General features: G+C 37.6%; 1 protein-coding gene, 1 long non-coding RNA gene and 1 pseudogene across 2 annotated transcripts; 1 reads left to right on the top strand and 2 right to left on the bottom strand.

Annotated features, from left to right (window-relative positions):
- Positions 1 to 3518: 3518 nt before the first annotated feature.
- On the bottom strand, positions 3519 to 8303 carry LOC100855899 (annotated as a pseudogene).
- Positions 8304 to 21664: 13361 nt separating this feature from the next.
- LOC111096659 lies at positions 21665 to 28151 on the top strand. Its single transcript, XR_005361643.1, has 3 exons — positions 21665 to 21813; positions 22096 to 22198; positions 27699 to 28151. It is a non-coding gene; the product is annotated as an uncharacterized LOC111096659 (long non-coding RNA).
- A 7903-nt stretch (positions 28152 to 36054) lies between these two features.
- Positions 36055 to 62373, bottom strand: TNFSF4 (TNF superfamily member 4). The gene is made up of 3 exons (XM_038541770.1): positions 62052 to 62373; positions 40638 to 40686; positions 36055 to 39102 (listed from the first exon to the last, which is right to left on the bottom strand). Exons 1-3 carry the CDS (start codon positions 62202 to 62204, stop codon positions 38753 to 38755), a joined length of 552 nt encoding a protein of 183 aa, XP_038397698.1. The 5' UTR covers positions 62205 to 62373; the 3' UTR covers positions 36055 to 38752.
- Between the last annotated feature and the right edge of the window lie 9716 nt (positions 62374 to 72089).

Below are 72089 nucleotides of genomic sequence, written 5' to 3'. Positions count from 1 at the left end.
AGGAAATAGTAAGAGAAATTAAGAAAAAGAAGCAGTTCAGCCCTACAGATGCATAGTTGACCAAATATACTGACCAGAGGTTTTTTTTGTTTTATTTATTTATTTTTTTCAAGGAGAATCTCATAAGGATCAGCTTTAAGAGAAAACACTTTACTATTTTATGGATAGTAAAGCCATTGCCTAGAATGAGTAGTTTAAGTTAGTAAAATACACAAAAAGTTGCCCTCCTTTCTTTTAGTAGTATAACAATAACACATTTCAACTAACTATGGGAATTTGAGACTTGAAATTTGAAATGTTTTAGATCAGGAAAAGTCCCTATCCTTCTCAGAAAGGGTAGTGGTAGAACCTTTCCTAAATCAGTTACTCTAATGCTGGACAGATGGACGAATGCTTACATCCTCTGAAGTGTCTACCACTTCTTCTACCACAAAATCTATTAAACTTAACTTGAATAAGAGAGGATGCATAGGCTGCATGGTTTAGGCCAGATGATTTTGTACATTACTTTCAGTCTAGGAGTCTGTTTTATCAAAGGACAGTTGCTTATGATATTTACAGCCTGCAATAGCTTTCATGATTGATTTAGGATTTTTTTAAAAGGGCAATGAGACAATTCGGCAAGGAAAAGGAAATAAAAGGCATCCTTGCTGGAAAGAAAAAGTAAAGTGCTCTCTGTTGACAGATGACATGATCTTCTATGTAGAAAATTCTAAAGATAGCACACACATGCACACACACACACACACACACCTGTTAATGCTAACAAAGGAATTAAGGAAATTTCCAGGTTATAAAACCAACACACAAAAATCAATTGTATTTCTATGCACTAACAATGACTAATCCAAAAAGGAGGTAAACAGTTCCATTTAAGATAGTATCAAAATGAATAAAATAGTTACAGATGAATTTAAACAAGGAAGCAAAAGATTTGTGCATGAAAAGTTATAAAACTTACTGAAAGAATTTAAAGAATACATAAATAAATGGAAAAACATCCCACGTTTATGGATTGGAGGATTTAATTCTGCTAAGATGACAATACTACTTAAAGTGACCTATAGATTTAATCCAATCCCTATCAAAATCCCAATGTTTTTTTTTTTTTTTTTTTTTTTTTGCAGAAATAGAAAAAACAATCTTAAAATGTATATGAAATCTCAAGGGACTCAGAATAGCTAAAACAATCTTGAAAATAAAGAGCAAAAGTGGAAGAACTCCCTTCTTGATCTCAAAACTTACTACAAAACATAGTCCTCAAAATTGTATGGTACTGGCATAAGGACAGAAATATAGACAAATGGAACAGAATAGAGAATCCAAAATAAGCTTGAATATATAGTCTTGATTTTTAACAAGGATGCCAAAATCATTCAATGGGGAAAGGACAGTCTTTTTAATGACTGGTGCTGGGAAAACTGGATATCCATGTGTAAAACAGTGAAATTGTATGCTTCCTTATACCATATACAAAAATTACCACAATTGGATCAAACACTTAAACCTAAGAAATAAGACTCTTAGAAGAAAACACAGGAAAAAATCTCATAACACTGCATTTGGCAATGATTTCTTGTATATGACACCAAAGGCCTAGACAAGAAAAGAGTAGATAAGTCAGACTTCATCAAAATTATAAACTGTTGTATATCAAAGGTTGCTGTCAACAGAATGAAGAGGTAACCCATGGAATAGGAGAAAATATTTGCAAAGCACATATCTAATAAGGGACTAATATCCAGAATATTTAAAGAGCTCCTACTACCTAACAACAAAAAACAAAGAATTGAAACATGAGCAAAAGACTTGAACAGACATTTCTCTAAAGAAGATATACAAATGGCCAATAAAACACACGAAAACATGTTCAACATCACTAGCCATAGGGAAACGAAAATCAAAACAACAATGAAATACCACTTGACACCTATTAAAATAACTATTATCCTAAAAAAAAAAGGAAAAAATAAAAAGTATTGGTAAAGATGTGGAGATATTGAAACATTTGTGCATTGCTGGTGGGGATATAAAATGATATAGCTACCATGGGAAACACGGTGGCATTTTTCTCAAAAAGCTAAACAGAATTACCGTATGTTTCAGCAATTTCACTCTTTGATATATGCTCAAAAGAGTTGAAAGCAGGTAGTCAAACAGGTACTTGTGTACCAGTTTTCATGGCAGCAGTATTCACATAAAACCAGAAAGTAGAAACCACCCAAGTGTTCATCAACAGATGAATGCATAAACAAAATGTGGTATATACATGCAATGGAATATTATCCAGCCTTAAAAAGGAATGAAAATCTAATATATGCTAAATATAATATATTGAAGATGATTTGTTTCTTTTAAAATTTGCTCTGACCTTAGTTCTATCCAGACATACTGGTGTGCCAAAATTCCTAGTAGTTTACTGTCACTTGAAATAAATTTTTTAAAGAGAGGATTTATAATTCCTTTATAATCTTCTAGTAGTTAAAAGAGGGAATTTACAATCCCTTATACTCAAATATCTCAGATGGTATCTTAATTTAGTATATATATCCCATATATTACCCTAGTTAATTGCATTGGACTTTTGTCAACTTGTACATAACTGCAAAGATTTGGAAAATTGAATCATCTAAAATATGTTCACAAATATTTTGCTGGTCACAACTTAATGTTTTCTTTCTAATCCTCACTTTTAATAAAACCATCACATCCTGTTTCTTAAAGATTCAATTCCAAAGTGGCTTTTGATTACACCAAAGACTAAAAATAGTTTGGTATGATTCACGATGTGTTTTTTTGTTGTTGTTGAGATTTTTCATTCATGTATTTATTCCACAATCAAAAAAATCATAATTTAAAGCCATAACATTTTGAAAAGATAAAGGAGACTTTGTGTCACAGTTGCATTAATAAAACACACTGGTCTAATGTGCAACACTAAACAGGTGTTGTCTGTTCCCGAGGTGGAATAAATACATAACAATTACACATAAAATTTCACTAAAGATCTGAGATGATCTTGAAACCTTGAAACTCTCCAACGAACAGAGGCAGACTGCACGTAATTTTTCTTAACATTTTACCACAAGAAGGAAAAATTCTCACCGTGTCGACTAGCGCAAACCCCTCTTTCATGCTCCTGGCCTTGGCTTCTCTCTTCCTCGGGAGCATCCAAATCCAGGAAAGCCTCTGTCCACCCTTCCCCCCCATATTCAAAAACACAACTGTGGGTTCCTAAGGACTTCAGCATAGACTGCTGCCAATAAGCCTAAATGTGCAACCTTCCTCTAGAACCTCCAGGGAAGTCAGGAGCCCAAGGAGCAGCAGCATTGCTTTACACAATAGTTTTAACTGTCCAATGAGCTCTGATGGACCATGTGTATTTCATAAACAAACCAAAATATTGCCTTAATATCTTTCTACTTTTCTAGAAAAATATTAAGTAAACCATTCAAGTAAAAAAGAAAAATATTTACAGAACAGTGAAAAATGAAAATTCAAAGGGTTTATGCCAGAAAGCAAATCAGTCCTCTGCAGCCTAAGTCATTTGTTTCTGCGCTGCAAAGCCAGGTAGAGAGCGATCAGACAGCAGATGGTCCCCCCACAATGTCAGTGCCATGGTGGTCCGGTAAAGCATTTGGTCAGGTAGGCCTCGTTTCAGGTGGATGGGCACACCATCAGACTTCTGGAAAAACTTCTGCAAAGTTCCAGAGGGAACTTTGTTTTTCCCAGCATAATCATATACAGTAAAATCAGAACTCCAGTTTGGTTGGTGTGGCAAATGTGGTAGGTGGTGCTTCTGGGGAAACCACAGGCCTTAATCCCTGCGGGCTATTATAGGCTTCGAAGCCCACGTTCCAATCAACTTCTGCGTGAAGCCGCTAAACCGGTGATACAGGAGGCGGGTGCCCGGGAACCCCGCAGCCGGGCCTGCACGACTGCCTCAGAGAAGGCGATTCACGAGGTTTGTCTATATATGCTGCTTCCCCTCCCTAACCCTGACTGCTGACCATCTTTTAGCATTTCTATGAGAATGTCGACACATAGAAAGATAGATCCCTATTTGACAAAATATTCTCATAATCTTAATGGAAAAAAGTTACTCTGTGATCAAATAAGTTGAGAAATAATTAATAGAATAGAGTTGGTATAAGAGTCTTTTTCTGATTTAGAGAGACAAATTCAGTTTTTTACCCTAAAATTTGAAATTAGAAATGGAATTTTTGTAGCTTCTCTACAAGGAAGCTTCCTTGTTTCTACTGTGTCAATTTTTTTAAAGATTTATTTATTTATTTATTTATTTATTTATTTATTTATTTATTCATGAGAGACAGAGAGAGAGAGAGAGAGAGAGAGGCAGAGACACAGGCAGAGGGAGAAGCAGGCTCCATGCCCGGACCCCGACTCAATCCCGGGACTTCAGGATCACGCCCTGGGCCAAAGGCAGGTGCTAAACCGCTGAGCCACCCAGGGATCCCCAAGTTTTTTTTTTTTTAATCGTGAAAGAGTATTGGAGTTTGTCCAGTGCTTTTTTGTATTAATTGATCATATGCTTTGTTTTATTAATAGTATAATACTTTTAGTATATATACTTTATATATAATATATATATATTATATATATTATAATATATATATTATATATATATTTATATATATATATATATATATATAATAGTATATATACTTTTATCGATTTTCACATGTTAATGTAACATTGCATTCCTGGGATAAATTTCTCTTGGTCACGGTGTATAATCCTTCTTATGTGTTGTTAGATTCATTTTGCTAGTATTTTTTTTTTTTCAGGATTTTATTTATTTATCCATGAGAGATTCAGAGAGAGAGAGAGAGAGAGAGAGAGAGGCAGAGAAGCAGGCTCCACACAGGGAGCCCGATATGGGACTCGATGCCAGGTCTCCAGGATCATGCCCTGGGCTGAAGGTGGTGCTAAACCGATGAGCCACCGGGGCTGCCCCGCATTTTGCTAGTATTTTTTGAAGATTTTTAGATTTACATCCATCAGAGATATTGGTCTGTCATTTTCTTTGTGATATCCTTGTCTGATTTTCAAAACAGGAAAATGCTGGCCTCATAGAATGATTGTAAAGTGTTTCTTTCTCTCTTCCCTCCCCTGCAGCCACTTCAAATAGTCTAGTCAGTATTAATTCTTTTTTAAATGTTTGGTGGAATTCACCAATGGAATCATCTGAACTTGGATTTTTATTTATGAAGTTTTTAAATTACTAATTCAGTCTCTTAATATGTATGGGTCTATTCAGATTTCTTATTTCTGCTTGAGGCTATTTTGATAGTTTGTGTCCTAGGAATTTGTCCATTTCACCTAAAGTTTTAAGACTTGTCATACAGTTTTTCATATTCCCTTATAATCGTCTCTAATATGCTAGTAAAGTCCCTCTTATATCCTTGTTAGTCTAGCAAATTGAGTATTCTCTCTTTTTATCTTGCTAGCATGGCTAAAGACTTCTCAATTTTGTTGTATTTTTCAAAAAACTAACTTTTAGATTTTTTTTCTATTATTTTTCTATTCTCTATTTCAGTTATTTCTACTCTAATCTTTGTTATTTTCTTCATTCTGTTTGCTTTCAGTTTGGTTTTTGCTTTTTTCTGAATTTATTAAGGTAAAAGTTTATCAATTTGAGATCTTTCTCTTTTTTAAATATAGGCACTTATTTGCACCTATAAATTTCTTTTTAGGAACTACTTTAGCTGCATTCCATAATTTAGTATACTTTCTTTTTTTATTTGAATACTTGTCATTGTATTTTCTAATTTCCCTCATGATTTCTTCTTTGATCCATTAGTTATAAATTTCTACATATTTGTGAATTTCCCAAATTTCCTTCTCATTCTTGATACCTAATATAATTCCAGTGGTGTCAAAGAAAATAACTGGTATAGGTGTGAGTCAATGAAATTTACTGATGCCTGTTTTACAGTTTAGCATATAATTTATCCTGACAAATTTTTATATGCACTGAAGAAAAATGTATATTCTGCTATTGTTGAGTGGAACATTTTGTAGATGTTAGATTTAGTTGATTAGTTTTGTTCTTCTAATTCTTTGTTGAATTTTTGGGATTGAACTCTTTTACTTTTTTTCTTTTTTTTTTTACTTTTTTGGGGGATTGAACTCTTACTTTCAACCTATTTGTGTCTTTGAATTTAAAGCATGTTTCTTGTACACAAAATATAAATGGATTGTATTATGTTTTCATATATTCTGCAAACCTATACCTTTTGATAGGAGTGTTTAATTCACTTATCTTTATTATAATTGCTGATAGATATGATTTATATATGGCATTTTGCTCTTGTTTTTAATATATGGCTTATGTCTTTTCGCTCCTTTGTTTTTCTGTTACTTTATTTTTTTGTGTTAAATACATATTTTCTACTGTACCCATTTGATTTCCTTGTTGTTTCTCTTATTATATTTTTTATTTTAATAGTTGTTGCCTTAGAGATTCAATTAGCATTTTAACTTAAAACAGTCTAGTTCGGGTTAATATTAACTTTATTCAATAGTATATAAAACCTTTGCTTTGATATACCTCTGCTCTCTCTCCCTTTTTAGTATTATTATTTTCATACAGATTATATATTTATACATTCCAAGTACAACAGTTTTATAGTTATTGCTTTATGCAGTTATCTTTTAAATCAGATAAAAGAATAAAAGAGAAACAAAAATATGTTTATACTGTCTTATATTTATCTACCTACTTACCTTTTCTAGTGCTCTTTATTTATTCATGTGGATTTGAGTTACCATCTGGTGTCTTTTCTTTTTAGCCTGACGGGCTTCTTTTAGTATTTCTTATTGGATAACTACGCTAATAACAAAGTGTCTCAGAATTTGTTTATCTGGGAATATCTTAATTTCCCCTTCATTTGTGAAGGATAGTTTTACTGGATATATCATTCTTGGCTGACAGTCTCTTTCTTTAGTATTTTGAATATGTCATCCCACTTCCTTCTGGCTTCTATGGTTTCTGATGAGTATCCTTTATATGTGATTAGTCACTTTTCTTCTTGCTTTCAAGATTCTATCTTTGTCTTTCAAATGTTTGTTTATGAAGTATCTTTGTGTAGATCTCTCTGAGTTTATCTTATAGTTTATGGAGGTTTTGGGATATGTTGATTTATTAATGCTTTTCATCAAATTTTGGAAGTTTGTGGTTATTATTTCTTCAAGTATTCTTTCTGCCCCATTCTCTTTTCTTTCCTTCTTAGACACTAATTTTTCATATGTTTATATGCTTGAGTGTGTTTGCAGGTCTCTGAGGTACCACTCTTTTTTTTTTTGTTCATTCTTTTTCTTTCTGTTTCTAAGGACTGGACAATCTTAATTGGCCTATCTTCAAACTCATTGATTCTTTCTTCTGCAAGCTCAATTATTTTAGCACCTCTAGTGAACTTTTTAATTTCAATTTTGTACTTTTCAACTCTAGAATGTCTGAGTTATTTTTTAAATTCCTTTTTATTGCTATTCTCCAATTGATAAGATATTATTGTCATACTTTCTTTTAATTATATTATTATCTTAATATTTTATAATAACTGATTTAAAGCCTTGTCTACTAAGTCCATGATTGGTTTTCCTTCAGGGGCATTTTCCCTTAGCTCTCCTTTATTCCTGTGTATGTGTCATATTTTCATTTTTTTGCATGTCTCATAATTTTTGTTGAAAGTGGATACTTTAGATACTATATTTTATATTATAATAACTACGGTATCAGATCCTCATCCCCTCCAAAGTTTGTTATTGTTGCTGATATTCTGTAATATGTGGCCACTGAGTTCTCTGATAGGTTTCTTTTTTTTAAGTTCTCATTTTTAATCTGGACTTCTAAGGGTCATCCTTGAACCAGTATTGTTTAGTGACAGCCAACAATCTTGCATAAGATTTTCCTAAAAGCTTTACTTGTATGTCACCTTTCGCCAATGGGATCTGTGTGTGAAGACATGTCTTCAAACCTCGAGCAATTTATTAAACAGTCTTAGCTTTCATTTCCTGCCTATGCAGGAACTCAATGTCAGCCAAACATGGACTGGAATGACTAGAGCCTTCTTTTTTTCCCAGGTCAAGTCTTGCATACACGCTGTCTTCTAGATCTCTAGCAATATATCAGGGCTTTTTAAAGTTCCCCAGTTCTAGTTGTGGAAGGGTCTCAGTGGAAACATCCAGATGCACATACCTGGGGATCCTGAAGGATGGTACTCAGGTGATTCTGAAGTTCTTTCCTTATTTCCCAAGGCCTGTCCTTGGTACTCAAACATGTGGCCAAATGTTTAGGTGTTGTTAGGAACAGTAGACTGGTTAAGACCCAGTATCTGGATGAAGTAGTTGCCACATTTAAAATATCATATAAATGCCATATACTGTGGATTCTAGCCACAGATGCTTACATGTCCTCCAAAAGGTTAAGTGAAGCCAGTTGTACCTGACAGGTCACCAATGCAAGAAATATATCTGAGTGGCTTTCCACTGAGAATGAGAATAAGGTTTTAGAGAATGCCGCATGCATTCCAATCACTTGTCTTAACTGTTGCCATGAGGTTACACTTGGCAAAGAGAGGGGGGCAGGAGTAGAGATGGGGAGATGAAATCTGAGAAGCATTTACCCAAAAGAGACTAAATCATTCAAAATACATTATTCAAACTGGAAGAGCCTGTGTTGCAAGAAATAGGGAATCTTTGTATAAGAAGAAACATGACTATGCTTTCATTGAGATAGAAGACTCCACTGCTTCTGTTTCCTGAGTCTTGAATGCCCTCCATCTCTACCCCTTTTCCACCTGACTGGCTACCTGTCCCTAATGAATTAACTTGAACATCTGTTTCTTATTCCCCAGTCTGAGTTGAAGACTGGTTCTCTGGCTCCCGCAGTACCTTACCCATCTCTATCTTCCTCCCACCAATACTGCATGTATTCACTTTTCTGTTTCTCCCACTGAACTGTGAGCTCCTGGATGCCTTTTGTCAGTGTTTAATCTAGTACCTGGGAAAAAGAAGTTATTCATTTCAGTATGTATGACTGAAGTATGTAGTACTGACTGTTAATTACTTTTTATTCTGTTTCTTAAATTTTACCACTTTGTACTTTTTATTCACTCGAATTATTGAGCACCTACCATAGATTTAGTACTAAATAAAATTCAGTCCTTAAAGCTGAAGAGCTTATAATTCTTTGGGGCAGATAAATGCAACTTCAAAATCCAATGTATTAAATACTTTAAGAAAAAAAGTTGTGGGATCAGAATAGACAAAACTCTAACTTTCATGTGGTATCAAGATAGATTTAATATAGAAGGATATGTTTTATTTGAACCTCAAAGAATAAGTTAAATTTCACAAAAAAATATGGATGTGGTGGAGAGAATCACTGAACAGTATGTGAATAGCAAGACAAGATTATTCAAGTTTACATGTTTATTTTTTTTTCAAGTTTACGTGTTTAACATTTATTATTCCATCCAAGACTTGAAAAGATGGAGATAGATTGACTAAAAGCCTCAACTATATTTACTAGGTGGAGTCTAGAAGATACTTGAATTATAACTTTATGTCATAATAACTATGGTATCAGATCCCCATCCCCTCCAAAGTCTGTTATTGTTACATATTCTGTAATATGTGGCCACTGAGTTTTCTGAGAGGTTTCTTTTTTGTTTTTTTAGTTCTCATTTTTATTTTTAATCTGGGTTTCTAAGGGTCATCCTTGAACTACTGAGTTTCAATGTCAAGGTAATTTCTAAATAAAAATGCAGACTTAATCATCGTATCATTCCATCATTAAGTGGGAAAGGATTTTCAGTGTAACCTCTTCCAATTACATTGGAATGAAATGTAACTTCATTTCATTTCATTTCATCCATTTCAGGGATGAAAATGTAAAATTCTTCCTGAAGTATCCATGTCAGGAGTTCATCCGGTAGTCTGGCCCATATTCTGGCCATGCTTTCTCTAGAGTGAAATGCTGAAGAGAGACATGTACTACTTGGGCCTAAATGCCATCTTTATCCAAAACCAGAGACATTAAAGTGCATGAAGATTAAATCAGATGCATATCTGGAATTCCTAACATTTATTATGGTGTGAAGAAGTGAATAATAAAGAAGGACATTGAGATTTTCAGTGTGTGAAACTCTTGAATATTCATGTACACTACCTCGAACAATATCTTGCTTCTCTCTCTCTCTCTCTCTCTCTCTCTTTGTGTAGATTATATTCTATTTCCCTTTCTCTGGCTGAGTAAATTTCTGCCTACTACTTGCTCTATTATGTTTGCCTTTCACTCAGTCACTAGTTACCCAAAAATAAACATTGAGTATCTATAATGAGATTTTAACTATAAAGGTAAAACATACACAATAATATAGAGAATACATAGCATACTACAGCATACATACAGAATCACAATGTCACACAGCTGAAACTAACATAACACTGTGTGTCAACTATACTCAAATAAAAAATTTTTAAAATAAAATAAGAAGAATAAGCATCAAAAAATTTTAAAGATCAGAGCGGGCACTTGATGGGATAAGCACTAGGTGTTATGCTATATGTTGGCAAATTGAATTTAAATTTAAAAATCTAAAAAATAAATAAAGATCAGAGAGAGAAAGAGGGGTATATGAGGTCAGAAGAAAGATAATCGGAAAGGACAAACATTATATGGCCTCATTCATCTGGGGAATACAAAAATTAATAAAAGGGAATAAAGGGAAAAGAGAGAAAATGAGTGAAAATATCAGTGAGGGTGACAAAATATGAGAGACACCTAACTCTGGGAAATGAACAAAGGGTAGTAGAAGGGGAAGTGAGCAGGGGGTTGGGGTGACTGGGTGATGGGCACTGAAGGGGGAGCACTGGGTGTTATGCTATATGTTGGCAAATTGAACTCCAATAAAATAAAAAAGTAAAAAAATAAAAAGAAGAAAGATAACAGAGATGAGGTGGAATGTGGGGATGGTGGCTTGAGCTAAGAATAGATGAAAAGATGGGGGGTGAGTGTTTACCTTTGAAGAGGAGACAAGAGGATGCAATTAAGGGAATGCAGAGGGCTTCTGATGAGCCAGCAAATTCTAGTTTTTTAATTTGATAATAAATATATGAATGTTCTTTTCACAATATCTTATTAAGCCATTCATTTGTTTTATGAAATTTTCTGTATGTGCTAAATTTTATAATAAAATAGTTTAGAAAAGAGATTGATGGGTGGGAAAAGGCTGAGTTAATTCAAAATAAGGTGTCCTTAAATCCTCTAACACTGGGAAGTCAAAGCTAAGTAAGACAAAATTGAGTTTCATGGCTATCCAGAGGCTCCCATTGTATACACCGGAAGGAGAGATGGTAACTGGAGATAAGTCTGGAAAGGTGAACCTAGACAAGATCACAAACACTGTACACATGTTGCTAAAGCACTTCACTTTCTTCCAATAAGTAATACAGAACCATAAAGGGCTTTAAGCATATTTATGTGATGAGATTTTCATTATAGAGAGATAACTCTGGTCATAATATAGAATATGGATTGGGGAAATGAGGTAAAACTGAGGGTACAATATCTGATAAAGACTTATATTGTTCTAACTGCTCAGTTACATGTTTTCCTTCCCTAGTAGTTTTGTGACCTGTTGTATCACAATCTTATATTGTCCAGAATAGTGTACACAATCCTTGTGAGTGAACACCAGCTGCTTTAATCCTTTTTGTTAGTGTAGAAAAAAAGAAACAGAAATATTAGTTGAATGAATGAATGGACTGCTGAATTATCTTAATGTCTTGATACTTTTAAAACCTGTTGAGAAAAAGAAAAAAAAATAAAAATAAAACCTGTTGAGTTATGCCCAAATTTATCAACATTATTTGGTTAGCTTCTAAATTTTGATATACTCTTAATTGCATTTATCCCATCTCTATCTCCTTCAATCCCTTTCACCATACCAGGAAAATTTAAAAAGCAATTTATAGAACATAAGACCCTATGAGTATATATGTATATAAAAATATAAGTGCAATATAAATAAAGGAGGACATCGCGCTAAGCTTTTCTTGTAGGCATCGTAGGGTTTTTGTTTACAAGGTCACAGAGTCACTGACCAGAACCTAGGCTTGAGAAAACATTGATAGGAAAGAAGAAGAGCAAAGAACCAGAAATCATGTTATTAGTGTCAGCAGTTCCTTAACTGTATAATGCTTGCATCATGTCTGTAGGGAAATATGAGAATATGAGTTATTTTTGAATTTTCTTTTCCATGTTCTGACAATAACCCTTCCCTTTTTTTTGTCTTAATGGTGTTTTTTTGTTTCTTTGTTTTCTTTTAAGTAAAATGCCCTAGCATTAATAGGAGGAAAGAAGTTCCAGAAAACATCAGTGATATTTTTTCTAGTTTTTTTTTCCAGTTTTTATAGGAATCTTGTGTGGCTCTGTACATATGTGTATAGGTGTTTTTGAGGTTGGAGTGAAAAAAAATGAGTGGAGTGCAGAGGACTTTATTCTTTTCTGCTAATTCTCAACATACCCGGATACAGGAAAACTTCAGGAAGGACCTAAGATAATACAGAATCAATACAAACTAAGGCCCATTTTGAAAAGCTATATAAGACCTCTTACCTTAAACCAGCAAGATAGTAAAGATCAGCCAGTGGTCTATTTGGAAATCTCTAACTACCTCAGACAGTAGACTTTAGGATGGAAACTTCACCAGGTATTACCCAGAAAGAAAAGAAGCCTATCTTATGGGGGAAACATCCTTCTAAGCAGATCTACTTCTAATATTCTCAGGTCTGGGTGTGGAAAAATAAATGAAGAGCCATGTACTATATTCTAAATATTGGAAAGTTCTAAGTCAAACTAAGAGGCTGTTAAATTAAATATGTTTTATCATCTTACATAGATTGTAATAGTTTGGAAGACCAAGTTCAAGTTCAGAATTTGTAGACTCTTCTCAGAGTTCTGTACTTGAATATGGTAGGATGAGAGAGCTAGTCCTCACACCCTCAGCCCAAAGCTTCCTCCCTATTTCCACCTCTGGCTGTGTTCCATAATACAATGAGCTATGAAGACATGCTTAGGCAATCCAGCCTACCCATCCAAGCTCTGTCAGTATCCCCTGGGCCTACCCTTGGGTCATCTTTTGGATGAGTTTTAGAAAAAGTGTGAGTTCATGGACCACAGCATAAGTTACTGGTGTCTGAGAAGAGAAGAGCCAGGGGAGACTGAAGGCCCAAAACAAACTGTACTTTAACTTAATTGAGAATAAGAATTCTTTCTCTGATTCAACCTTAGATTTCACACTTGACCAGCAGGGGAAAACAGGAAGAAATCTAGTAGAAGTGGTTGTTTTTAGTAAGGGTTTGCTGAGCTCATTAAAAGAGTTGAAAGAAATGGCACCTGGGTGGCTCAGTCAGTTCAACATCCATCTCTTGATTTTGGTGCAGGTCATGATTTCAAGGCTGTGATATTGGGCCCCGTGTTGGGCTCTGTGCTGAGTGTGGAACATGGTTAAGACATTCTCTCACTCTCTCCCTTTCCCTCTGCAGCTACCCCAAAGGGGGCGGGGGAGAATTGAGAGAACTTTGACAAAGAAGCAAAGAATATTGAATTTTGGTCCCAGATCTATCACTCACCAACAGGTCTACCCCCAAAATTTGTGGATCCATAGGTAGAGGACAAAGGGAGGTCCTACACTGTATACCTAGCTGTGTAAAAGTTAAAATCAAGTATCAAGCTGTTAAATAAAATATGTTCTGCCCTCTTACTTTGACAAATATGCCCTCATAATGATTTGAAAGGCTGTTACAAATTTGAAATTCTTGGCCTTTTCAAAGTTAGTATGGAAAATGATGGTGCCAAAAGTCTGCTCCTGACCTGACCCTCAACCCTACCCTTGGTTCCTCCTACATATTGAAGGATCTCACCTGAATGTGTGTCAACACCTTAACTTACACATCCAAACAATATTCAGAGCCATCCCCTCTCCCAACCTTTCCTATCCTTGAGGCAAACTGCTGCTCTGACCACTCTGAGGCCTAAGGATGTGCACACCACAAGCATGGTTCACTCTCTTGTGGATGGACATAGGGAAAAAACCCAAATAGGTAAGCCTAGAAGCAGGTAAATGAAGTAGTCCTCATACTCCAGGTAGGCATAACCACTTGGCTGTATAAATCCTCACCAATGAAGAGCACAGCCAAGGAAAGGCTAGCATGTGGTTCATGTGCTACAAGTACTACCTACACATGTACCTGGCTCCTGGGGACAAACTGCCCCTGGAGGCCATCATCAAGCATCTTTGAAAGCCACTGGGATTCAGGCTTCATGGCCTCCTCACCCTGAAGACTAGTCCAATGGGGGCAAGAAACTGGGAGCTAAAAAGCCTGACCAGTTCAGACTACCTGCTGAGGTCATAGCTGCCAGACACTGGGGAAATAGTTCTTCTAGGTCTCAGGGCCGGAGGTGTCTGAGGTTGATCCTGGACAAGAAGTTGTAGCTGTGGCATTTAATAACAAATAGTGAAGTTCTTTTTTTAAAAATTTCCCAGCTATGGTTAATAAAAAGCAAATTTTATGTTGGTGAAAGACTAGACAAATAGGTCAGTGGGGGGATCCCTGGGTGGCTCAGCAGTTTAGCCCCTGCCTTCGGCCCAGGTTGTGATCCTGGACTCCCGGGATCGAGTCCCGCATCAGTCTCTCTGCATGGAGCCTGCTTCTCTCTCTGTCTGTGTCTCTGCCTCTCTCTCTCTCTCTATGTCTCTCATGAATAACTAAATAAAAATATTTAAACAACAACAACAACAACAAACCAAATAGGCCAATGGAACAAAATAGAGAACTCAGGGATAGACCCACATGTCGACCAATCTTTGACAAAGGGACAAAGGCAATACAATGGAACAAAAATGGTCTTTTCAAAAAATGGTGCTGGAACAACTTGATACCTACATGTAAAAAAACAAAATTTAAACATAAACATTATATGTTTTACAAAAATTAACTCCAAATGTAAAAGACAAAAGTATAAACTTCCTAGAAGATAATATAGGAGAAAATCTGGATGACCTTGGGTTCAGTGATGACTTTTTATTTAAAAAAATTTTTTTAGATTTATTTATTATTTGAGAGGGAGAGAGACAGACTGTGTGGGTGGGGAGGAGCAGAGGGAGAGGGAGAAAAGAATCTCAAGTGGACTCACTGCTGAGCGAGGAGCCTGACACAGGGCTCAATCTCCCAGTCCTGATATCATGATCTGAGTTGAAACCAAGTTGGACACTTAAATGACTGAGCCACTACGATGCCCCATCATGATGATTTTTTAGATACCACAACAAAAGCATGATCCATGAAAGAATTGATAAACTGGATTTCATTCAAATTAAAATTTTCTGCTCTGCAAAAGACACTGTCAAGAGAATGAAAACACAAGTCACAGATTAGTAGAAAATAATTTGCAAAACGTATGTCCGATGAAGAACTGTGACCCAAAATATACAAAGAACTCTTAAAACTTAATGATAAGAAAACAAACAATCCAATTAAAAAATAGACCAAACAGCTTATCAAATAACTCACCAAAAAAGACATACAAATGACAAATAAGCATATGAAAAGATGTTCCACGTCATATGTCATCAGGGAAATACATATTAAAACATAATGACTTACCACTACACACCTACTAGAATGGCCAAAATCCAGAACACCAACATCAAATGCTGGTGAGAATGTGAAGTAAGGGGAACTCTCATTCATTGCTGGTGTTACGGCCACTTTGGAAAACAGTTTGATAGTTTCTTACAGAACTAAACATATTCTTACCATATAATCCAAAATTGTACTCTTTAGCATTTACTCACTGAAGCTTAAAACTTATATCCACACAAAAACCTACACATATAAGTTCATATCAGCTGTATTCATAATTTCCCAAACCACGAAGCAACTAAGATGTTCTTCAGTAGGGGAGTGGATAAACTGAGGGATATATCCAGACAATGGAATGTCATCCAGCACTAAAGAGATGAATGGGAGGAAGTGGGGCAGAAGGAGAGGGAGAGGGAGAATTCCAAGAAGGATCCATGCCCAGTGCAGAGCCCAACACAGGGCACAATCCCACGATCCTGACTTCATGATGACCCAAGCTGCAATCAAGAGTCGGACACTTAACCAACTAAGCCAGCCAGGTGCCCTTGAATTTTATTTTTAAAAAGATATTGCTGTAGTCTGATTTGTGCCCCCTCAAAATTCATATATTGAAATTTTCATCACTAATGTCATTGGTATTAGGAGGTGGGGTTTGGGGGAGATTATTAGGCCATGAGAGGAGAGCCCTCCTGAATGGAATTAATGCCCTTATAAACACATACACACACACAAAACAGAGAGCTCCCTCACCCCTTCCACCATGTGAAGACACAGTTAGAAGATGGCTATCTATGCTTCAGGAAGTCCTCACCAGACACCAAATCTGCCAGAACCTTGATTTTGAACTTCCCAGACTCCAGAACTCTGAGAAATTAATCTCTGTTGTTACAAACCAGCCTGTCTATGGTTTTCTGTTACAGCAGGCTGAACAGACTAAGACAGAAATCTAGGAAGAAAAAAACAAAAACCACAACACAGTTGGTGGTCAACCTACTCCCACCAGTTTCTGTAAAATACTTGTTAATCGTTTTTTATTTTATATAGCTTATCTCATGTAATTTACTTTATCCTCATTTCAGTGATGGGGCATGAAGAGGTTAAAGAATGTGGCAGAAAGCACACAGATAGATAGTACTTGGTGGGACCAGGACTGAACCCTTGTCTGATTTTCTAGAACACACTCTTTAAGCCCTGGGCCTCGCTATCTTCTGGACTTGAAAAACCTGCATCCTACCTAACCCAACAACTAGCCTTGCCATCTTGGGCTGATGTATTTAATCTTTCTGTATTCTTTTGTAAAATAGAGAAAATTATGTCACTTTCCTAGGACTGTTCTAGGGCTGGAGGATTCAAGCTATGAAAAGCACCTATGAAAACAGAATGCTAGGTATGCTGTAAGTGTTGCTTCCTCCTTTCCCTCTTTCCTTCCTTCCTTCTTTCTTTGGCTTGTTGGCTATTTTCTCTGACTACTTTCTTTTGACTCTGAATGTGCAATTCACAGTAATGATACTGATTTTCCTTTTGGCATACTTATTAGCCAAACACTTCCCTCTACCTGTCTTAAGTCTTCATTTCGACTGTGATCACTTTGTTGCTCATTTTGTTTTTGTAATAGGCCACCACAAGTCTTTTGTTCTATGGGGAAGAGAAGAAGACAGGGTGTAATTTACAAATTATGAGAGTAGGAGGCTCTCATAACCCTGTCATCACTCCTGGAAATGATCTTGTAAGGCACATACCCTTTCACTGAAGTCAGCAGTTCTGTTTTGACGCAGAGGGACAGAAAAGCCTCCTGAGGACGTCTGTTCTTCAGTTCCTGCACATACAAGTTAGGGGCTGGCACTTACTTGGTTTGGGCTGTCTTCTACTTTCTACAATTATGAGCCCCTTGAGAACTGCATCCTCTTGACTTTACGGGTGAATCACAAATACCGTATGTGAAATTAAGTTGCTGGCACAGATCTGGAGGATCAATCTCCTTTCCTGAGGAGAACAAGCTATTTTATTCTCTGCTTAATGTGGTCTAAAGCAAGACCGGTCTATAGAAGGAGAGAAAAAAAAAATCAACTTAAAATCAGAGGAGCTGAGTGATTGGGAACAGACTTCATCCCCAAAGCGGTGTCTCCATTCATTGGGTGGATTGGAGAAAGCAAAAGTCTGAGTTGCTTGCTCCTCCCACTGGACAGGGATGCCAATTTTTATCCTAACTGAAAGAAAATCCCCTCTGACTGTTCCGCCCACCAGAGATTCCTCCTGGGCGGGCCCAGGCTGTTTGCATCACTCCTGCTTGCACAGGACCGGTTGCATCACTGAGAAGCGGAAGCCCTGGAGGGATCTGTCTCTGCCAGTTTCTCTAAGTTGTTATTACTTTTAAAAGTGAAACCAAATATCTGCTTCCTCCATTTAGCACATTCCTGAGGAGCTGCAGCCACATGCTAGATTCGCCAGGCAAGGGAGGGAGCCCTGGGCTCAGAAGTAAAGGCCAGCTTCCTTCTTTTGTGATTCAGAGCCTAGTTACAGCTCAAACCTCTGCCAACTTGCCTTTAATTCCCCCCAACTGCCAGGTTTTTTAAGTCATCGAAGAGGTCCTGCCTTCCTAATACCCAAATAAGGAGATTCAGGTGGGGTCCTGCTCTCAGAGAGACTGAAGGGCTTGGAGTAGACTGGGCCTGGGGTTCAGTGCCAAGATGACCCTGGGACCCAAGGATTTGGAATAATGATTCTTTTTGAAATCATGCAAAATAGGCCCATGAGACACTGGCTGGTACCTAATTAAGGCAGCTTTGCAAGTACCAAGTTTATTCCCTTCCTTGTTTTTGAGCTCCTTGTTATGTAAAGCCTAAGAAGGTTTTTTTGAATAAAGAAAGGCTAGAGAGGAAAACCCAACATGTTCTCCTTTGTCTTTGGTGTACCTATAGGTTGAGGGGGATTCCAGTTTGAAGACCTGGCTATAAACATCCCATGGTATTCATCTTGTGCCCCAGCTCCTCGCCTCTACCTTTACCTACTTCTCTGACTTTGAATTTGCTGAACCAGGGGCACCCTTTTCAGCTGCTGTGTGGTGCTACGTCATGGGCTTCCTCTGTTCGCTGGCATCGTGCAGACTGCTCAGTCACTGCCTGCCCAGAAGTGGAAAGAGCTGAGCCAGCTTCTTATGAATGAAAAGGAAGGAATCATCATAGTCACACCCCACTGCTTTTCCCAAGCAGCTTCCCGGGTATTAACTTGTGCTAACAAATGAAGGGGAAATTTCTTAGGTATAAATTTCCACACCTCAACTCCAAACAGCACAAACTTGCTCCATCCTGAAGCCTAAAAGGAATGTTTTGCAGATAATCAGTGTGTTCTAACTTAATTCTTTAGATTCTTTCTTGCATTCCATTGCTGGCCTGGATTTGTACCCAAGAGGCAGTTTGCAGAAGGATAAATACTGAACAAGGCATATGTTTTTCCACTGAATCTTCCAAACATATTACCATTATAAAATTCAGACTATCAGATGTTTTCTAAAGCTCAGGACTCCATCTTAATTGCTGAGACTTAGCCTGGAAAAATGTTTTATAAATAAAAGCCTCAAAAAAAAAAAAAAAAAAAAAGAAAGAAAGAAAGAAAGAAAGAAAGAAAGAAAGAAAGAAAGAAAGAAAAGACTTTCTTTAGGCACTTTTTTAAAGGACAAAGCTAGAAATAACTGGATGCCACCTGTCCTTCACAGTCACATGCTATTCCAAGCAGGCAAACTGAAGGGAGTGCTCTGGGTGGCATGCTCTAAATGGCACTTTCACTGGAGACCAGAAAGTCATTGCCTTATTTTTGTGTAATGTCTCACACACAACTCTTAAGGATAAGGAGGAGTTAGCCAGGTTAGCAATGTAACAAACCCTGGCTGGAACTGGAAATTCAATGGTGCCAAGACTCTCTTTCAGTCTTTTTCTGATTTATCTGCATGTGGACCTCATCCTCTCTCACTGCTGAGTAGTTTTCTACACATTTGGGTAAAACATGCTCACCAACTCTTGAGTTTGACCTCTTGCAACTTCTACCAGCTGAGATGGTATCCCTTCCTCCACCTTCAATTTTTTTCTCTCTCTTCTCAAGCCCAAAAGTCCTTTGGCAGATAGTTCATTGACTCAGTTTGGAAGACCCAGAGAATGGTTGAATCTGACCAGAGATTTGAAACAATGAGATATGTTCATGGAAAACCAAAATGTTTTGAATGGCTCAAGTGAGTAAGTCGCTAGTGGCCAAGATCATGAATGGTCTTCTAGAACGTATTTGAGTTTTACTTTGAAGATAATGAAGGAGTCATCGGCAGATTTTAAACAGAGTAGCAGCAGGATAAGAGTATATTTTAGTAAGCACACATTCACGTGGAAGACAAGACTTGCAAGGTATTGAGTCGGTGCAGCCATGCATCAACACCTGCGAACTACCGTGTCGTCTCCTTTCTGCACATCTGTGCCTCAGGTGAGATGCAGTGCCAGAGTGGCAATGACCTGGGCTCCACCTTTAGCCTTTAGCTAGACCAAGAGCCACAAGGCCTTGCCCCCTTTAATTGGATCAGCAGAATCTAGTGGAATACACTTAGTCCTGACCCAGGGTAAAGAGAGAATATTTGTGGGTCCTGATTCCAAAGAAGCTTTTTCACCACACTCTCTCTGCCCTGCTTGCCATAAGAGAATGCATCTGAGGGATTATGTTAATAGAAACAGCTTTCATTACTTTCTAGAGTCATTATGGCCCTCAAGAAAGAGGGGGGAAAGTTCATTTTAATTGCATGTTTGGGAACTACATTAGAAGTGTCTCTACTTAAGTGTAGGAGAGCAAAAAAATTTTCTTAAATCTCTTAGAGTTCCTAGCTGGGCCTGAAAATTAAACTGACAAAGACAGCACAAAAACAGATACATAAATAAACGGAACAGAAAAAAAAAAAGCCCAGAAATAAATTCTAATTATATGGTCAATTAATCTATGACAAAAGAGGCAAAATATGCAATTGGAAAAAGTTTCTCCAGCAAATGGTACTGAAAAAAACTGGACGAATACAAGCAAAAGAATGAAACTGGATGACTTTTTACACTATACACAAAAATACACTCAAAATGGATGAAAGATCTGCATGTGGGACTTGCAACCATAAAAATCCCAGAAAAGAGCACAGGCAGAAATCAATGGAAAGAAAGAAAGCAATGATGAATCTTCAGAGGTCAAAAACCAAGAGAAAGTAGGCACCCAAAGAAGACAGGCAACATTTGGGTGCATAATGGCTGAAAAATTTCCAGAATTGCTAAAATTTTACTATCAGGTTCAGGACATCTCAAACAAGGTAAATGAAAGGAGACTTACACTCATTGTACTAAATATACTCATCTGCACTTGACATCAATTTCCACCCCCCTTCTATGGGTTTGGTTTGATTTGGATCCATTCAGTTCTGTTGTTCATTGGGAACGCTACAGACTACATTTCCTAGATTCCACAGCTGAGGTTCTGGATGTGATTTAGCTTCTGCTTGTACTCTCCTGTGCAACTTGGAAGACAAAAGGGAAGCAAGGCTGTCTCCCTGCTACAGCTCTGTCTGATATGAGTACAGTCCTAAGATATGAATGCTTCAAGATAACGGTGACAACTGCACTCAATGATGCAGAACCTGACAGGCACAAGCATGAGAATTCCACAGGTATTTGAGGCATTTAGGCTGCTGGACACAGCATTTCTCCATTGGGTCACCCACTCATAGAGCTTCCTGATTTCTAAACTGCAGCTGCATCGGTAAGTTCTGCACCCAGGAGTGAGGACAGACCCCGCCTACCTTCCCCCATGTTAAATGTCACTTGTTCCCTGTATTAAGTCTCAATCTCCTTCCTCCTAACCCTGAGGAAGCTAGCAGAGAAGAAATGAAAAATATATAGAAAATCATCACTCCCAAATGCTCTGTGTTCACTCTGAGGAGCAGCTGCCACTCCTCTGCCTCTGTCTCTGTCTCAGTATTAGATGGAACTCCTTATTCCAGGTGCCTGCCTGGAAGGGGAGGGTCCCTGAATGGCTGGAGGGAAGAAGCTTTGCTTCAGCCGCTGCCACCTCTGATTGCCTGGATCATCTGCTGCAATGCTGCACCTCTGACATCTGGCCCTCTGACAGGTTTCTGCTCTCTTTTTTCATAGAACTCTTGCAACAGTCCCTTCTATAGTGATTTTTCCTCCTTTTCATTTCCATTTGTTTTTTCCTTGATAAGTTGCAGCCTTATAAGAATAATGATAGCTCTTGGGATGTGTTAGTTCTGCTGTAACATTTTTTGCTTACCAATTTATTTTTTTCAGATTTTGTTTTTTTCATTTCCACCAATTTCCTTAGGACTTAGGCCTTTTCCTCCTACATAATCAAATTAAGTATTTTATTTGTTTATTGTCTCATTATTTTTAGCAGATAAAGCATTGAAGATAAGAATTGACCTCTGAGTATTTCTGTGACTTCATCCCAAAGGTTTTCTGTATTCTGAGGAGCTCTAATTTTGAATTTATCCAAGGTCTGTTATTAAGTCATTGGCTTATGTATTTTTTAGTGGTTATACTGGGGAGTTTTAAAACTTTTTTCATATGAATTTTGTCATTATTTATTTGAATTCTTGCAATAATAATAGTAATAACAATGAAGTATTACCGATAACTATTTCTTGTTGTATTGCAATGTGACCAGAGAACACAACCTGGAGAATTTCTTCTGTTGTTCATTTATTTGGATCCAAGAAAAGTGATTTTATTATTAGAAATTCCTGAACTTGTCTTACTGATATTCACTGATGTTCTCAAACAATGTGTGTAGGCACTAAAGCCAAACAAAGTGTGCAGATGTCTGAAGCCATGAGCCTCCCAGATGTCACTTGAGGTGTATTCACAGGATAAGATATCACAATCTAAAACTGCTTTGTAACAAATTGAAAGGAAACTCCCCCCTCAATAAGCCAAATTCCTAGCCTAATCTGCTCTCTTAATTTGAAAATTTCCCACATTTTCTTGTCAATCTGGTACATGCAGACATTTTTCCATTGAGTTAATGTAGTTTAGTTCCTCTTAAAAATATCATTACTCATTCTACTCCTGTGGCCACATCACTTTAGCAGACTGGTTGACACCATCATTTCTCTCTGACACATGCCATTCTGCAATTATTGGTTTGCAATGATAAATCTGCCACACAGGGAGCAAGTACCATTTTTGGTTTATTTTTGCATCTCTAGAGCCTAACTCACTATGTACTACATACATGCTTGCTGAGTTCAGTTAATCAAATTTTGAAAGCATTTTGTTTTTTAAAAAAACATGTACCTGTCCTTTATTTCTATAATAAGATGTTAGGAAGAGATGCTTGCCCCTTCATCTCACTCGTAGGAGTATGGCTTTCCATTAGGCTACTGAAAAAAAGCTTAATTTGTGATCACTGTGTGTTATAAAGGTTTGAGGTTTAATGTTCACCCAAAGATGGTTTCTGGGTGGTGCTGGATGGTGCTGAGTGGCTCAGTCAGTTAAAGCATCCAACTCTTAGCATCTGCGCTCAGTGTGGAGTCTCCTTCAGATTCTCTCTCCCTTTCCCTCTGTCCCCCAATCATGCTCTCACTCTCTCATGCATGTTCTCTCTCTCCCTCAAAAAGAAAATAATTACAATAAAATAAAATATTCATCCAAAGAACCTCAACTTGAATATGAGCTAACTGCTCTGGTGGTAAGGAAACAGAACATACTATTATATTGAGATTGGCCAACACTACTAGAGTTCGTCAAGGCAAAGATGTTGATGGGAACCAGGTGTGAGAGCTCACCTTGGGTGTTTGTCCTATACAGTCACCTAAAGAGGCAGTGGAACCCCAGCAGCAAAAACCTGGAAATGAATGCCTACAGAAAGCACAGAAACTACAGAAAGCTCAAGTGACCATCTAGATTAGAGAAGTACCTGCTCAGGATAAGGGAACTGAACTCTGAGAGATTTGAACCAACTTTCAAAGAGCCACAAAAGTGCTTCATGAAAGACTCTGCTTTAAACACTTGCCATATTTAAACTGACTTTATTCGGTTAGTTCAATTGATGCTTTTTCTATTCTTTTACATTCCCACACCAGCAAGGAAAGAAAGGATGAAAAGAGAGTTAGGAAAGAAGTTAACCATGCCCTTCTTTCCTACTAGAAGCTTCCAGGCTGAAAGAGGCTGATCCATAGGTAGGAGGAAATGAGCCATTGGATCACATTGGATCACATTTTGAGAGCTCCTAGATACTGTAATTACTGAACATATTACTGTGTTCCTTACTTAAAATGACCATATGTTCTGAATAGAAAAGTCCTGGGTCTACCAGAATCTTCAGAATAGGGAAAGCTTGCTTCTGAATAAACATTAAAGGGATGAAGGGAGACAATGGACCTGCACTCTGCTTATATCATGAGTTATATAAGGTCACTCTACTGCTTAGACTTCATGTGGTCCATCCCCAGTGACAGATACAGGGCAGTTCTAAAGCCAAGAGTTACAAAAGCTATAAAGAGCCAATATAATGTCAGCAGGTCTCCTAGTTCCAAAAAGAGAATTTACTCTGGCAACTTTAAGCAGAAAAGGAATTTGTTACAGGATATTAAATAGCCCAAGGGGATGGAGAAATAAACTTATGGTTGGGTTTCCAGAAACTCCTCTCAGAACCTCACTACAGAATGGTGCTTCTACATTGACTCTGACCTCAGAACCAAGCCACAGCCGTCTACGCATAGCATTTTTCCTCACATAGCTCACTCTGAAGTTGCATGTCTACTTGATAGAATCTAGATGACCTGCCAGCATCATTCTACTCAATAAAGGTGGAAATCATAATAGAACAATCAAAGTATAGACTCTGTTCAAAAGACATTGGAGGGACACCTGGGTTACTCATCAGTTAAGCATCTGACTCTTGGTTTCAGCTCAGGTCATGATCTCAGGTTCCTGAGATTGAGCCCCACATTGGGCTCCATGCTCAGCGTAGAGTCTGCTTATTCCTCTCCCTCTGCTCCTCCCCTTCCACTCTCTCTCTCATAAATAAAGTTTTTTTTTAAAAAAGACCTTGGACAGCCATACATGACAACGTCTTTAACTCACAGCAAAAATACTTAGTATGCCCTTTATTCTGATTTCCCATCCTGTTCATTGCACCGTAGAGCTTTTTTCTTGGCTTTTTTCCAAAGCCTGGAGGAATGTCTAGGTTTCATAGCTCTTTTTGATTATAGGAGGCTTGTGCCTGTTTAGGATCCACAAAGTTGGATCCTAGTTGCTGCGCTAACTGCCTTAACAGTTTTATTTTTTCTGCTATTCAGTCTTAACACTCAGCTATGGACCATCGTGTCCATGCAAACTTCTCAGGGAACTACAACTCACGAGGACTTCTTTTTCGGACAATAGCAGTCCGTATCTGTCTCATTCATCTGCACTTGTAACATCTTTCACTGTGTTGTTATTTAACTATTATCTTGTTTGTAAAGGCGGCTAGAATGGAGTGAAGAGAACTCTCTCAAAAGTTACTTCTCTTAGACATTCATACATGAACATGACAAGCATTCAGAAACTATTTGTATAATTGTCACATTTAGAAGGCAGGACACCACTGGATAGTAAGCTTCTGAAAAACAATCCAAAGTCACGTGATCAAAGTTTTGCTACTTTTTCAGTGTGTACCCACCTTTCCCATGGCTTATAGGGAGCCTGCCCACACAAAGTATCTAACTCAGTGCTTATTTGCCACTCCCACGTTTCAGTGTCTCTGTCCACTTCAGTATCAATCCCAAAAGCATGGCTAGCTTCCAAATTATTTTTCACAATTCTCTAAAGAAAGCTTCTGTAATACCAGTGTGAGCTGTGAGGACATGTCATAAGCAAGCTATGTGACTTGTGACATATGCTGTAGGTCAGTGGCTCCTGAAGAGCTTCTGGGGCATAAGTGAACCTTCACAAACAACTTGGTCTGGACTAGCATCAAATGACTCCCTCCTATGAAAACCAATCTCTTCTTCCTCATAAGAATTTCTTTTTACACTGTTTTCTAAGAGGGAATAGTTCGGTTTGTTACCTTTGGTGCCTCTTTTTCATGGTATAGGCTTTCTTTAATGGTTTGGGCATTTTTGTACTGAGGATCCTGGTTTTAGGTCTGCCTATTCTGGTTACCTGCCTCTGGTCATTGTGAGAGGGGACAAGGGCATGAAGCTGGACCTTAGTCTTACTCTCTGCTTTCAGAACGTACATATACCACTGCCCACTGCATCACACAACAGCCAAATTACTTCAGATATACTGACTCAATTCATCACCATGATGAAGGCTCCAAGGTTCCTCCCACTTCTTGTATCTGTGGACTCTAGGCTTGGGAGCCACTCAATCACTTCTACCTCCACCATTATTTTTTCCTGCTTGTGATTTGGTTTATAATTTTGGAGGATTTATTTCCTTGTAGATTAGCTCTAGTGTGATTTTTATCCATTTGGTATCCTCAAAATCTCTCATTCACTGACATAGTAACTATCTAGGGTCTATCTGGCTAGTGTTTATTACAACTGATATCCCCTTAATAGTAGATTGTCATAACAGTTTATAATTTACAAAACTCTTATGATTATCTCATTTAACTCTCTATTAGTTTTAAAACTAATAGTCCCTTAATAGTATGTTGTCATAACAGTTTATAATTTACAAAACTCTTATGATTATCTCACAAAATTCTCACAATTTTGTCATGAAATATTACAAATAAAGAGAGAGCAATTTGAGAGTTTGGTGACTTGTGCAAAGTCACACAATCATAAATGAAGGAAATGAGATCCATGTACTCTATGCAATATAAGTAGGTCACAGGAAGCCCAGTTTTCCTGCAAAGTGTCAAAAGTTCCATTCACATCTTCTTCCCCCATTGGAACAACTGTCTTACCTGTAGGACTCACATTCCAACTCAATCCCTTTATTATGTTGACTAGAACTTTTGATAACGTTCATCTCCATGGTTAGTCATGGTCAATTTTTCACCAAGTTTTAAGCATTTTCAGTACTTACATTTTTAATACTTTAGTTACAAAGAACCCTTCTTTATCTTACTAATGTCAATCAATTTTAGCATCTACCTGGAACACTTAGCTTAACAAAAACAATGAAGTTAGCTCAGGCATGACAGAAGAGAATGTCCAGATCAATAAGCAATGTCTGCCATGAGGTGGAGGGGATGGTGACAGCTTTGAGACACTTAAACCTACAGTTCTCCACTTATTCTGCCTGCATTTCTCTTCACAATGACCTGTCTTTCCTGCTGGCTAAGTTTCCTTTAGTGGGTATGAGACTCAAGTATATTATTATATACTTACATCAAAATATTTCTAGTTTGTCAAGACTATCTATCTGTTCCACAGTGACTTTTAAAGGATTTGGCTGACTTTGACCGAATTTGCTACAGTTACAAAAAGAATCCAGATATGCAGCGAGTTTTATTTATATTTCAATCTATTTTGACATTGACCAGGAAGGTAGGAGTAGGTGACTATTGATAAAATTTTTCAATATGTGAGTAATTTCATTAGGTAATTTTTAAACAAACACAAACAAAAGTTGATATATAAGTCTCAGAATGCAGCGTCTCTGGTCCTTGGTCCCAAATCTTTAGAATTCCAGAACTCCATTTGAATACCTTAAAAGGAGAAAGTTCAGAAAGTACTCCTTTATTCGGTGATAGAACCTAAAGCCAAGGGAAACAAAGAACTGATTTTTTAAACTCTTGAAACTCAGCTACTTTCTTTGGTCAGTCTTTGAGGGTGGATGTTTTATTACTTGCCCAAATCATTGGAATTTTTGGAAATCCCAGGTAAGTCCTCTATTTTAAGTAACAATTTTATGTTATCTTACACTCACAGACTCATCCACGTAAATCACAAGCAGTATAATTCACTCCACCAATAAGTATCTCCAACCAGTTTTCAATCTCTCCCTAGACACAGACCCCAAGATAAACTAACTTCTGACAATTTATTTTTTCAGAAAGAGAACAAAGAACAAGAAAGTGTGAGTAATAATAAAAACTGGAAAATAAATTCAAACTTACGCAAAGAGTTGATGGTATCAGTACTGCATCTGGCACAAGGAGACATATTCCTCCAAACTCATTACTTAACCTCAAAAGAGCCAAACTGACTTCTTGGATTTTGTTTGGTTTAAATTACAGATGATGTTTTCTTTGAAAAAATATTCATTCTTGAATGAATTTTCCTCTAAACCATGGAGTGTGGAAAGGGAGGAGAACAAGGAAGAGGAAGAGTGAAGAGTACCTATTGATAATGGCAGATCATAGACAAAAGTGGAAATCTGCCATCTCTTCTTCCTCCTGTGGAACAGGAGTCTATGTCATGTAATATCAGAAAAACAAAAAGGACCACCCATCTCTTTCAGAGAAGCTACATTCAGAACTCCTTTTATAAGACAAAATAGCCTAGTTAGTAGCTCATTTGAATAAATTCATAATTTTTACTTTGGTGTGAATTTGTCCACTAATTTATTCATTTTCATTCACTTGTCACCGTACATTTATTAACTGGCTCTGAAATGCCTGAATTGCTGCTAGATGTTAGAGATAAAACTGTAGACATGACATAGCTATTGCTTTCACTGAACCTAAGTTCCAGTAAAAAGAGCATAGAAGCAATTTATCAATTACGGTGGATAAGAGTCAAGATAGAAAGTATAGGATTGAATGAATGAAAAGGAAGTCTTCCTGGAATAAATAATAATTAAGACTAGAGAGAAAACAAACATTAAACTAATTATAGAGAAGGGAAGGGAAGGGAAAGGAAGACAATATTTTATGTAGAATATAGCAACCAGTTTAAGGGATCAAAAGGAATTTATGTTTGAGATGTAGGTCTTTGAGGGTTGATGGCAAAAGTAGGTAGGCAAACTATATAGGGCTGAAGAGATAGGTAGACATCAGACCTTAAATTCACATATGTCATTTAGAAATTGTGTAAGGATGTAAGAGAAGTCACCAAACAGTGGTTTAAATACGACACAGGGTTATTTTTCTCTCATGTACAACAAATCCAGGAATAGGCAGTCCAAATTATCTCCATCATGGAGGAACCATCAAAGATCTCAGCTCATTCTTGCTTTCAGTTCTTCCATCTTTAGTGTGGGACTTCTCTCCTTCAGACCATTTTAAGGTCCCAAGATGGCCACTTCAGCTTCAGCCACTATTTCCTCCAGTCAAGGAGATGGAAGAAGATAAAAAGAACAACAGATTACATTCCTCCCTAGTCAGTTCCTTTTTGATGAAACTTTTCTAGATGCTACACTTGAAATTTTGGCTTCTATTCCATTGACTAGAACTTAGTCATACAACCGTTCCTATCTATATGCATGGAGTACTAGAACATATGGTTTCTTAGCTAAGCACAATTGCTCTCTTTAACAAAAGTAGGCTCTGTTAGTAAGGAAGAAAGAAAAAAAATATATTAAAGGCAAGTCATAATCTTTGCTTTACCACACCATTTTAACTCTACCCTAAAGACTATGAAGTCTTCCAAGAATCTCAAGTTAAGAAATGACATGGTCAAATTTGTATTTTCAAATGGATCACTTTAAAAAATATGTTTATTTATTTAAGAGAAGGAGAGAAAGAACATAAACGGGGAGCAGCAGAGGCAAGGGAGAAGTAAGCTCCCCACTGAGCTAGGAGCTCAATGTGGGGCTCTATCCCAGAACCCTGGGATTATGACCCAAGCCAAAGGCAGACTTTTAGCCAATGGAACCACCCAGGTACCCCTCAAAAGGACCTCTGAATGCAGGGTAGAGACATGATTGGAGGGGACATGATTATTGGCCAAGGAAACCTGTTAGGAAGATGCTAAATAAAACCAGGCAATAGGTGATGGTGGCCAAAAAGTGTGATTTGGTAAGGACAGAAGGTGAGACCAGAAGGAAACCTAGAGGATGAAGGAGTAAAGACAAGAATCTTGTTGGCATCAAAGACAAATCTCGTCCACTTACCATTGTATCTAATATGACTTATCTCCACGTAGCCTCATTCTTCTTGGCAAAGCAAGCCAACATTGCATTTAACTCAGCTCTTTGAGTTGTTACGCTACAACTGGGATAATCAGAGTGCTTATACCATGATTTTTAAAATATTACAAATTCATTCCTTTTTTCTATTTGAAATAGTTTTATGAATTTTAATCATAACAAATGTGTTTTAATAGTAGTCATAAAATCAATATTGCCTGTGGAATCATGACAATGGTGATGATCGTGGTGTTGGTGGCAGTGCTGATGATATCTTTTCCCTTAAATATGGCTGCTTCTCTACTAGAATGTTAGTGTAGTCTCTAAAATTTTACCTGTCTCTAGCATTCTCAACTGATTCCTTGATGCTCTGAGGTTCTAAACTTGGCTTTGTGAGTGGTTCTATATATAATTAATTTCTTATTTTCTCCAATTATTTTAGTTAAGCAATCCTACTTACTGTAAAAGAAAAATCCCCAAACCTCAATGACATAAAATACAGGAAATTTCTTGCCTTGTAGATGAAATAGGTGTTTTCTGATTAAGACAAAAGAGGGAAAACTGGCTTTATTCCATGCAGTTGGTTGCAGATGCAGACTGCAGAAGGCTTCACAGTTTCCCTGCAGGAATTTTCTTGAAGGTGAGCCTTGATGATTATCAGACACTTAGTTCATTCCACACCATACACAACAGTTTTAGAATAGCAATTCTAATATATAACTAACATCAATACAATTAGTAAGAACAGCTTAAACATATTTTAATATATCTTCCTCATTCTCCCCTACCCATTTTAAAGTTATAATATACCTACATTGTCAGAGGATATAGTCATTATATACTATAATTTCTTCCTTTAAAGCCTTATTTTTATAAAAATCAGATGTTTTGTGATCACCACAAGTCCTTAGATCAATGTCTGTGTAGTTATTGTAGTTGTCTGGAGATCATTTTCTAATAAAATTTTTATGAAGGGCTCATGGAAACAATATTTTCTGAGTTCTTAAAAGTTGAAAATAATTTATCTGTGCCCACTATACTTGAATGTCAGTTTTGCTGGATATAAAATCCTTAGCTCATATTATTTTTTCTTTTGGATATTTTAAATGTTTTCTGTTTTCTTCTGGTTTAAAGTGTTTGTGGTAGGCTGCATAATGCTCCCTTCCCCAAAGATATTCATATCCTAATACCTGGAACCTGTGAATGTTACCTTATATGGCAAAAGGGATGGTGCAGATGTGATTAAGTTACAGATCCTCAGATAGGGACATTATCCTGGATTATCCAAATAAATCCTAAATGTAATCACAAGTATCCTTATGAGAGGAAGGCAGAGGAAGACTATAGAAAAGAAAGAAAACAATGTGAGTGTTGAAGCAAGGGGAGAAAAGGTGAGGTGATATGGGGCTATTAACCAAGGAATGAGAATAGCCTCTAGTAGCTGGCAAATAAATCGATTCTCCCTGAGAGCTTCCAGAAGGATCTAGCCCTTTTTATATTTTTATTTTAGCTCTGTAAGACTTTTTACAGACTTCTGGTCTCTCAAACTATAAGAATGAATTTCTGTTGTTTTAAGCCAATTAGTTTGTGGCAATTTGTTATAGCAGACAAAATAATAGTGTTAATAAGTCCGCTGATATTTTTGCCAAGACATTTATTGAATTCTTTACCATTTTTAAGTTCAGTAATTTTTTAAATTCAGTCATTCAGTGTCAATATTCCCAAGGTTAGGCATTATGCATTTTAATATGCGGTTTCAAATACTTTTTTTATTTCAGAAAGGTTCTTTTAATTATATTTTTGGCATTTCTTCTGTTTTCTGTATTAGCTTTCTTCTTCAAGAACTACTGTTATTTTACATGTTGGATCTTCTTTGCCTAGTCTCATTACTGTCACTTTCTCTTGAACACTGAACCCATTAAAACAAGCTGGAACACACATCTGTCTCTAGGCACCATTGAATTTGAGGACACTGGTGACCTGCAGGGGAAACTAGATCCCTTTAACACAGAGCTACATTATGCCTGGTTCAGGACTTGGAGAAGCTTAGAAGATCCGGAAGGAGCTATATTAGCTGTGGGTTCTAGTGTTGCCCCACAGCAACACAGTGAGCTGACAGATCCACAGCAATGACTGTGAGTTGCCACAGTACCTGGCACTGTACACCAGGCTTTGGAGTATAGAAATGGCTGCACCTTCATTTTCACCTTATAAATCACATGCAGACTTCTTGTAACTCTAGGGAGAAAAGAATTCTAGGAATTATGCTTCTATCTTAGCTTACTTGTACTAGTACAAACCCCACCACAATTCACTCCTTGGCCACATGACATCCTTTAATCATAATTTACTTCCAAATAAAGATGATATCAAAATGATACTTCCACACAATGATGCAGCTGTTACCTTGTACAACATGCTTGTTCTCCCTCAAATAAGATACAAAATTCATTCATCCATCTATGAATGATGTTCTTTGCTTTTCAGCTAAGTTACACCTTCTCTTTGATATTCTGTTACTTAAAATATAAGATGTAAAGTTAACTATCATTAACAGATGGCACAGGAATGGAGAATGGAAGGAAAACATTGGTTAATATATACATTAATATAGTCATATCAAAATAAGGAAGAAATATAACTATTATATTCCTCATTTCTGAAACTGGTCACGTGGCCATGGATGGTATTTTTAACTTCCTTTTCCCACTATTCACCCCCACTCATTGGCTCTCCCAACATTTCTGGTTTCAAACAGGTGGTTTCTTCCAATTTTCAGATCTTGAATTAAACATATTTCTCATGAATCTCTTCCCAATTTAAAGTGGATAGGCCTTTTTTTTCTCTTAATATTCTGATTTGTTCTTTTCTTGTTTTTGTTTGTTGTTTCTTCCTAACTCTCAAAACAACAATATTTTTAATGAATGAACAAATTAATTTCTCCCTTTATCTATGACCCACAACTTACCAATTAATCAGGTCTGATTAATTTTTTATTATTTATCAGATCCGTTTTTTCCTTTACAGTCATCAACTCTTAGTTTCTTACCTGATATCTTGGCTTCTAGCCTCTCCCAATTCCAGTAAATACCACACACTATATTCGATACTTAGTGGAAAGAAACTATTGCATATTTGTATTTATATTTCTAATACCTAGCACAGTGGGCACGTGGTAACACACAGTAGGAATTCAATACTTATCTGTGGATGAATGGTTAAAATTTATTCATTATATAAGGGATGTTATAAAAGAAATCTACTGATTCAACACTGGTCTCCTTATGAATTCAATACTCCAAGAATGAAAATTCATAGGCAAAATTATTTTGGACTTGCAAATGTCTGCTTTTTAAAAAAATAGCTGTGTATTGGACCTCTAATAAAAATGAAATTTGACTGTAAATGTAAGGAGAATTGCTTATTACTCACCTGAAAAAAAGTGCTTTTACATCAATTTTTAAGAGTCTAAAATAGTAGGAACATGATTAAAGGGACAGAAATAGTATTAATGAAAAATGTAAAAATAATGTGGCACACTTTCTCAGTGCCTTTCATTAATTAAATAGGTTTTTGAAGTACATATGGGTAATACATATCTGTTAGGGGCAGAATGGATGATAGACATGATAACAGCAAGTATGGGGGTTTAAGAGTAAAAGAAGATCAAGAATAACAGTTCATTTTCATTTCTAATGAGGAAGAAAGTATCACTAAATACCTAGTGGAATGCCTGGAATAGAGTAGGAGTAGAACAAATTTAGGTTGTCTGTTTGACTATTACTTGATTTATAATAGTGAAGAGATTTTTATGAATTGAAAGGTTCAAGTTGCCTTAAGGAATGATCATAGATTATAGAATATTACCTCTTAAAAGTCATTATGAGTTGAAGATATAGATTATCACATCCTAAAAATCTCTAAGGTGAAATATGTTCTTGGTAATAAATAGTGCACCCTAAATAAAAGTAGATAGCTGGACTAAAATGACCTTTTAGAGATTACTTCCTGCTTGTATTTCTACAATATCAAGTCTTCCTGCCGAAACTTTGTTATTGTTCTTCTTTTAACCTCAAACCTCAAAAGCCAAAGGTCAAGACAGCATAATCAGGAAGAAAATGAAAGGTCTTTTGTATACATCAGCAATAAATAGTGTATATGAAAGTAAAAGCATTTTCTAAGCTTTGATATGACTCCAAGAAACCCAAATGCTAAAATTCTGTTTCACCCCTTGCTCCCTCTGTTTACTCCCACAGATGGGTCCTAAAAAGATGAACAAAATCAATCCATTCTGTTAACCAAAATGATGGTCACAACCACGTTTAACTGTGCCCCATGCACAATAGCTTCAGATTTCTCAAGGACTATAGCAGAATGCTAGAATACTCTGGATGCTTAGCATTGTCTTCTTAAGTCAACTCCCAGCCTACTTCTGGATGGAATGCTACCTTAATTGTCCCCCAGTTACCAGTCAGAACTAAAAAGCCTAACATCTCATGCTTTCAAGATTGAATGAGCCGTCGACCAGCTTTTATTGGATGGGGGAGGGGAGTAGTGGTGGTAAAAAAAATTAATAGGCTTCATGTGTCAACCCTCCTAAGTAATAATTACTTTAAAATTTTACCAATATCCTTTTATGTCTTGGTCCCATGGATCATGGATTGAATCAGCCACCATGACTAAGTTACTAGGGATGTTAGGGAGAGATTCCAGGCCCCCCACACACTCCATGAATGAGGCTACTGCCAGGGAAAAAATGTAGTCAGATAGATAGATAGATAGATAGATAGATAGATAGATAGATAGACAGGTGATAGATAAAGGCAATTCCAAAGCACTGCCAAAAATTTGAGAAATGGGATATATTTAAGACACATACAAAGAAAGAAATATGTCAGAATGACTGAAATCCTCATCAGTTATTTTTTAGTGCTCATAGCATTTCAGGTTGATATCTTAAAATACTACATTTTAGAAAATATTTAAAAATAAAACCACCCAGTGTAGACTTTATTAAATATTGACTTTGAATTTAATAAGAAACTCTCTATGTCTTTTCCCAAAAGTATTAAAAGTGTGGTTCTTATAATGTTTCTTTTTCTCATTTTCTTCTGGTAAAAGTAATTTGAAGCTTTTGTAAGAAAGTAAGGTACTCATATGAATTAGGTCAAAATTAAAAGTGATGTTGACAAAAACTTAAACTTTTTCCCAAACCATGATAAATTCTTCTTACTCAAAAACCTTCAATGTTTCCCTTTGTAGGACATGATCCAAAATTCTTAGCTTTGTCTTTATGCTTTCAGTATTTAATCCTCAAGCTACTCATTAATCCTATCTACAACCATGGCCAAACACAAATTCCTATCTTGGAAAAATTGAATGTCCTCAAATAAAAAAATGAGTGAATGAGAGCCATATCCATAGTGGTAGCTCCTTGTCCTCAGAAAACACCATGAGAATTCCTACACCTATGCCTTTGCACATACTGCTCTTCTTCGGCTATGTTCCCCTTCCCTCTTTTCCAGTGATCTCTCCATTCTAAGCCCTCATAATTCTTTTATTCATTTGGCACTTACTTTTTGCCTTGCGGAGTAAGTGACTTTTGCAAATTAATAATTATTAGGTATTGAGACCAACCATGTCTCAGACAATATACTAGATACTCTCGTGTTCACGATAACCCGGAGAGTGTATATTAATATCCCCACTTTACGGATAAGGAGAGTAAAGTTTAGGATATAATTACTACTAAGGACAGGGGACATAATACTCAAAGAGATCATCCCAGGTTTAGAAATGAAACAAGAGTTCCTGAGGAAAAGAACAGTGAATAGTAGAATTGTATTGAATACATCTTTTGAACTATGAGGAGGAGCTCTGAGGACTTGTAGTAAATGTCTTTTCAAAAGCAGAGATGGAGTTTGGCAGCTTGACTACCCCCTGGGCATAGTTCTAATGGCTAAAATTGAAGGCAGATTGGAAACCAGAATACTTGCTCCATCCTTCCCTCATCAGGGAATCAGCTGATCAGAGCAATGAAAGGAAGGGATGCCTTCCATGTGTGTATGACCCTTGATTTTGGCTCATGTCAGGATCTCAGGGTCATGAGTTTGAGCCTCACAATGGACTCTGAGCTTAGTGGGGAGTCTGCTTGAGATTCTTTCCCTCTGAACTCCGCCACCCCCTGCTTGCTCACCCTCTTTCTCTAAAAATAAAAAATAAGTCTTAAAAAAAAAGGGAAGGAAGACAGTATAAATAAAAACTCTAGCACTTTAACAAGTAGTAAATTTTGAAACCTTTTATTTTTTCCATGTAAATATCAATATTATTATTAGCTATATTATTAATATCAATATTAATACTTCCTGAGAGCCAGAATAAGCACTAACTACAAAATCATGGCTTAAAATAGGGGACCTGCCCAGTAAGCTTAAGAACAAATTATGATTTGGATAAAGATCAGACTCCCTTATGTTATCCTCTAAATAGAAAGTTACTAAGTAACAATTGGAACTGCTTTTGAAGGAACCATCCAGAAGGCTAAGGCAAGATGTTTATCTAAGAAAAAAATTCCACGCAGTATGAGAGAAAGCTATACATCTTGACTCAGAGCAACTGGCAACCAGCAACACAGACATTTATTATGTACATTCACAGCACTATGAGCATAAGATTCTAAAATCTCTTAACAAGAGAGGAAAGCAGGATTCAAAAATGGGAAATTACTTGCCTAAGGTCACTTAGCAAGTTACTGACTGAATCAAATTAGATTTTCAATTTTCTGACTTCTCATTCAGTTCTTTTTCTACAAAACTTTGTTGTGTCTGGAGAATGTTTAATTATCTTTCTGGAGGAATGACTTAAAAGGGACATGTATATTTTGATGGATGGAAGTGGGGGGTGGGAAGTGAAGCTGGTGCATAACAACAACAACAACAAAATCCCTGCATGGCCAAAAGAGGCAAGCATGGGAAGAGCAAACCATGTGTACCCAAAAGGAGTAGGCATCTGTGAAGAAGGATCATAACAACAAAAACAGACAACCCACAGAACAGCTATGCATACATAGGCCTGGAATGTACATGTTCGGGAGAAGTATAATTAGAAATTCCAAAGTTTAAAAAGTAAATACATATTTTCTTAAATATTATCTATAGTCACAAACATTTACTTATTAGATATCACCCATTGAATAGCTTCAACTTTGCAGACCATAGTCAATAACAAAGAAATACACACACACACACACACACACACACACACACACACAATTTAAATCCTCTGAATGGTCAAGACAAATATCACAAAATATCTTGCTCAGAACAATTCATGTAAAGCATTTAGCCCAAAGCCTGGCCCAAAGCAGACCCTCCATTAATGTTTATCTATGATTATGATCATGATCATGATTATTATTATGTGAGTGCCTTGCCAGCCACTCAGAGCTTGTCACTCTTTTGCACAATTTCTCCTATTTAGCTTCTTTTCATGATGAATCTTTGTTTAGCTTCTTTCCATAAGAGATGAAAATAAAGGGGCAGGAATATAGTTGGAGATAAATAAACACTTAAGAGGAAGTGGAAACTGTGTTAAATACATAGAAAAAAAAATCCAAACGTAATTGAGACCATTTAGTGCAGGGGCAAACTATTTACCCCCTTTCTGGAGATCCTGAAGGTATCACTATACTGCAGCACAATACATCACTGTGATAACACAGAATTATCCATAAATAGTCTATGTTATGTTATGCACTCTATTTAGAATGGGAGGAAATCCATTTGCCGTTAAAAAATTTATCAAAAATTTGAGAATTTACAAATCATCTGGAAATTTGTCTACAGTGCCATAAGCCTGATGCATCAAGAGGGATATTTAAACTAAAAATAAAGGGATATTTTTTTCTCATTGGTATTGCTGATTATTGGTCATTCTAGTCTTTATCAGTATTAAATCATATGCAATATTACAGTGTTTCTAGACAGATGTCATTTTTCATATAACATAATAACTTCTCAGTGTCTCAACATAAAGTTGCATTCAAGAACAGAATTGCTTCATTTTTTAAACTAGCAATGTGGTATACATGTACAAGAAATAGGGCTGTGTGTGTATCTCAGCATTAAGTGAGAAAATGCACACATGTGCATGTGTTGCTTTGCCTAACGGTGGCAAAAACGTGTTTTCCTTCCCAGACTATTTAAATTCTTACTGACTTTTACCCTGAGATGTCTAGTTTTACTGCTCTCCTATGCGATAAAGATAACCCTCATGATAAATTATCTCACTTTCCCAACTTGGAAAAATCTCTCTCAGTTTTTCTAAAATGACTGATTAGATTTTTCACAGCATCACATCCCCAGAATGATTCTTTGAAGGGAAATTTCTGTTAAGAACATTAGAGGCTGGGAAAGCAAGCAAAGTAGTAAAGAAAAAAAGCCCAGAGCACAGAGTACTCCTTAGCTTGCTGTCTTCAAGTCCTGACAGCTATTTTCAAGATTTTCCTCCACCAAATGAGAGAGGTATTTAGGCACTATGCAAACAGCAACTAATTTCATCTTGGAGAGACAGCTTTGGCTGCCAAGGGTTAGTCCACACCACCTTTGGCAGATTCATAGCCCCTTCCTTGGTCCTCTTCATTTTGACAAAGCCAGATGTCAAATTTCCAGCAAATGGTAGTCAAGTGTCTTTTTCAAAAGAAAGGTTATTCTGACAATTTCCTGACTAATAGAAATAATGTGCTTTAAGGAAGAAGCACCTATTTTCTCATTTTTGTAGAGGTGTCTAGTAGGCTTGAGGCAACCATGAGGGATGAGGGATAGGTGACTTAGAAGACATGAGGATAAATAAAATTAATTGGTGTAAAATAAGTTTTAAATATCCCTGAGTTGGGGGATCTGCTTCTGGTCACATCCCGTGTGGCCATATGTGGGGGCTAGTTAGGACAACTTCTCCACTCCCAAGGAAGAATCAGAGTCCTGTCCAAGCCCAGTTCAGTGTTCATGCTGGTGCTTGGCTTAGGTGCAGCCCTCAGGTCCTCAGTAGGCACAGAAGCCACCAGGATTTTGATGAATGAGAATCAATTCCCCACCATTCACCTGGATGTCTTTGTAGGAGGTACTGTGAGTGGTCACATTAAAGTAGACTTTGTCCTTGAAAGCCAGATAGGCCACTCCAATGGAGTCAACAGATGTGACCTTGCTCAGAGAGAAGAGGGGTCCCCGACCCTTTCGGTAATAAAGGCTGAGGCTGAGCTCCTCAGAGAAGTAACCCTTCAGGGAGATGAGATAAAACCCATCACAGTTAATGATGATTGAGTTGTCTTGCACCTTCATAGTTTCATCCTTGCTTGGGGATGTGATGATGCAACCTTTCTCATTCTCACACCCTAAAGGAGACGAGGGCAAGAAGAAAAAAAAGTGATTCCTTAGGACGGCATTCGGCAACCTTCCAATATATCTAAAAATATGTGAAGAGAAAGGGATAGGGAGAGATTTAGAAAAGAATGAAAGAGAAAGTTGCATTTCTACATGAGGGTTGGAGTCTGCTTTACCTGTGGAATGGAAGAAGAGGCAAAGCCAATACTAGTGGCCAAGAGAGTTTCAGATGGGGTTGGGATTCAAAAACAGAAGTTTTAGCAATTTGCAGTTGTCACAACAGACCAGGGGCAGGAAATGGAACTTTGAGCTTTCCCTGATTTTTCAAAATCAGGAGGGATTGGTAACTTCAGTGCTTCCTTTCTTTTTTAATGGATAGATTAGGGCAAAGGATAGCAGGAGTGCCCCTTGCCAGGGTCACACCATACCACCTTCACACAAAGCAATTGCTTATTAATGCTTCCCTAGCCTCTCACCACCTGACCGTGAAATGCAAATTTTTCATATGCCCTGGACACTGGACTTCTCAACAGCATTTACTACTAGCCTTTGCCTTTAGCAAAGTCACATAAATTTAATAATGCTGTTATACACAGAATGTCTATGTGCTTGGTTCTGCTCAGTAAGATGCAGGTGGGAGAGCTCAAGAACACAGACCTGCTTCTCCATTTTACCTTCTTACTGCTAGTTTTTCTTGAAAAAATGCCTTGGGAAGAGTTGCTACTACAGGAGGAAAAAATTGAGGAATGGAGGAGGACACAGATTGATGTCTTTGGTAGCTTTGTGTAGGGCAATTGCAGGTGTAAGGCAAAAAGACTAAATTTCTTTTATTTCTGCCTCAGCCACAGTATCATTCTGAATGGCCAAGGAACCACATCTCAGATTCCCCACTCTGGCCCGTATCCCTTAGTGATAGGAAAGAACAGGTCCTCACTACTGGGTATAATTAAGTTAATTCTTACTTTGCACCAGACCCAGGGGAATTGAAAATGAGGGCCATTTATGGAAGGTACGATAAACTTCCTTTCAGGCTCAGAAGAATTTGATAAACAAATGAATATCCATATAGAAACTATTGGTGATCATCCTAATATTAATAATGTATCTGAATAACACTATCCTGGTAGTTAGAGGATCACCGTGCCTTCATATTTGGGACCCTCTCAACTCTCGTTAAGACAAAATCTTGTTCTATAACTGATTTAGTGGGAAATGATGTGTCATACAGTCAGACAGCCTTGTAGAAAAAAGTAAAGCCTTAGTTTTCTTAGCAAAAAAAAAAAAAAAAGTGAGAATAATTCTTACTCAGGGTTCCTGGGAGTGTTAAGAAAGGGTTAAGAAAGTGATTAATACAGTGACAAGCACATATTTGGTAACTAACTACTCCCTTTTCTTCTTTATACACCTTCTTTGTACTTAATGAAAACAGCATGGAATTGCAGGATTTGCTTCCCAAATGGTAGGGAGTGATTCTGTTTTCTGGAAGAAATTAAGAAACAAGAACAAAGATTCTTTTAAAAACATGAATCAATTGAGCAATACTTACTGGTAAATTGTACTCTGATACTTTGAATTGGAGGATACTGAGGCGGCACCTGAAGGAGGAAAAAGGATATATTTTTAGGAAAAAAAACTGAGCAAATGAAATTGACAAGTCATATTTTATGAAGCAGAAATGCAGGAGTATAGGAGGAATAGCTTGACAAAAGACCTCATGTTTTCTATGAAGATTAGATCCAAACTTCTTAACCGCCTCCTTGATTTTCTGGAACATCTCCTAAGATAAGCTAAGAGTATTCTACTCTGTCATGCCAGCATCTAAGATCTGTCCTCACTTCTGCCAAACTCTTCCCGGCATATTGCTTTGGTTCTCTGAGCCCCACTTTCCATTTTGGATGACGGAGCATTTAATAGTGATCTTAAGAAATCCATTCAGTCACAGAGATCCCCTCATGAAGAAGGCTATAACCAATCAATCCATCATGGTCACAAACTCTCAGAATGAACTAGAGGTGAATCCTGGAAGCTTCCTGGCTGCTTGTTCTTTCACTGCAATGCAGGAGTAAGATTGTACCATTATCAGGTCATATGCTCAAGAGAAACTGGTCTAATCCTTCAGAGTTCTGTAGATTTGAGTGTATATATTTCTAACACTGTTTCTTTCTCTTTTGTTTAATGACTTCAAAAACCTACCTTGGATCAAGGAAGTACTCAACAGCAAGAGAGAAGTAAAACAATGAAGAAAGGAAGCCTGATAAAATATTGGTAGAAATTTGATGGGTAAAAGAACAAAGCAGTTCAATATGGAGCAAACTCCAAAATATATAAAGTGGGAAAAAAAACAACAAAGAGAAAAATCACGTATAAAGTATATTACCATTTAAAAAACATGCATGGGCATTGAATATATCTGAAGGAATACTCAGAAAACAGGTCAAAACGTTGCCTCTGGAAAATGGAATCCGAAGCCTGAGCCCAGAATTGGGGATACTTTCTTTTCATGGTTTACTTTTTCATATTTTATTTTATTTTATTTTTTTAAGATTTTATTTATTTATTCATGAGAGACACAGAGAGAGAGAGAGAGAGAGACATTGAGAGAGAGAGGCAGAGACACAGGCAGAGGGAGAAGCAGGCTCTATGCAGGGAGCCCCACGTGGGACTCGATCCCAGGGGTCCAGGATCACACCCCGGGCTGCAGGCAACACTAAACCACTGCGCCACCAGGGCTGCCCTACTTTTTCATATTTTAAAAATTTCTTACCATATGCTCATGTTACCCATTAAAAAAGGAATTTAGAATCAAAAACCAAAACAAAAAGCACCACCGATTGCTCCTGCCAAGAACAAAATTTTTCTCACAGGTTATTTTTAGTGAGACATCCTGATCAAAGATTTGGAGAAGGATTTATTTTCATACCCTGGGGTGTGGAATCCCTGCTTCCTACTCTCCTGGCACACTCAGCTGCAGTCAAGTGGATTCCACTGGGGACTGCCCACACAGATGAGGAATCCCCTACTTCTCTTCTAAGTCAAATCACTAGCCTTACCAATCTGAAAAGAACAGGCAGCAGAGGAAGGAAGAGTCTTTTGGCCTGACAGTGGGTAGACCTCAGAGGCAATATTACCTCAGTGGTGAGTACATGGTAGAGGTGTTGACTTGGATGACTTGAGAGTCTTTGGTTCTCTCCCCTATATGAACTGTTTGTGAGGGCTGAATTAGTGTCCTTTGTGCTTAAGGAAGAGGGCCTCAGAGGGCATGTTACACTATCACTATAATCCCCTAGGTGAATAAATGCCCCCACTGCTCTCCATTCGGTTGGTGCCAGCATGAGTGGCCATGTTATTAAAATCACAAAAAGCCTGTGCAGTAGCATAAACAGCATAGGGCTCAGCACATGGCCACCTTCGTTTTAATGTCATGTTCAACATCAGGCAGGTTCAACATCATCTTGGGCAAGTTTCATAACTTCCCTAGAAATCAGTTTAATCATCTTTAAAAATTACCAGAAAATCAAGATGCCTGGGTGCCTCAGTGGTTGAGCATCTGCCTTTGGCTCAGGTTGTGATCTCAGGGTCCTGGGATTGAGTCCTGTATTAGGTTCCCTGTGGGGGAGACTGCTTCTCCCTCTGCCTATGTTTCTGCCTCTCTCTGTGTATCTCTCATGAAGAAATAAATAAAATCTAAAAAATAATTACTAGAAGATCACAGGCATCCCTTCCAGCATTAACTGTCCAAGATTTGGGTTTTAAAAGTTGGAATTTTAAGTCCATTTTAATAAAAGAGAAAAACACAAAGCCTCTTTATCCAAAGTTCCATCTCACTCTCAAATCTAAAAGCTCTCATGATTTAATTTGACTGACTGCAGAATCTCTAAAAGTTCTGTACAAATCAAAGAAATTTCTGAATGTTTTCAGGTACTCTGGTGAAGTAGGGGTGGTAGTAACCAAGAGGACATTCTCTGAGACTGCAGTGCTGAGAGGCAGCAAAGAAAGCAACATATGACTTTCTCTCTAGGGCCGATCTAACAGAACTCCAGACTTAGGCTTCCTGTTCCTACTCCTAAAGAGTGCTCAGTATTAGACTTTTACATATTCTCAGAAGTCTCTTACTAGCATCAATACCATCAAATCCACACAATGTTGTGAAATAAAATAAGATATTCCTTCCTTTTTCTTGCTTCCTGCCCTTGCATAACTTTTCCCTTCATCCTCCATATTTGATTACTTCATGCTCACTACCCCACCCCACACACACTACCACAGTGTCCAATTCAAGACCTTCCATAGCTTGGCTCCAACCTCGTGGTCAAGTTTTATTGCCACATATATCCTGTCTGTGTCTTATGCTAGCTAACTGTTTTCTCTAATCTTTTTGCCCTTGACTAAAGCTTGGAAGACAAGACAGAGATCATAGACTTGGGAGTCAGATTCAGTTCAAACTATGACTTGTGCAGCTTGAAAACATTGTATATTATTTCTTTTTTTAATATACAAAACAGTACTATGTATGATCTTTTTTAAAAATTCAAATTAGTTAACATATAGTGTAGTATTGATTTCAGTAGAATTTAGTGATTCATCACTTACATATAATACCCAGTTGCTTATCCCAGTAAGCACCCTCCTTAATGCCCATCACCCACTTAATCCATCCTCCTACCTAGCTTCCCTCCAGTAACCCTCAGTTTGTTCCCTATAATTAAGAGTCTCTTATGGTTTGCCTCCCTCTCTGTATTTATCTTATTTTATTTTTCCTTCCCTTCCCCCATGTCCATCTGTTTGGTTTCTTAAATTCCACATATGACTAAAATCAGATGATATTTGTATTTCTCTCACTGACTTATTTCACTTAGTATAATACCCTCTGGTTCCATCCACATTGTTGCAAATGGCAAGATTCATTCATTTTGATGGCTGAGTAATATTCCATATATATATGTGTGTGTATATATATATACACACACACACACACACATATATATATATACATATATATATATATATATCACATCTTTATTCATTGGTTGATGGACATTTGGATTCTTCCCATAATTTGGCTATACTGTTGATAGTGCTGCTATAAACATTGGGGTGCATGTGCCCCTTTGAATCAGCATTTTTTTATCCTTTAGGTAAATACCTAGTAGTGCAATTGCTGGGTCATAGAGTAGTTCTATTTTTAACTTTTTGAGGAACCTCCATATTGTTTTCCAGAGTGGCTGTATCAGTTTGCATTCCCACCATCTGTGGAAAAGAATTCCTCTTTCTCTGTATCCTCCCCAACATCTGTTGTTTTCTGAGTTGTTCATTTTTAGCCATTCTGACAGGTGTGGGGTGATAAATCATTATGGTTTTGATTTTATTTGCATGATGATAAGTAATGTTGAGCATTTTTTAGTGTATCTGTTGGCCATTTGTATGTCTTTGGAGAAATGTCTGTTCATGTCTTCTACCCATTTCTTGACTGGATTATTTATTTTTGGGGTGTTGATTTTGATGAGTTCTTTATAGATTCTGGATACTAGCTTTTTATCCAATATGCCATTTGCAAATATCTTCTCCCATTCCATAGGTTGCCTTTTAGTTTTGTAGATTGTTTCCTTCACTGTACAGAAGATTTTATCCTAATGAAGTACCAATAGTTCATTTTTGCCTTTGTTTCCCTTGCCTTTGGAGACATGTCTAGTAAGAAGTTGCTGTGGTTGAGGTCAAAGAGGTTGCTGCCTGTTTTCTCCTCTAGATTTTGATGCTTTCCTGTCTTACATTTAGGTCTTCCATCCATTTTGAATTTATTTTTATGTATGGTGTAACAGAGTGGTCCTGTTTCATTCTTGTTTATGTCACTGTCCAGTTTACCCAACACCATTTGTTGAAGATCCTTTTTTCCATTGGATATTTTTCACACTTTGTCTAAGATTAGTTGACCTTTTAGTTGTGGGTCCATTTCTGGGTTCTATATTCTTTTCCATTGATCTATGTATCTGTTTTTGTGTCAGTGCCATACTGTCTTGATGATTACAGTTTTCTAATACAACTTGAAGTCTAAAATTGTGATGCCTCCTGCTTTGGTTTTCTTTTTCAACATTACTTTGGATATTTGGGATCTTTTCTTGTTCCATACAAATTTTAGAATTGTTTATTATAGCTCTGTGAAAAATGCTGGTGTTATTTTGATAAAGATTGCATTGAATGTGTAGATTGTTTTGGGCAATATAGACATTTTAACAATATTTGTTCTTCCAACCCAAGAGCATGGAATGTTTTTCCATTTCTTTGTGTTTTCCTCAATTTATTTCATAAGTGTCCTATTGTTTTCAGTGTACAGATGTTTTATCTCCTTGGTTAGGTTCATTCCTATCATCCCTAGGTATCTTACAATTTTTGATGCAATTGAAAATGGGATGGGTTCCTTGATTTCTCTTTCTATTGCTTCATTATTGGTGTATAGAAATGCAACAGATTTCTGTGCATTGATTTTATATTCTGCAATTTTGCTGAATTCCTGTATCAGTTGTAGCAATTTTTTTGATGGAGTCTTTTAGGTTTTCTACATAGAGTATCATGTCATCTGTGAAGAGTGAAAGTTTGACTTTCTTCTTGCTGATTTGGATATCTTTTAGTTCTTTTTGTTGTCTGACTGCTGAAGCTAGGATTTCTAGTACTACATTGAACAACAGTGGTGAGAGCAAACATCCTTATCATCTTCCTGACCTTAGGAGAAAAGCTCTTGGTTTTTCCTCATTGAGGGTGATATTAACTGTGGGTCTTTTGTATATATTTATGATGTTGAGGTATGTTCCTTCTATTCCTTCTTTCTTGAGGGTTTTTATCAAGAAAGCATTCTGTATTCTGTCTAATGCTTTTTCTGCATTTATTGAGAGGATTATATGGTTTGTATCCTTTCTTTTATTAATGTGGTGTATCATGTTGATTGATTTGTGGATATTGAACCATCTCTACAGTCCAGGAATAAATCCCACTTGATAACAGTAAATAATCCTTTTAACGTACTGTTGGATTTAACTAGCTAGTATCTTGAGAACTTTTGCATCCATGTTCATCAGAAATATTGATCTGTAATTCTCCATTTTTAGTAGGGTCTTTTCTGATTCTGGAATCAAGGTAAAACTGTCCTCATAAATGAGTTTGGAAGATTTCCTTCCACTTTTGTTTTTGGAACAGCTTTAGAATAATAGGTAAGAATTCTTCTTTAAATAGGTAGAAGTCCCCTGGGAAGCCATCTAGCTCTGGACTCTTGTTTGTCTAGGAAGATTTCCAATTACTTATTCAATTTATTGGTTAATGGTCTGTTCACATATTCTATCTTCCTGTCTCAGTTTTGTTAGTTTATATGTTTCTAGGAATTTTTATATTTCTTCCAGATTGCCCAATTTGTTGGCATATAATTGCTCATAATATTCTCTTATAATTGTCTTTTTTTCTTTGGTGTTGTTATGATCTCTCCTCTTTCATTAATGATTTTATTTACTTGGGTCCTTTCTCTTTTCTTTTTGAGAAGTCTGGCTGGGGGTTATCAATTTTGTTAATTCTTTCAAAGAACAAACTCCTACTTTTGTTGATCTGTTCTACAGTTTTTAAGTTTTCCATATCATTTATTTCTACTCTAATCTTAATTATTTCCCTTCTTCTGCTGGTTTTAGGCTTTATTTGCTGTTCTTTTTCCAGCTCCTTTTCGTGTAAGGGTAGGTTGTATATTTGAGACTTTTCTTCCTTCTTGTGGAAGGTCTGTATTGGTATATACTTCCCTTTTAGGACTGCCTTTGCTGCATCCCAAAGGTTTGGCCTGTCATATTTTCAATTTCATTTGCTTCCTTTTATTTTTTTATTTCTTCTTTAATTTCCTGGTTAACCCATTCATTCTTTGTAGGATGTTCTTTAACCTCCATGTATTGGTGGTCTTTCCAATTTTTCCTTGCAGTTGACCTCAAGTTTCAGTGTTGTGGTCTGAAAATATGCATGGAATGATCTCAATTTTTTTGTAATGGTTGAAGCTTGATTTGTGACCTGGTATGTGATCTATTCTGGACAATGTTCCATATGCACTTGAAAAGAATGTGTTTCTGCTGCTTTAGGATGAAATGCTCTAAATATATCTGTTAAGTCCATCTGATCCACTGTGTCATTCAAAGCCATTGTTTCTTTGTTGATATTCTGCTTAGATAATCTGTCTATTACAGTGAATAGGGTGTTAAAGTCCCCTATTATTGTATTATTTTCAATGAGTTACTTTAAGCTTGTTATTAATTGATTTACATATTTAGCTGCTCCCAAGTGGGGTCATAAATATTTACAGTTGTTAGATCTCCTTTTTAGATAAATCCTTCTATTGTAATACAATACCCTTCTTCATCTCTCATTACAGTCTTTGTTTTAAAATCTAGTTTGTCTAAGTATTGCTACTCTAGCTTTCTTTTGACGTGGTAGATGGTTCTCTACCACCACCCCCACTTTCAATCTTGAGGCATCTTTGGGTATAAAATGAGTCTCTTGTAAGCAGAGTATTGATGGGTCTTTTTTTATCCTTCTGATACCCTATGTCTTTTGATTAGAGCAGATGGTCTGAACAGACTCAATTTTACATTCAGAGTAATTATTGATATGAATTTAGTGCCACTGTATTACCTGTAAAGTCATTATTCATATAGATTGTCTCTGTTCCTTTCCAGTTTTTGGTCTCTCTTTTCCATGCAAAGGGTCCTCTTTTAATAAAAAGAAAATAAAGGTAAAGAACCTATTCCTATTTCCACCAGAACTGAAGCTGATGCTTTGGAGCACTCTATAACCGGAAGACTTGGTACACGTGGGGGTGGGGGAGGGTCTTCTGAGGGAGAAACTTGCTGTGCTGGCTCACAGTCAGACCTGCTTTAATAAAGATGCCGTTATGAGGCACAGGGGAATGGAGTTTGATATGACTCCAGCCCCCGCCAGTAGAGGTGATATTTCATGTTAAAGTCCAACCATGCTGGAGGGTGGTGGGGGGTGGAAAATGGCATCACTCCACTCTCTCATCCCCAGGGAGGGGAACTAATGGCCACTGTTCAGGAGGCCCTAACAGAAAAGTGAGCAATCTCCTTTTCTCTGTCTGTCCTTGGTTTTCATCAGATCTTTACTTTCAACCATCTGTGCCTGACCATTAGCATGCCCTATTCCTCAGTTCTCCTGTGTTTTATCTCTGGCCAGCACCCGGGATTCAAAAAAAGAAATCTTAAAGTACGTGGCAGTGTGTGGACTCACTCCCCTCCTCTGGAGGAGAGCCTCCAAGAGCTGTACCCAGCACCTTTATGTCCCAGAAAAAACAATCTAGAAATATTACATACTGTTGCTGAGCATTAGTTTTCATCTCTATGAAAATAAGGCATAATATTACTATTGGGATATTCCAGACGACTGTGAAGGTTAAGTAAGATAGCATGTGAACACACCCAGCAGTTAGCCAGGCAAGCATTTGAAAAATACTTGCTTCTTTTGTTCTCTTTGCCGAGAGTGTCCCTCTATCTGTGTCTACTCATCATAAAATCACCACCTTCAAGACCTAAATCAAATCTCTGATTTTTGGCTTCTGCACTCCCATAGCAAGTATTTAAAGTCACTTTATTCACATGGATGTTTATAGCAGTTTTGTTCATTATTGCCAAAACTTGGAAGCAGCTAAGATGCTCTTCAGTAAGTGAATGGATAAACAAACTGTGATACATCTAGCCATTAAACTATCACTCAGTGCCAAAAAGAAATGAAGCTATCAAGCCATGAAAAAAGATGGAAGAATCTTAATTGCATATTACTAAGTGATACAATATGAAGAGGCTACATACTATATGATTCTAAATATATAACTCTGAAAAAGACAAAACCACAGAGACAGCTGAAGATCAGCGATTACCAGGAGTTAGGGAGGAGGGAGAGTTGAATAGGTAGAGTACAAAAGTTTTAGAGTAGTGAGACTATTCTTCATGATACTGTAATGATGGGTACATGCCACTATTCAGTTGTTAAAACTCATAAAATGTACAACACCAAGAATGGATCCTAATGTAAAAAAATAAAAACAAAAACACTCTATTGACTTCCATTCTACCACCATTGGATATAAGTCTCACCTGCTCTACAAGACTATTTAGGTGTGTGACCCTGGTAAATGATATACTACTTTGATGATTTTCAGTTTTTTCATCTGTAAAATGGAAATAGTAAAATTTATATCTTAAGAGGGTTGTTGTGAAGATTTAATGAGATAATGTTTTGTGAATTTTCAGCATTTGGCCTGGAACAGTGTATTTGACAAATGTCAACTATTATTTTTGGATGCACATGGGAAGACAAGATCCATATCATGTTCTTAATTTATTCTGTGCAACATTACTCAATCTTCATATATGACTACAGAATGAGGGAACTAACAAAATAATGAATAAGACTACCAAAGTCCCTGAAATATTCACTCTCTGGCTCTCTGTAGCCCAAGGAAGCAGTACAAAAGGATCTGGGCTTCATGAGAAAGATTATCAGAAAACAACCAGGAAATATTTATTTTACCCACATGCAAATAAACATGGTTTTTTTTAGTATCAAGAAAACCAAAATCCTCAGATCCTCTCCAAGTACTCAAAGAAAAGGGAAAATATAAAAGGTCCCAAAGAGTTTCCATATAAGAACAAGCTATAGAATAAAGTTTCTTCAATCTGGGTAGTCTGAAGAACCACATAATTCTCAAAGGTAAAATGCAAAATCCTGTAGGTCAAGCACATCAGAAAAAGTATAGTCCTGATTGAAGGAAGTGGTTTCAAAAGCATGAGTATAAAAGAAATCATTTCTTTGATGCGAACAAGAAATGTTTTTCCTACTGAATTATTCGATAATTGATTGAATAATATGATGGTCATATTATTTGGTGGTTGAAAACAGCATCAACAATTACTGTGTATCTGTTGTACGGCAAGCATTAGATTCAACTCTGGGAAGACAAAGAAATAGGACAGATGATTCTATTTTGACAAACTTATATGCCAGTTGAGGAAATAAAACCCTCCCTCTACATAAAAACTTTGTTGTAAATGTCAGTAGACAGTGTATGCCATAAGGTTCCAGAGAACAGAAAAAATGACTGCAGGCTTTGGCAGATCAAGGAAGAAAGACTTGGACAGAGGCCTTGAAAGAGAGAAAGGAGTCAGATAAGTAAAAGACATTCTGTGGAAGAAAGGTCTAGAAATGAGACCATTCTTGGTATTCACGAAAAAGAATAAAAATTCATTAAGAACTTACAACATGCCATGCACTAAGTTATTCTTTCTCAGATTCATTACCTAATTTGCTGCTCAAAATAATCCTAGTAAGTGTGAATAATGATTACCCATGTTTTGCAGATAGGAAAATGAGAATCAGTGCTGTTAAGAACTTGCTCACGAATAAACAGGTATTAACTTGAGTTTGGCTGAACTCCAAGTTCCTGATAATACCCCTTCTCTTATCCTATATTATCTTAAGAGGGGGGAAAAAGACCTATGAAAACATTTGTCTGATGGTCCAAGATTAATTTGAATTATTTCCGTCAATACTGATCAGGATTAACATATTAGGTTTTAGATAGTTGTCAAAATGTTCAGCTATATCTCAAAATATCCTAAAGCTCTCCAGGAAGAAAAAGCTCTTCAGCCAACTCTACAAGGTTGTCTGTGTAGTACAGTTTGGCAAAACTTTTAGCTGGGCTCTGGTTGGGTACAATTGTCCTGGCAAGGAGCAGCAGGCCCATGAACAAGTACAAAGTAGGCAGCAAGAAGGTGCTACAATGAAGAGTCAGAATTAGGTCCTTTCCTGGCCTCTCTTAGGATCTCGGGCACTAATCTGTCCAAGAACATGGATGGGAAATATCTGATGTCTAGTGTTTACCTAGCAGTCTGTACCATGTCCTCAAAAAGGTGAGGCTTATTTCAAGAGGTCATCTTTGGAGAGTGTGAGTTTCTAATTCTGACTCATTGGGATGTGCCATGAGCCTGCCAACTTTATGCTCATTTGGCATCTGTCCTAGAGAAGGGCATCTGTGGCAGGAAGGAATGACATTCATCAAATATGAAAGCAAAAAGTGGGCTCTTCATTCACTGTGTGGGCCTTGCCCTTCCTCACTTGATTTCAGCCCACAGTGTCAAGATCCTACATGGGAGTAAGCTGGGTTGTGAATCAGTGTTGGATGGTGGGGAAACAGATCTGTGTTGGAGACTCCCCAGTTCACCATGCTACCTTCACTGGGATGTGAACCACTCCTTCCCCCCACCTTGGGCTTCGTGTCAATAGGGGAGAGATGAGAGATCATGAAAGCACAACCTCACAAGCTGTCAGGATATGTTTCAAGGGGCCTCTGAAAAGAAAGATGGAATTTTTCATCCTTAACTCAGAACAGTAGGCTGGGAAAGTAGACTCTCATTCTGGGACACTTAATGTGTACTCAGTGGAAACAGCCTCTTTGCAAAGGGCCTACCTGTGACCAGGGAAGTTCACAAGCCCACTCAGAGAAAAAAAAAAAATGGGAAGAATGGGCAAAACCTGGTTATTTGGCCCCGGGGGAGGGGGGGGGTCTCTTCTATTCAGAAAACCTCATCCCAAAAGGTACATTTCTTACAGATGTATATGTGTGGCTTTGAAAACCTCTTTGAATAGTCATTTGTGATTTAATGAACACAAATCAAAGCCATTTTAATTGTCATCCAAACTTTCTCTTTCTCCATTCCCACCCTTCACCATGGCTGCCACCACCTTTTTGCTGTAATCTCTCTCTTAATGTTTATTCTCCTATCTACTACACAGCCCATGTGGTATCCTAATGCAGCCTGCTCTCTCTAACCACTTCCACTCTTCCTACCAAATTTACTTAGTAATGGATATTCCTCAGAAAAGATACTGGCCCTCTCCTCTCTATCTCAGAGAATAAGAACTGTGGTTTCATTGTCCTGAATGCTTAGTAACTAACAGATTCCTAAAAGGAAACTAAATGAAGGAACAAAAGCATCCATATGACATGAGCACACCCTTCAAAATTATATGATTGACCTAATGCAACCAATTATTTATATCCTCCAGGGAAGGGTTTTCTTACATCTGGGTTTCCCTTTCCACATTAACTGTCCTCAAAGTACCCTGACAGAGGAATCTGCCAAATCATTTTCAAGAATTCCTTTTCTCATTTCAGTGATTTAGTTAAGTCTCCATCATAATATCCTCATAGCAGCTTAGTGTCTAAGCAACTGGAAGGGTCAGTTTACAATATACCCACTGCATTATCACACATTTTACAATGCCTCAAACATAATGGCATAGTAAATAAATGTTTGCTGAGCTAAGGCGAAACTTAGCCCCTTAGATTGTGCCCAGATCTTAGCTAGTGGCTCCATAATCACATATCTGACACTGGCTCTAGCCAACACAATACATTACTCAAGGCTTTTTGAAATTGCCTTGTTCATCCTTGAGTACAAAGAGAATAGCAAAATTATTACAATCGATATCTTTCTATTTGAAGTCACTCATTCCCCATCTCACTTGCTATACAAAAAGGAAGGACTATTGATTTGGGAGGGCAACTCAGTAGGGCAAACAAGGTACTGGTGTAGGAATAGGAACACCTAGGTCTGGTCTTAAGCCAGAACAAGTCCTTTCCCTTCCTCAGTTTCTAATTTCTTCATCTTGATGTCTAACTTCAGTTAAGTTGGTGGAATATGCAGTATGGAATAAGAAGTTCTTATTCACACTGTGGTGTAAGCAATGCCTATAAACTCTTCCATGTCAGAGATTAGGCAAATCACAACATTCAAAAGAGAAATCTCAAGAGATTGATATGAAGAACTTTTGAACAGAGATCTTTTCAACACAATAAATCCTCTACTGTAATAAAAGCAGCAAGCCTCCTCCCCAAATGGCTCCCTCAAAAATATCTCTAGTGTTGTCTGTGCAGTGAAGCTCTTAGTCTCATTTGCATAAACCTAAATAATCCTCAACCTGTACTCTGGGCCTAAGTAATCCTTGACCTGTATTCTGATGGGTACTGAGATTGATGATGGGTAAAAAGCATCAGTAGGATGATGATGGTGGTGACAATGACACTGAAATTTTAAAGTAAAGCCTTCCTAAGGTGTAAAAGATAGATGAGAGACAGAGAGAGAGAGAGGCATAAGCATGGACATAGGGATAGATGTAGATAGTGGAATATTATGCAGCCATAAAAAAGGATGAGATCTTGCCATTTGCAACAACATGGATGAACTTAGAGGGTATTATGCTAAGTGAAATAAGTCAGAGAAAGACAAATACCATATAATTTTACTCATAAGTAGAATATAAAAAAACAAAACAAATGAATAAAAAAAGACAGAGTCAGATCTACAAATACAGAGAACAAATTGATGGATGTGGGAGGATAGAAAAAAATGAGTGAAGGATTGTGGGAAGCACAGGCTTCTAGTTACAAAATGAATAAGTCATGGGAATAAAAGCATATCACAGGTAATATGGTCAATGATACTGTAATAGTAATATATGGGGATAGGCAGTAAGCATAGCAAATTGAATCACTATGTTGGACACCTGAAACTAATGTAACATTGTATGTCAACTCTAGTCAAATTAAAAAAAAAAAAAAGGCTAACTGAAGCATTTCTGATAATGAATGGAAGAGAAACAAAGCACCTAATGTAAAAGTATGCTTGCTTTAAAATCCCAGTCAAGAAACTAGGTATTGAAGCTTTCTGTGAAACTTCTTACTGAAATTTCTTACTATACCCTACTTGGTTATCCATTACTTCTCACACAGTGTGTTATTGCTTCTTTAACTGTCTTGTTTCCCCACTCGGTTGGAAACTCTGGGAGGGCAAGGGAGAGCATATGCTGCCCACTGCTTCTCAGTGTCTGACAGGTAACCGGTACTCCATAGATATTATTTTATTTTTTATATGATTTTATTTATTTATTTATTTGAGAGTAAGAAAGAGAAAGAGAGAGAGAGAGAGCACAAGTGGGGGGTAGGGGCACAGACAGGTAGGGAAAAGCAGGCTTTCCATTGAGCAGGGACTCCAGGATCATGACCTGAGTCAAATGCAGACACTTGACCAACTGAGTCACCCAGGCACCCCTCCGTAGATATTGTTAAACAAGTAAGTGAATACAAGTAAGTTTGTAGTGTGTTAAATAAGTGCCACCCTGCCCCATTCATGTCTACCTCAAACCTCAGAAAGTGACTTCATTTGGGTCTTTACAGATGTAATTAGTTGAGTTAACATGAGACAAACTAGATTAGGGTGGGAGCTAAATCTGATATGACTGGTGTCCTTAAAGCAAGAAGAGAGGACACAATGATATACATAGGGAGATGATCAGGCAAAGATGGAGGCAGAGCTTGGAGTAATGCAACTATGAGCCAAGGAACTGGCTGGAGGCCACCAAAAGCCAGAAAAAGGACAGGAATAATTTTTCTCTAGAGCCTTCAGAGGGATCTATCCTCCAGAACTGTGAGAGAACAAATTTCTGTTGTTTTAAAACACGTAGTTTTAGGTAATTTATTATGGCAGCCCTAAATAGCTAATACATAGTTGAATAGCCATTTCCAAAGAGTGGGCAAATCATGGTATCACATTAAAGTAAGTCTTTGAATCAGAGTGTGATGGAATGAGAAAGGCCCAGGGAGATTATGTAGTCTAATCTCCTTATTATTTACAACAAATAAAAATAAAAGAGAGAAAATAGGCTCAGAGAAAAGAAATAATGAGATAGTGCTCAATTTGAGGTCCTTTCTTGTCTATAAATATACAACACATAATAATCCATCTTATAAAAATAATCTATAAGGTATTATGCAACTATTAATTCATTGATTAACATTCATTATGTCATCAATATTTGCATAAGTAGATTTAACTCTTTTCTGAAAAAGAATATTCCTCCTCAATACCAGGTCATAAATCTTTCCTTCAATTTTTCTTCATAAACAACTAATGTCAAAAATGGAAATAAATTTTATAACAGCCATACAAAATTTTTAAAGCTTAGGGTCATAGAGTCAAGGCCAAGGGTAACAGAAAAAGACAGGACTAGAATTTAGACCCAGTCTTAATTTCTAACCCTGACTTTTCTACATAAACCTAGGTAAGTCTCTCATGCCTCAAATTTCAGTTGCGAAACTGAACAAATCTCCATCTAATTTCCTCTAAAGTTGTAGTGAATTACAAAGGACAAAAGTAGGGAAAAGATCTGCAAAAAGGAGGGGCTGTTATTGCAAGTAACAGCAGGAGTAATACCCCTCAATTGTCCCCCCCCAAAAGAGCTTAGAGTTCCTAGTCTTCCTCATACCAGATGCAGGGCGAGGTTAAGAACTCTCAGGGTGTTGGAAGCTAAAAACATTAAGCACCCAACACACAAGTAATTCAAAATATATTTTGTATTCCTAAACTGTAAAATGTGTGTTTTACAACTTATTTCATAACCCAACAGGTTTTTTATCTGCCCTTTTGATGGTTTTGCTGCTGACTTGTAATGTTGTCATTTACATCCAGATCTTTGATGGTTTCTGTGGTTCTCTAGGCCCATGCCTTAGCTATAGCTACAGGGAAGCCCAGCCCTGGACCCTCACTTCCCCAACAGTTTGGGAATGAAGGTTTTCCATCCATAAGTGCTTATTACATAGTGTTGGTAGAATTAAAGTTGAATCTACTTGTCCATTTTTCTGTCAGAGTATGTTCTTAAGTAGCATTTACATGTTATCAAAGTTATACAAATTTAACCAAATTAATAACCCACCTAAGGCACATTTAAGAATGAAAGTCCTGATGAATGGAAAAATAATTTTTCATTATGCTAGTCAGATCCCCAATGTTTCCAGTATTGTGAACGAGACAACATGCCTTTTCTAGCCATAATTTTCTACCTGATTTGGCAACCAAGTCATTGGAGAATTGGATGAAATATATCAAACTTGAATAGGAGAAAAGGGGATGGGACAGGCCGTGTTCTAAATACATCATTTTAGATCTCTGAACCACTTTCAGACACTAACACCTTATACCTTCATAATTCTCCTCTTCACTCCTCCTTTCCTCTCCAATGCAGTCATGAGCTCTTACTTAGAAATTTATGTTCAAAAATGCTAGGATTATTACAAGGGTTTTTTATTTGTTTTTAATCCTAAAAATTTCAGGAACAATGTCAAGCTTCATGAAGTTAAGGTTAACGTTAACTATGATATGCTTTCTGAGGTTGAGTTACAGTGTGGGTGTCCACATGTATACATGCCACAAAGTAAACATTTTAATTAACAGTTAGTGGTCCTATGCCTATGAAAGCATGTTCATGAATAATAATAATCTCAGCATTTACAAAGCTCTGTGACACAACATTCACTCCTCACAGAAACCAAATTCCAGTTTTGGAAATGATTAAATGGATACCCTGGGAATTTCACAGAATTTACCCAAGGTCACAAAGTTAGAAGGCTGGATCAGGAACCAGTCATCTGATTCCTACACACTGTTGCCTACACCCCAACAGCTCCTCCAGAAGGTTGAGACGTTGTTTTATAATTTCATGTAAGGAAATGTTTTAATTCCTTTGCTTGAAAAGTTAAGGATATCAAAAGTATGGTGGCTAGAAACAAAACACATAAGCTATAAGATGTCAGGACTACAAGTTTCACCTGTGATAGAGGGATAAGCTTTCCACTGTGTATTTCTGTTGTTGCCTTAAACTCACTAAGTATAACATAAAAATAACATTGTACATGGCTCCTCTAACCTAGCTATCGCCAAAAGATTAACATTCATTTTCCCATGAATAAAGAATCCCTGAAAAGGGTGGAAAACTGCAGTTTCTCTGAGAGTAAAGGGCACAAACGTAATTGCTATTAAAGGAAATAGAATTGGAAGGGCAGGGTGGTCAGCCCTGGGCAAGGCTGGTTCTACTCTATGCTAGTAGCTGAGGTCAAGGGAAAGGAACTGGGAGGTTATACTCCTGGGTCTATACCAAGAGCCCTTCTGCTCATTTCCCAAATCTCCTGTGTGTATGCATGTGTTGTTGTTGTTTGTTTGTTTTTTTTCTGTATCTGTATACGTATATGGCATTTTCCCACATGTTTTCCATCCAAATTACTCTGTCTTATTTTGAGTACGTGGGTCAGAACATGTATCTAAATTTTTCACTTAGAAGATATTACTACTTGTAAAGAGTGAACAATATTAGGCCCCCCGACAGTGTTCATCCTCTTACAAATGGATCAGCACTTGGCTTCCTGAGAAAAGTTTTCTAATCTTAATTCCTCAGGAAAACAGTAGGCTCTCTTTAAAACAAAAACAAACAACAAACAAAACAAAACAATAAATCTGAGAATGGTTAGTTTTACTGTGGTGCCCCCTAGTGCTGTAAGAGATTTGATTCACTTTCTGTATTTGCCAATACGTAGACCACACATGAGAGAAGCAAAATTTAGAGAGGCAACAATTTTAGTAATTTATCCTGTATTTTCTTTTGCATAGAATGGAGTAAAGTGTCCTCCCTTACCATGAGTCACAAGACCCTTTGTGATCTGCCCCCGCCTAGATTTTAAGCTTCATCTTCTGCCACTTTCCCGTGAACAAACTTCAACCACTCTGAACAAATTGCGGTTCTACTAAGGAACCCTTCTGACCCTGTCCAACATCACCATCTCTCTCATCCACTTAAAGAATTTCCACTCCTCCTTCTAATATCGGCTGAGGCATTCATCACCTACTCCCCCAGTTTCTACCATCTCTGAGTTTTGGGGGTTTATCTGTAAATAGACTATGTCTAACACCTGCTCAAAAATCCAAAGATTGTATATAGGTTTTTTGTTTGTGTGTTTGTTTGTTTAAGATCTTATTTATTTATTTATTTATGAGAGACACAGAGAGAGGCAGAGACATAGGCAGAGGGAGAAGCAGGCTCTATGCAGGGACCGCAATGTGGGACTCGATCGCAGGACTCCAGGATCAAGCCCTGAGCCAAAGGCAGACGCTCAACCACTGAGCCACACAGGCGTCCCAGATTTTTTTTATTGTTTATTATTTTTATTATTACTTTCCCTGAAAACCTGAAAACACATAATGACAAGTTCAGTTCAACACTTTAGATGTTTCTCTTTAATTCTCACAGAATTGCTTACTGCAGAAATGCAAACTCAGATGTATTAGAAATCGCTTATTTGCAGGTCTGTCATTAAAAAAAAGAAATTCTAAGAAGTGTGTTAGATTATATGGGGATGCATTTAAATTGAGCTAATCTGCGACAAGATGCTTTCAGGCAAAAAAGCCTCTTTCACCTCTTTTTCCTCCTGATTGATACAAATAAAAGTCCAAGTTATAGCCTGAAACTTCATCAGGAAACTGAATTCTAATTCTGGGCATCATTGGTACAGAACAGATCACTCAGTTTCTAAGTACCTCCACTTATGTTCTTCCCAGCAGTAAAAATGGTAAGAATGTAAATCTTTCACCATGGGATTTGCTGAAGAATTATCACTAAAAGCCCCTCATTCACATATATAAAGTGCTACGGTAAAGGTGGTGCAAATCTTGGGAGAGCCTTGGCCTCCAAAGCCCTGAAACACATGGATGCAATTTACGAAAGCTTCACACGTTATAGGTCAGGTCCTTTCTACCATTGTTCCCAGCTGAAACCACAGGTACAACTGGGAGCCTCATACTTTAAGTGGAAGTCCCAATAAATATCCAAACAATGTGTATTGGTTTTGGTGACAGAAACACTCAATTTTATAACTTGTATCATGGATATTCTTCTAGGGTATCCAGTTCTTTCCCCTTTCTAAATAAGGCATTTAGCTAACACAGAATAGGTTATACAAATATATGACATATAAATAACTACAGGGATGCCTGGGTGGCTCAGGGGTTTAGCACCTGCCTTCAGCCCAGGTTGTGATCCTGGAATCCCAAGATTGAGTCCCACATTGGGCTCCCTGCATAGAGCCTGCTTCTCCCTCTGCCTGTGTCTCTACCTCTGTGTGTGTGTGTGTGTGTGTGTGTGTGTGTCTCTCTCTCTCTCTGTCTCTCATGAATAAATAAATAAAATCTTTAAAAATAAATAAATAATAAATAAATAAATACAGATTACAAATATATGTGTAAATTTTATTTCCTCCAGTCCCTTCTTAAGAAGTAGGAAATTCATATGCTTAGACATAAAAATCTGTTTACTTATATTTTGTATTTCTCAAATCCTCATACCCATTCTACAAATATATATAAACTACATACTCACAGGATATTGAGCTAGACGAGATCTTTCTGATCATGTGATCCAACTGCCTTGTGTTAAAATGAGTAAATCAAGGCCAAAGAGGGAAGTTACAGGAGTGGGTAAGATCTATCTTTTTTTCTAATATCTCAAAAACTAAAGCTTCTGCTTTTTACATAAGTAAATACAACTTAACAGAGTTGTAAGAAACAGAAGTTTACTAAATAAACTTGATTGAAGGGAAAGCCCACTGTCAAATGAGGGTTAATAGTTATATCTATATTTTTTACAGAGGCATGCATGTAGGCAGTTATTTTATAAAGCTAAAAGTTAAATCTAGGAAATAAGGAAAAGTCATGATTATTCTCCAAATATGTTTTCCAACAATAAAAGAGATCCAGTTTAACTGGACAAATGATCAGCATTTCAGCTCAATTTCACCCCTCAGACATGTATCACTGGAATATTATTTTTCTAAAAGTAGAAGTTTGATTTACATCACCACTGCCTCCATCCTTCAATCAAAATTCCAAACAATCTTATCAATGAGTTTAGAAGGCCACCAGTCTATGTCCCTTTTTCAACAACTACACTACACCCTTGTCTCTTTCTGTCTCTCTCTCTCTCTCACACACACACACACACACACACACACACACAGAGCCACCATCACCATTTGATCAAATTCCAGGGAGAACACACATGAGCCACCTATGCTCTCCTTCCCCCTAATAAACTACATGAGATTAAATGTAAGGACCCACTGTGCTGCTCTGGGTCCTACAACAGTACAAGAAATTGTATTAGCTAAGACAGTCTAGCTAAGAAATAAGAAAAACAATAAAGGTGATGTAAAGTGAAGAATTTCAAATATCTGTGCCAAAAAAATTCTGTGCTCCAAGTATATGAGAGCACATTTCTTAACCAAACAGCTCTAACATACCTCCTATGTCTTTGCTTCCATTTCTGTGCCAGGATCAAAGAAACCTATTCTCTCCCAGAGATCAGCTCACTAAATTCTAGAATCCTGGAAACCCGCACTTAGCTTTCCCTCCAGGCTCTGTCACAGAGTCACTGGGTGACTTGCCAGAAAGGATTCCTCTCTTTCTCAATATCTCCTAGGTATTGACAGTCCCTGGGCAGCCCCGCCACCAGTTGGCTATATATCTGTTTCACCTTTTCCTCGCTCCTGCTCAGAGCCCTAGTACAATTGTTAAGCCCTGACTGGGGCCATCTGTCCTGTCTTTCTATCCCCCCATAGTGTATGGAAATACGTAACACTGTGGTTGTTTGAAAAAGCACTCTCAGGGCTCCTGGACCTGGTGAATGCACTCAGCTGTTCTATTTTTGGTCATTCTCTTTGTTTTCTTCTCAGAAAAGCCTGATTCCGGTCTGTCTTAGGCATCCTGCCATGGACACGTTACTCCTCCCCCACCCCTCCCCCCTAATCTCCTACTCTAATTTCATCGAAGGGGCTCTGCATAGAGAAGGAAACATGTGACAGGACAAAGAGAGGACTGGCCCATTGTGCTCATCGGCCTGCAGACTTAATATGACACCAGCTATACTTCTGGAATTTAGGAACATGAGCCCTTTCTGCGGTACAATGATCACAACCACACTCCCACCAGCCTCTGTGCACCAAAAACCCCTACTTCCTGTAGACAAAGACAAGCCCAGGCATTGGTTAGGACTCTGCTTATCTTATCCTGGTCTAATTTGAGGTACCCAGTCTCTGACATGGCCATCAGAAATTAAAGTTCCTCTTGTCTCACCTTTACCAGGGAGAGACTTTTCTAACCTAAAACCACCTGCCAAGGAAACAAGAATTATCAGACTAGCCCCACCGAGGGAACATGGGAAAACTATACGTTTATTTTCTTTTCGGTGGAATCTCCTGCAGTCAAGAACATCCTTAATGACCTAGTAGTGTTTGTAGATATAACAAGTTAAATAAGAAAAAATAATATAGAAGGAACCAGAACAACGAGAAGGAAAAAGGGAAAGAATATCTTCATTAAGTGGGGGAAATATTTAGAAAGATGGTCACCCACTACATAATGCGTTGGACAGAGTAGGGAAAGACAAAGTGATGTCTGTAAGTTGTGACTAGTAGAGAAAGACTGGAAAACAATCTCTGATTAAGTTGTTGTGGTAAATATTTGGCCACATGTGAGTACATGTGAACACAGACCTCTCAGCCTTTAAAATACACAGGTGAGCTAAATAAAGGACTATTGGTACCTTCAGCATTCTTCAAAAAGCAAATCGCCTGTGGGGTTTATGAATACAGTGGCAAAGTGGAATTGGTCCCTTTCTTATTTCCTCTTTATATAAATTCCCTGATCAGATGCTCACTAGCAGAATGAGTAAAGCAAGTGTGTATCAGTGACTCCAAGCTTCAAAGCGAGAGTTCATAAAGGAATACCAGGATTCTTGCATTGCAAAGAAAAGAAGAATCCAGAAGCAGTGCCTTTGCCCTACCTACCTCTACTGTGCCTCACCACCACCACTACTGAAAGGAAGGAAGGAAAGGAGAGACAGGAGGGTGTTTGACCACACTTTACAATCACTGAGGGACAGGTGAGGGGCAATGAACAGTTTTGGCATCAGATTATTTCCAAGTGACTGGAGCTGCTGGAGCTGCCATCAGCATGAGCTGGAGGAAACAAAGTGCCTACTGGAGCATCCGTCTTACCTGAGAAGCATAGAAGTGCAGGCAGATGTAGGTGAAACACAGGAGCAGACCCAGCCCCTGAATTATGGCTGCCACCAGCAATACCTTGTTCTTCTGGAATCTTCGCCCTGGCGTGTTTCCCACATTCTGGTCCAGGGGTTGGACCCCTTCCATCTTCACAGTTTAGATGTAAGGGAGATGAAAACTGTGGCAAAGGGGAGCAAGCCTGAGGGAGACTGACCTCTTCTCCACAAAGGAGGAGATGGAGGGAAAACAATCAATCGTAAATACACAGAGGTCCCAGGAGCTGAGATAAGAGGCAATTGAAAGAGCAGAACGCACTCTCTCAGTTTTAACACTGCAGCTTCTGCAGGCAGGCGGGGGAACTTCTTTGTGACTAATCTGAATTTCCCCTTTACTTTCTTTCTTTTTTTTTTCTCTGGGCTAACAGGGAGTTGTTTTTGTGGCATTCCAGTTCTGATTTGAGTGACTGTGAAATGACAGTCATACAAGTGTGCTAATTTCTTAATTTCTCATTGCACCAGTAACCAAATTGTGGGTCACTTGATAGAGATAAAAATCATCATCCGTTGATGTGGGAGTTCTGCTATCCCTTCCCTGAGGTGTCTTAAATCATAGAAGAGATTTGAGGGAAATGTTGGACTTAATTTCTCATCTGTGTTTTATTGGGTAACTAAGCTTTGAACCATTATACAAACAGACATACATTTATACACATACATTATATACATCTATATAAAAGCACACACAGACCATTCTCGAAAGCGAGAAAGGAAGAAAATAGGATGGTGGATCATGTAGCAATAAAGAGAGAAGATCCTCTAGTTTTAGTACATTACATTATAATAAATAGTATCTTGAGCATCCACTATCATCAGACACTGTGCTCAGCAGCTTTACAATCTTTTTCTCATTTGATCTCTTGAGGCAAGTTTAGGAGACATTTAAATAATTCATTTTAAACATAACAGAAAAGAAGCAGAAGAGTATCCTTACTTTTTCCCCTTCCTTCCACTTTTCATTTTTTCCCTTACCTAATTTTTACAGGAATGAAGAAATCAATAGCTTCAAATAGATTGAGGTCAGGGTGGGACTTAGAACTTGGAAAGTAAGAGTAGTCTACCAAAAGATGGACACTACTTACTCTTTAGCACTGAAATAAATGGTAAAATGAAATACATGATGAAATGATTTATAATGTCAAGTCCAGATGGACAAATATTTACTGGACACATAGTAAACCCAGTGCTGTACTGGAAGACATGGAGATAGATGTTGGGGAGGGGAAGTTTAAGGCAGAACTCTGTTTCTTCTGGGGGCAGTAGATCTCTCTAAGCTCCCCATGAGCCATTCAACAGATGTTTAAAGAAAGAAGGGAGGAGGGATTATTTTGATATCAACAATATGAGATGCTATAACAACTTAATTTTACAGGAAGTAGATATGAGGTATATTCCAAAGAGAAACAGTTGGTGGAAAATGGAAAATACTTTTATTATTATGGCATAAACCAAGGAAAGTATGAATTAATACCCTCATTATAATCATTATGCCTGGCACTTGGAGAACACTTTGGTCTTTGGAAATTCAAGTTTTTGTCTGAAAGATAAGGTAACACTTTGTCATAGACTCCAAGCCAAAATTAAAAAGCAAATTCCATTGAAACTTATCTCTAGCTAGTTAATCCTATGAGTAAAGTTTGTGTAACATTCAGGGTGTGGAGGGAAAAAATGAATGAAAAATCAGTGTGTAGAGCCCAATGCTTGTGTAATAGTTGATAGTCATAAATACATGTTAAAATTGGTAATGATTTACCCTTTTATTTTCAAAGCCTGACTAGAAAAGTCAAAACCTAAAATACTATCAGAAACAATAAAGACTAGCTGGAAAAGATCTTGGGAAAGCTATTAATGCTGAAATCATAGAAAATACTTTTAAATGACTGCCAAAAGGATGGATCTAACATATGTACTTATGCCTTTGAGCCACATCTCTTCTCATTATTGATGTCATAGTTTCTATGAAGAAAAACTACAATTACTGTTTTTTGTTACAGACAATGAGAACTATACAACAGAATAAATTTCCATTTTTGTGTCATCCCAAGAGAGCACGGAGTTGACCACTGCAATGGTAGGCCTGCACAACTTTGGCATACCTCCCACCTCCCTGTCATAGTCTCCAAGCACCATATTTTGCTTACTTGTGATTTTTTGTTGAAGTTCGAGTGATGGCATACAATGAATGATTTCTTTTTTTTATTGAACTCATTCTCACAGCTTCTTCACATTCTTTGTGGGAAGCAGAGGAATATACCCAGAAAAAATAAATATAAATTAGCCTGGAAGTTCCAGGCAAGACCTTCTGACAGACCATATCAGCATCTCAAAGTTGGTCTGGCATTTGGAACAAGTGAAACCACCATCTGAGACATCACTGATGGCTTTCTATCTCAAGAAGCTGGACAGTCCTCCATCTTCAAAGCTGATGTTTTCAACGAGGTCAAGTATATTACCTGAATCTCTGTGCCATTTTGTAAAGCTTCTTACGGAGATCACACACACAGACATACCAGAGCAAACCAGCTTTGGAAGGAAGACTCAGACTTCACTCTAAGCAATTATCTTCCCATAGATCTTTGACCTCTAAATGAATAGCTATTTCGCTATTTCAGAGAAGTACGGAAAATAAAAGGCTTTGACAACTGACAGAATACCTCACGCTTAGAAAGCAGCAAAAACTTACCAAAAAAAACTTTTTTGGTGTGTGTGGGTTATCTGTTTTGTATTGTTCTGTTTTGGTTTGTTGGTTTGGTTCAGGGAGGGGGTGGTAAAATCTGGCTTTTCATTGTTTTCTAAGTCATCTGTCCATTCAACAAGCACAGGCCTGATGCCGGCATACTGCTGCTAGGGAAATGACGTAAACAAAACACGTTCTTCTTAGTCCTCAAAGAGATCATAGACAGGAAGGAAGGACAATCACAGGTGAGAAAGGAAGAGCAGTAATAGCCGGGGCAGGGAATGAGGGAAACGCACACAACCAGGTCAAGCTGCTTGTGCGTTGCCATTGTGGGCTCTGTGACTGGAGAGGAGGACTGTGAAGGAGAGTGGCCAGGGAAGAGGCTGAGAAGCTAGCAGAAATGGACTTTTGTTCCAAGAAATTTGGACCTGTGCCAGCTGAGGAGAAGAGTGTGGTCTGAACCCATGTCTGCCCTGAGCTGTCCGTGTCCTCCATCCTTGACTGGGAGGCATCACCCTACAGAAAGGGCAGTCTTTATCTTCCCACAGGGTGTGTGTGGCTTCCCAAGCCCCATGTGGACGAAGAGCCACATCCACCCAGATAAAAGCCCCCTTCTTTAATTCATAAATTCAGAGAGGGCCCCTTGTTCTAATTTACAAAAAGACAGCAGTATGAGCTGGGGTGGTCTCAGGAGTTTGCACTTATTTAAGTGAGAATTAATGTTTTAAACTGAAGCAGAGAAGAGAAGATATTTACAGTGGCTATTAACTCACCAAATGTTTTGAGGGCCTATTCTATGCCAACCTCTGAGCATACAAAGGGAGTCATAACTAAGTTCTCTCCTAGGACAGGTGACAGATTAAGATAGTTGGTGATGGAAACAAAAGCATTTCAAATGTCAAAAGCCTGACTTGCCATCTGCCTTCTCAACCTGCTCTTGATCCTAATGTCCTCATCCTGGTTAAGGTTTCAGCGATCCAGGATCTCTAAACCCCAGAATCAGCTTTGACTCTTCCTTGACCCCATTCGGTAAAGCTTTGTAGGGCTATTCCTGCAACATGGCTCATACTTTCCTCCACTTTGCCTTTCTTACTGTTTCTGATCCAAGTCCTTACTAGTCCTCACTTGAACTCCTGAATGAAACTTCCAGCTTCTCTGCCTACTTCCAATCTCTTTGATCTCCAGTGTATTCTGCTTCAGCGGGCTCTTTAAACCCAATGATGACCAAAATCCTGTCATGGGGTCCCCCATCTCAGAGGATGCAGCTGAAATTCATTAGCTTGATATTTGAGTCACTCTGTAATGGGACCTCAGGTTTCCCATTTCCACTCCAAACCTATCTCCCTCTGTTTCCTGATGATTTCTGATAGTTGTTGTATGTCAAATATCCTTACCCTCCATCTCTGACAATAAAGGTCCACACACTACGTACACATTTTCCCTGAAGGGCTGACTGTCTTATGAGACAATGAGCTTGCAGTGTTCCAAAAAAAAGCTAAACAAACCCTGAGTAATCTTGTTCCGGGAACACTAGTACCAAGTCGGGGAGTCTGTATGAACAGTAGTTCCGGAAGTCTAGTTGATCATCAGAATCATGAGAATAGTTCTTGAAAAATTCAGATTCCCGATCCCTTCACTCTCGAAATACTGATTTGAGAAGTTTGGAATAATGCCTTATGAATCTGTATTTCTAAAACTTTCAATAAGAGCCAGATTTGTGAATCTCCCCAGACAACCACTTACAGTCTCTTTCACTATTACATTTCTATGATAAGGAGACTTCCCTGGGCCTCCCAGAAGAATACAGTTGTTTCCATCACTGTGTCAAGATTTTTTTATCATGGGCTCTCTTGTCTAATAACAATTTAAATCTATTTCAGGCTCCTCCATGATGTTGCATGATCCTAAGGATAAGAGTCTTGTATTGCACTAACTCTCAGGGCTAAATCCTCTTCTATGAAGATTTACCAAACGAAATAGAATTTGCTTGCAGTAGATCTGAAGTGTGCTATTTTCAGGATCAAAAAGAATGACAGTCTAAACAAAACTGAAAATGGCACTATTAAATACAGAAGTTTCCTGATAGTGGACTTTGGTCTTAGATGTGAAAGATTAGCAAACCTGAAATGTGTACTTTTCATCGAAACCGGATGTACACCATTATTTCAAATGCAAATGTGAACTCTTCTAGTGATATTTCATTTGGGTTTCAGATTTATTAGACCCTCATTTTGTCAACCCCTTTTCTTCTGATGCTGATTTTCCCCTTCATTCTTCAAATTTGCCACATTTCCTTTATCTTGAGTTGAACATTGGCAGTTATCTTAAAGCATAATGATAGATTCTAAAACTTAATGGCACAAAAACAGCCACAGAAAATTTTCTCTCTGTGGAAATATGCCCAGGAAGTAATTCACCATTATGAACAGAAAACCTCTAGACACAACATTACTTTTTAAGTTGTGTATGTAAAACATGTGGCACTGACAAGAATATATAAAAGTTTATAAGATCTTTTGATACATAACAATGTAGGCAGCTTTCTTTTTTAAAAAATCAACTTTACTGAAATATAATTATAGACAAAAAAACCACTTTAGCTCTTTAAAGTGAAAACTTAGATGTCTTGAGTACAGATACTCATAAAACCACTGTCATATACAGAATCTTTATTTACACCCAAAAGATAATTTTTCTTTCAAAAATAATCATTCCAAAAGCAAATCCAGATTACATAAGATATTCCGTCCTCGTTCCAACGTATATTTAATTGGATATAAATTGGAATTCAGATAAACCAGCGATTCCCAAAGAGGGCGATTGGGCTCCCCCAGGAGTCGTTTTTTTGGTCACATCTGGAGATATTTTTGGTTGTCTGGATTTGGGGTAGGTGTTACAGGTTATCTGCTGGATAGAGCACAAGGATGCTGCTAAACATCCCACAAAGTGTAGAAAAGCCTTTCACTACAACAAAAAATTCACGGTTTAAAATGTCAATAGTGCTGAGGTTGACAAATCCATTTCCATAATTGAGCATGAATGAAGCAATACAGTACTCACTCTCTAAATATTGCATTTGCTTACTGTCCTGCCTGAAACTCCTCTCCATTGCCCAGCAACTAATCTATGAGGAGAGTACTATTTTTCTACCCATTTTATAATTGAGAGAACAGGCTTAGTGAGATGAACTAACTTGTCCAAGGTCACACAGTAACCTATGATATGGGATTTGAATCCAGATCCTTTTATTCTGAAGCCTGTTCTTAAGTTCTATGTGATACTCCTTATTTTTTAAAAGATTTATTTATTATTAGAGAGAGCAGAGGGGAGGGGCAGCGGGAAAAGAAGAGAGAAACTCAAGCAGACACTGCACTAAGCACAGAGCCTGATGTAGGACTCAATCTCACAAACCAAGCCAAAACCAAGAGTTGGATTTTTAACCAACTGTGCCACCCAACTGTGCCACCCAGGCACTTCAATACTATTCATTTTTAAAATGAAAATACAAGCTCTGTGTCTGGCCCAGGCACCTAGTAAGCAATCAGTATATCTAAGCAGATGTTAACATTACCAAATTCACACAGCCACTAATTCAGTAACAAAATAACTTATCAACTGGATCTGATTTTTTCCCAAATCATTGGTGAATAGAATACATGCTTATGTTTCTTGTACATCTTCTGTGTGCCAGGAACAAATCCTCCCTTCATTCAGTCCTTCTGGGAACACTGTGAATAGTTATTACTAACCACATCTTTAAGATGAGGAACCAGAATCTCAGAGTAACTTAACCACACAGTGTTGGGATTTAAACCAAGATCATCTGGGTTTGTTTAACCATACCAAATCTTTCATAGCTGATGGTATAGCCTGAAAGCTTGTGTCTCCCCACAATTAGCTGTTGAAGTCCTAACCCCCATATGATGGTATTTGGAGGGTAATTAGATCATGAAGGTTGGAGCTCTGTCTGGAGGATAAGTGCCTTTATAAGAAGCACTAGAGAGCTTGCTTTCTCTGTCTTTCTCCCTGCCAAGTGAAGGGTACAGTGAGAAGTCAGCCACAAGACAGGAAGAGAGATCTCATCAGAACCTGACCATGTTGATTCCTTGATCATGGCCTTTTGGCCTCTAAACTGTGAAACAATAAATTTCCATTGTTTAAGCACCCAGTCTGTAGCATTCTATTATGTCAGCCCGAACGGACTGAGACAGCTGGAAATTATACAAATTATACCAAGGGAGCATTGTTTTTCAAACTTTCTCTTGTTTCTACCTTCAGATACATGCACTCTATGATAACAAGGGTTTTATCCTGTCACCTTCAGTGTACTTCTAGGAAACTCTTCTCTTGAATGTACTTCTCATTTGGAGCTAGAGTAAAAGAATCTATAGAAAACACTGAGCAACGTGTCTAGACAGGGTAGGCCTTCAACAAATGTTGTAGTATGATTTTTCTTTAAATCTGTAAGGGTATTTTAGTGTTTATTCTTTCACTGACATATAAGTTCATTACACTTCTTAAAGCTTAGGTTTGATTAGCAGTCTCTCTCTTTTTGAAGATAGTTTTCCCTTACCTTCCTTACCCTCAATACCACAGTATGGTTTGTTCACTCATTTCCACCTCCCACTACTATAATAAGTCCTAGGGGTATGTCCTTTCTGCAAAAATCACACACACACACAAAAAACCCTGTAACTTTATGCAAGTTGGTTTAGGGAATTCCTCAAGGCCTCTCCTTCCTACTTTCTGCTGTGTTCCTTGGTGCTTTCTGCAGTTCCTACTCCTTTCCTTCCTATATGACCTCAAACTTCTCAACTTCTCTTGGTTAAACTTGGATCCTAGATGTCAACTTCCTGTTTCATCACTGACCCAAAAGTCTCAAAGGATGCTCTGCTAGGAATTCCTCAGGCTCCAGTTTCCCCAAATCACTCTGGTCCAATGTGGTGTACCACAGCATCTTCCCTCTGCACTAGGCTCAGTCTGGGGAAGCTAGATTAGGCTCTTCTTTTAGCACCAATTACAGTCTACCCAGATTCTGCATAAATGTGCCTGTCACCCCATGGGGAAGAGGGTACAGACACTAGCCAATGTCATATGCCTCTGGTCCCCCCAGCATCAGTCCATGGCTATGCTCAGTATAGGGACTAAATTCAATTCGATTGAGGGCTATAGTTTATTCTAATTTTGGGGGGGGGAATTCTACTATTCTATCTTTCTACCCTTCTTGCTCCATGATTCCTCGCCATTCTTTGATCCCACTTTGCTTTTATTCTTGAGAGTCCAGGCAAAAGTCAAAAGACCTATATGCAAATAAAAGCTTTGTTACTTCCTATTGGACAAGTTATTTAATGTCCCAGCCTTCATTTAGTCACCTATGCTCAATCGGTAGATGATAGATGATAGATAGATAGATAGATAGATAGATAGATAGATAGATAGATAATAACCTTGTAATTAGGATATGCAGCTGTCATTAATAAAAAGGAGAAAACACTACAGTATGAAGAGATTTACAAATAACTAAAATAAAGTCGTATCAGAATTAAGAGACAACTTGAAATGGGGTTGCTTTCTTCTCCTTATAGAAATTCTGTTTCCTTAACAAAAAAGGACAAAAAAAGTACAGTGCTGAAAGACAGAGAGAAACTTTGATACATGGTAGCATTCAATAATTGTTAGTTGTCATTATTAGTTATCATTATTGTAACTTAAAACTGACCATAGTAAGGGTATTAACATCATCGAAATTGGCAAATACTACAAATTGGGGCTTTTTTTTTTTTCCAGAAAGAACTGTTTTACCAGCATACCACTAGACTAGTGCCACATATTGAAATGATAATATTTTGGATCTATGAGGTTAAATACAACCTTATTACAACTAATTTCACCTGTTTTTATCTGCTTTTTTTATGTGGCCACTAAAAATTTTTAGATTACATTGTGATATTTCACAACTAGAGAGTGTTGGGCTAGACAGATCTTAATCCATGTGGTAGCCTGACCCTATCACATTCCACAGTATGATCCCAAGTATTTCTGGGCATTCCAGAGAGAGCTCAGATGCCCCACAAATCAGTCCAGATTGATGCTTTTCATCTTTGTCAGCAGTTCTCTCTTTGAACCATTGTTCCTCCTGAATATTCAGGCCCTTTGCATGGTCTAATCACCTTGACATTCCAAACTGATCTCTGTAGATCCCTGTTCCTATTAGCTGTTGGTGAGGTCCCCTCCATAGGTACTACAAATGTCTACTGACAGCACCCAAGAATCCAGTATATTTATCTCAAGTGCCCTTGCCACTTTATGTCAGTTTTCAGGTGGCAAGAGAAGGGCCAGCTCAATGCCCATTGATGAAAACATTCTAAAGCTCTTTATACACAGTAGCTCCCTCTTCCCTGATACTCTCAATCTCCCTCTTTCTAGTTACTAAGATCTCGTCTTCTGTTCTTGGCCCAGATATGGGGAACAAAATTCCCCTAAAACACAAAAAAAAACTACCTTTGATGCTTCCTAGCTCTCCCCACCTCTAACCTTTACATTATATTAAAGCTCTTTCATAATGTGTAAAATGTGGGATTCTGTTATTGCATGGTTAGTAAAAAAATATTTTTCATTGGTCTTTTAGTTACTTCTTAAGGAAAAAAAAGGGAGAAAGTTTTATTTGTTTTCTTTTTCTATTTGCATGGGAGATGAATTAATACTAACAACTTAAAAAAGCAGTAAGACACAATAATCCTGGCAAGATGTGAAGTACCTTGACTACTAGGGTTGTGGCAGTAAAGATTTTGACATGATCAGATTTGGAATGTATTTTGGAGGTCAAGCAATAAGACTTGCTGGATTAAATATGGCAAGCAAAGGAACTCAAGAAAACAAAGATGATTTCTGGACAACATAACAGAGTCATTATGTAGTGGTGCCATTGGCTGAGTTAAGAGGAAGACTGCAGGGATCCCTGGGTGGCACAGTGGTTTAGCGCCTGCCTTTGGCCCAGGGCACGATCCTGGAGACCCAGGATGGAGTCCCATGTCGGGCTCCCTGCATGGAGCCTGCTTCTCCCTCTGCCTGTGTCTCTGCCTCTCTCTCTCTCTCTATCTCTCTCTGTGACTATCATAAATTTAAAAAAAAATTTAAAAAAAAAGAGGAAGACTGCAGAGAAGTAGATTGGAGAGACAGTTGCAAATCAAAAGATCTGTTTTGGACAGCTCCTCACTTAAACACCACAGAGATGCTTCAGATGACTCCAAGAATCGTTTTATTCTTCCCACTTTACAGATGAGAAAACTAAAACACAAA

This window comes from Canis lupus, chromosome 7 (genome assembly GCF_011100685.1).
Source record: "Canis lupus familiaris isolate Mischka breed German Shepherd chromosome 7, alternate assembly UU_Cfam_GSD_1.0, whole genome shotgun sequence".
Classification (NCBI taxonomy): domain Eukaryota; kingdom Metazoa; phylum Chordata; class Mammalia; order Carnivora; family Canidae; genus Canis; species Canis lupus.
The sequence above is the reverse complement of the archived record's forward strand: the minus strand, read 5'-3'. Positions and strand labels throughout refer to the sequence as shown.

Excerpts from the sequence above, each read along its gene's own strand:
- TNFSF4 (XM_038541770.1), bottom strand. The coding sequence starts at position 62,204 with ATGGAAGGGGTCCAACCCCTGGACCAGAATGTGGGAAACACGCCAGGG. Across the intron at positions 40,687-62,051 it reads TGCACTTCTATGCTTCTCAG|GTGCCGCCTCAGTATCCTCC; the intron begins GTAAGACGGATG and ends TTCCTCCTTCAG. Across the intron at positions 39,103-40,637 it reads TATCAGAGTACAATTTACCA|GGTGTGAGAATGAGAAAGGT; the intron begins GTAAGTATTGCT and ends CGTCTCCTTTAG.